The sequence below is a fragment of the Ceratina calcarata genome, unplaced genomic scaffold (assembly GCF_001652005.2).
Source record: "Ceratina calcarata isolate Rehan_Ccalc_2016 unplaced genomic scaffold, ASM165200v1 scaffold92.2, whole genome shotgun sequence".
NCBI classification, from domain to species: domain Eukaryota; kingdom Metazoa; phylum Arthropoda; class Insecta; order Hymenoptera; family Apidae; genus Ceratina; species Ceratina calcarata.
The window spans coordinates 479,304-551,392 of NW_017180576.1; the positions used below are offsets into that span (position 1 = coordinate 479,304).

At 49.3% G+C, this 72,089-nt stretch overlaps 1 protein-coding gene and 3 long non-coding RNA genes across 7 annotated transcripts in view; 3 read left to right on the plus strand and 1 right to left on the minus strand.

The window, feature by feature from the left end:
- Positions 1 to 3,046, plus strand: part of LOC108631666 (sorbitol dehydrogenase) — an 8,100-nt gene extending 5,054 nt beyond the window's left edge. For all 3 annotated transcript variants that reach the window (XM_018035766.2, XM_026818942.1, XM_026818941.1), the window contains 4 exons: positions 589 to 773; positions 1,018 to 1,196; positions 1,607 to 1,728; positions 1,950 to 3,046. In XM_018035766.2, coding sequence (XP_017891255.1) covers positions 589 to 773; positions 1,018 to 1,196; positions 1,607 to 1,728; positions 1,950 to 2,097 — 634 coding nt within the window. In that variant the 3' untranslated portion in view covers positions 2,098 to 3,046. The remainder of the gene's footprint in view (positions 1 to 588; positions 774 to 1,017; positions 1,197 to 1,606; positions 1,729 to 1,949) is intronic.
- A 17,397-nt stretch (positions 3,047 to 20,443) lies between these two features.
- LOC113465143 (uncharacterized) lies at positions 20,444 to 33,485 on the minus strand. 2 transcript variants are annotated; one of them, XR_003389971.1, is made up of 4 exons: positions 33,178 to 33,485; positions 32,861 to 33,093; positions 20,696 to 20,937; positions 20,444 to 20,616 (listed from the first exon to the last, which is right to left on the minus strand). It is a non-coding gene; the product is annotated as an uncharacterized LOC113465143 (long non-coding RNA). The 2 variants fall into 2 exon arrangements; XR_003389970.1 differs by having other exon boundaries at positions 32,861 to 33,485.
- On the plus strand, positions 29,089 to 31,238 carry LOC108631688 (uncharacterized). Its single transcript, XR_001916934.2, has 2 exons — positions 29,089 to 30,121; positions 30,240 to 31,238. It is a non-coding gene; the product is annotated as an uncharacterized LOC108631688 (long non-coding RNA).
- Positions 33,486 to 42,239: 8,754 nt separating the features above from the next.
- Positions 42,240 to 45,849, plus strand: LOC113465142 (uncharacterized). Its single transcript, XR_003389969.1, has 2 exons — positions 42,240 to 42,347; positions 43,868 to 45,849. It is a non-coding gene; the product is annotated as an uncharacterized LOC113465142 (long non-coding RNA).
- Positions 45,850 to 72,089: the final 26,240 nt, after the last annotated feature.

Genomic DNA, 72,089 nt, shown 5'->3' on the forward strand with positions numbered 1-72,089 from the left:
TAATAGTATTTGTCTGTCCACTGCGCTCTCAGTTCTTTGATTGAGACTCACCACTTAGAACGGTCATCTCTCGATGACTCGATTCACGCTGCACGCAACACGATTAATAGATTCAATTTGTCGCTCATCGCGAGACATGTGAGACTGACTCGCGTGGCCTGTGGTTAGTTGTCTACGAGTGCGCATCATTACGAACACGAGACATGTCACCTTGACGTTGACTCGCGTCTTCTTCGTACATCTCATCCGGTTCGACCCCTGTTCTCGTTAACTAAATAGACACCTAGAAAAATGATCCCGGCGGATATTGTGTATTCACCGCCGCCGCCGCCGCCGCCGCCGCCGCTGTCCGTCCGTCCGTTCAGAATTATTAGACTAAAACTTTGTGCGAGAGTTCGAAAATAATGTGACGGGAAGACGCAGATGGATCAGTCGATCTCCGGAAAATGTCGGAATTCCTCGGAAATTTTTGCTGATTGCTTTGCTTTAAAATTTGCTGCGCTAGGAATTTGCCGATAGATAGGCGATCTCTACACCCTGCTGCTGCTACTGCTGCTAATAAATAATAACCGTGTGTCGCCCGTGCAGGTTACCAGACCATGTAACTTTGGAAGAAGGAGCGCTGTTGGAGCCGTTGTCCGTCGGAGTTCACGCCTGCAAGCGTGCGAACATTGGCATTGGATCGAAGGTGTTGATCTTGGGTGCCGGGCCGATCGGTCTGGTCACCTTACTGGTTGCAAAAGCTATGGGTGCCAGCAAAATTCTTATTACTGGTAATTTTCTCCTCTCCGACGATTCGTTCTTCTTCTTCTTCTTCTTCAGCCAATCGTTGTTCGTCAGTTTAATCGAGTGACAAAAAAAATTAGGGCACGAAAATCAGTTAAAAATTCAGTCCATTGCGCATTTGTAAGCAATTACGATAGCAACGATTAACGAACACCAAACCATTCCGACGATTGACGACTATTAATCGTGATCGCGTTGATGTGTTCTTGGCGAACGACGAACGATGAGCAGATCTGGAACAGGACAGATTGAACCTGGCCAAGGAATTGGGTGCCGATTATACTTTGTTGGTGACCAGGCAAGACAAGGAGGATGAAAATGTGCGCAAGATTCATCAGCTTCTTGGAGAGGAGCCTGACAAGACGATCGATGCTTCCGGAGCTCAGTCTTCGATTCGTCTGGCAATTTTTGTAAGCCGCCACTCTTCTCTTTTCGTTCAAATCATTAATTCGTTCATTCATTCACTCGCTGTTACCTGGTATCCACCCTTATCATCTCATCTGCTGTATGTACACAGATGTACATAGCAGCAGGTATTTCCAATGGTGGTGCGAAATGGCAACGTGTATGAAAAACAAGCATTGTACATAGATAGAATGTGCCTTTATATGTGCCAATCGGTGTAATATATTCTAAGGTCATAGGGCCTTTGTTACGTATCGAGGTGAGAAATCGATATGTGTATATGCAGTAACTTACAGCAGCAACTACCAAACAAAATCGTATTATACATCGAAAGTACTACTACCATTGCTACTACTACTACTACTATTACTATTACTGCTACTACTAGTACTGAATGTCGCGCGCATTTTGTTAGGGAACCAAATCCGGCGGAGTGGCAGTTATGGTTGGAATGGGCGCACCGGAAGTTCAGATTCCTCTGATCAACGCGCTCATCAGGGAAGTCGACATTCGAGGAGTGTTCCGATACGCAAACGAGTAAGTCTTGGTTCATTACCAATGAAACGATCGTTGCTCGATACGATTTCTACTTGATATCCTGTGTGTGTGCGCGCGCGCGCGTGTGTGTGTATGCTACTACACTGTGTGTATTATGTACGATGATACACATTGTGTTATATCTAGTAGAAATTATGAGGAACTAGGAGCATTGTATGTATTGCTTGCAGCTTGAAAGAATAACATTAAACTTGTTTCAGTTACGCCGATGCGTTGGATCTGGTTGCGACGGGTAAGGTAAATGTGAAACCACTGGTAACTCACAATTACAAGATCGAGGAGACCGTGCAAGCCTTCGAAACTGCCAAAGCGGGACAGGGCGTCATCAAGGTGATGATCCATTGTTAGAAATTCTTGTGTGTAATTTTTGCTCATCATCAAAATCGGACCATTTTTTTTCAAGAAACACACTCGCGCGCGCGCATACACACATAGAGTTAATATCAGGAATCAAGAAAAACGGTCGTGCGTCTTCCGAATCGGAACGCGTTGCACAATTTAGACGTTAGATAACAACTAAATGAAAACAAACGTTATTGTTGTTGAGTTGCTTACACACAAGAATAATACGATGCCCGGAAGAACCGAAAGACCATATTAACACGTACGCGACGTACTTCCGCTGTGTCTACTACACACGTATATGTACAGAGTAAAACAGATTTCATTAAACACAGGAAAGTGGAAACTTTTTTTGTTGAGAACTTCATGTCTTACTGAACTTCACATCTTACTTGGAAATCTTGATAAAGAACAACGATAAAGTTTAATTTATTGGTTAAAATTTAGTTTCTTATTTGTGCGCTCGTATGTACATGATCGCGGTTCAGTGATTGGACGATGAACATGTATCTGAGAACACGCGAGACTATTATGTATATGTATGTATGTATGCTATGTATATAGGTACATATTGCGTGATACACAACGGCGGGCACGAGTGGATACGAGCGTTTTCTTTTTTTCGTCGCCGCTCGTATACATCACTATCATATCTTAACTTTGTGATAGTGATATCGTGATAAAAAATTGTTGCTGTACGTACAACTTACATAGCCAGTTGCACAATATTATTCTTATGTAACAACAACGACAACGGTCGTATATTTTCGATCTGATTCGAGCCTGATTTTGTTGTAAATCTTCATCGTCGATTAAACGCGTTTCTGACACTATCATTTTTATCCTATCAAATTTTGTTGATTGTTGAGATCGTTTGTAGTTCGTCGCGTCGTCGTGTGTTGTGGCTGTTATTGCCGGTTGTACTGTTGTTAATAAAAATTGTTAATATGCATAATCTATTGATTCATACCTATTGCTGTGCATGTTGAAAGAAATCGGGGATTCTGATCCAAGTGCAAAGATCTAAAAATCATTGAATCATTAAATTAATTTTATTCTATACCCACGAATTCGAGTAAAAGTTTCTTATTCTAATCGATTATGAATCATCAATGAGTAGATGAAAATCGATGAAATCGAACACGATGAGAAAGATATTCCGAGACAAAACTTTTCTTTCATCGTCTACCGTACACTGTAGCCTTATAGATGTTTGTCGAAATACGGTGGAGTATGGTGAATTTGAAGGATTCGGTTCAATCACGGAGTCGCGGGGTACCTATTACTCGTTGCGAGAGACTTTGAACTTGAACCATCTGCGATGTTCTGCGTCCCTCGACAATGACACCGCATGACTTCTTCCCTATTAGCCTTCTACGTTACGCGCGAGTGCCACTCGAACCGCGCGCAGCAGTCGCTGTTTTCGAGTTTCGATTCTCGCAGCGGCGGCCGCGGCGCGCGTGTAAATAAGCGTCATCGAAGTTCGTCTTTTGTCGACGCAGAGACACGTACGCAACGCCGTCGCGAAACACGCAGCTCTACCAAAAACAATTCCCGATCCACACGACTTATTGGTACGCTCGCGTGCAAAAATCACTCACTTTCATTCCCCCACCTTTCACCTGCAGTTTATCCTTCATCAGTCAGTCAAGAGTCTTTTCAGGAAATTATTTTGAATTGATGATCTGTTGTCACTCACCATCTGATCGATCGATATGCGGTCATCCCTTCCCATCATTTCTTATTTATTATACAATATTTAATACAAGTCCCTTATTTTTATCAGTCAATGTGTCAGGTCCGACTTACTTCCACGACTAACTACTCTCTCTCTCTCTCTCTCTGTGTCAACAATTCCGCAGCACAGATCCCGAATTTGACGATCTCCGAATTCTTTTTCTTATTGATCTTTCAATAATTATCAATTATTATAATCATGTCTACTACTACTACTACTACTACTACTACTACTACTACTACTACTAGTAGTGCTAGTACATCGTATATATAGTATAAACTTTCACTGCAGTTCTCTACGTGGCCGGATGACGATGCACATATTAATTGATTTCCTTGCTGCTCGCTCGATACACAGAGAGGTATCACCGCGTGCTAAAGCTTCCACAGTTTTCTAATTTGTGGCGATAGCAGTATCATTCTCTCCTCGGAGCTCGTTAAAACGGTCGTTATCGTTGCTGTCGTTAACTTCAGATTCGTCGTTGTCGTCGTCGTCCTTACACCGCGCTGCAACGCACACCGTACCAACCTACCTCTATTCTTGTAAAAAATCTTCTAAACGACTAACTTATTGCGAATACCAGAAAATAGGAAATTGAAGGCTCATACGCCGCTAAACGGTTATAGTAAGTATACACGGATACGATCACACTTTAAAACTAGAACGTGATTTAATAAAAAGTTGGTTAACTGCAAAAGAATACCGAAAGTAAATGGTAAACGGATCGTTGGAAATGTATTCATTACGTCGTCGTCGTCGTCGATCACTTCTATTATTGTTTAATTTGGAACGCTCTTCGATTTCTATGCGACTCGAAACGCAAATACAGTTATACATGAAATTCGTGTAATAATATTCCGTTGTCAACTGTCGACCTAATAATAAGAGTTCTGTCGCATTTGATGCGAAACCTTCAGGACCGTCCCCCGTTGTTCAACGAGCGTCTCTCTCTCTCTCTCTCTCCCTTAACACAGCAGTCGCTACTCTAGTCTTAGCCGTCATTGTACCTACCTGCATCTACTACTACCTATATTAATTACTATACCTGTACGACCTACCTGTGTGTACGTGTATGTATTTATGTATGTGTACATACGTTAGGTCAGAATCCAATGATTTACTGTATGTATAGTATACTATACTACTACAGACGTACGTACGTATCGTGTACACGTGCCTTTGATTTGCGCGAGTAGCGTCGCGGATTAATTAAGTACCATCGTCTATCGGCAGTCTGATTAAAATCTGGTATCTAGCATTGGTAGAAAGTTCCCGGGTGATACCCGGGAGGGAATAACCGCGGGACGGTCGTTATCGGTCTGTACTAGTAGTATATAGAACGCGAGAGGACCGAGTGATCGAGAGTGCGGGATAGGGGGGTAGAGAGTAGTGGATCGTTCGTTTGAAAAGCGGTGCATTATCGGGGACGGTGGATAATTAATTAGAGTGGCAGCGGGAATGTAAACAGAGATTCGGTCGGACGACTCGGAATCGGCCGACTGGAAGATTTTCGTGTTTCGTCGGTTTGGTCTTTGGGGCAAACATAATCGACGTCGACGCCGCGTTTCCCTTGAGATTCCCTGTGACGACGCGAACGTCGTCGCCGTCGCGTCAACGACGAAATGAGCATAACTTTGATGTGTAACTCGTTTTTTCTTATTAGCGTAGTAGAGATACATAGCTCGTCGAGATCACGACGCACTTGTATTATACGAATAATGATGCATTTTTATACATTTATTCATTCTTTCGACGCTTTCTAATAAGTACGTTACGTACGTCAGATGATAAGGACAACGCGCGCGTTCGAGAGCGAAGCGGGAGTTACGACGCGTATCCGCTTTGAACTCGCCGCCGCCGCTGCTTTGTCGCGATTCCCTAACGCCCTTTTTTACGTTCCACCACGCATCCGTTCTGTCCGCCGCCGCACACGGTTTCCTCCGGTTCTACTGTGCACTTTCTCTGTAAAGTGCTTGGACGAGGAGACTGAGAGATTGAGAGTGACTATTTTCTATCGTTCAATTTCACACAAGACATCAGCAATCGCATTAACAGCGAACGTTCCGTACGTAATTGTATTTATTGGTATGTGGAAAAATTGGGTTTGTCGGAAATAGGAACGGTCTGATAATCATATTCAAGAGATAGATTTCTTTGTGACGTAACGTTTGTAGAACATTTTGTTCGTGTGAATTTTTAACGACGCGAGGAATCGCAATTAAAAATGTGACGACGGCGGCGTGGGGGAGAGGGGTATACGATGAAGTAGAAGAAGTGTGGGCGATGAGAATGTGTCGAGAATGAGGAGTAGCAGGAGCAGCAGCAACAGCAAAGAGACTGCGAGGGATAGAAGAATTTGTAGGCGCGCGTATAGCCTTCACACACTCGTTACACGCTTTCGGATTAATAAGACAGACCGAGGAGAACTGCAGTGGTCGTTCAACTTCCTGTATCACTTTCTAAGCGCAGCCGTCTGTGAAAAACCGCGCGAAGCTCGCTTTTTATTTAGTAAAAGCTAAAGTGGAACGAACCCGCCTTTGATCATTCGAATCACGTCCTTTCCCCCGGATCTCTCTAACCGTTCTCCAATCCAAACAGTCTACAGTCGTACAGTTTTTAATCAACTCGAATCATCCAACGAGTCGCGACAACGACGACGGCGAGGATCGACCTATCGACACATCTAACTAAGCCAAAAATATTAAAAGATACTGTCGTTTATTCAACGTGCTGTCGCAAAGACCGGCTACACTAGGAGCGTTCCAAGGGTGAACGATCTTTTTAGTTCTAGTGGCCTCTGCTGTTCGTTGCACTTCATCGGGCTTACGCGATTAGGTCCGGGGTTTTGCTCCCACCATCAGAGGCATCCGATCTGATGCATCGACGAGTCGGCGATCCTGCTCTCCAACTTTCTCTGTCTTCTGATTTTCTTACTGATTACTACGCGAAACAAAAACACGGGCCAAGTATCTACATATAAAGTAAGAGTTAAAAACACTCAAGTTACACAACAGATTTGCACTCGCATAAGAGGCGTGTAGGACGGTTTAAAACAGAAACGGAATTATTTCGAATCGTTTACGAGTAAAGAATCGACGACGGGTTCGTTCCCGAATAGCTGGTTACGACTACGACTCACGTGTTTACGACAGCATCGCGGTCGCAACAGTTTTGTGTTTGTGCACGGGCCGCGAGATAAGCGGTCAGTTTTCACGGTATATATAAATGCGGGTTACATACATTATAATACGTTCGTATTACGGGCCGCGTGGCGGTGGTAATTAGCCGACGACGGTTCATCAGTCACTCCGACACATAACTGACCTCCCCCCCTCCAACTCCTCCTCCCCCGGTACGGGGTATCTCCCGAGCCGAAACAAAAAAAAAAGTGTTGATCCCTCTCGAAGCGCAACAACCCGCTACGCCGATACACCACCACGCTTACCCCCCAGCAGCTAGCAGCCAGCAGCAGCAGCAGCAGCAGAGTCGTACCCGTCAAACCCCGCGGACGCATTAAGAACGTAATGAAACGTCGGATCGTGCCATGAAGGAGACCAGCTTTCAAGAACCAGAATCGCACTCTGATTTACGATTTTCGTCTCTTTCGTGTCTTGTTCGAGATCTGTGCGATGAGTAATAGCATTTCAACAATTTTATTCATACCCTTTGATTCGTACTTAAATTCGTACAAGACTTCTTTGAAAGACGTAGCATTTATAATTATTAATTTAAAAATTGAAATCTACATGAAAAAAATAATTATTACATCTTCTGCCGTTTATAGCCATTGACCCGGCCGCCGGTATTGAAGCATTCGTTGACCTTGTCGGTCGTTAGACGACTTTCTGCAAACACAATTTCTTCGAATTAAATCCGTGTGCGTTTATCATCGATGATCGAGCAACGCCGCCGCCGCAATACTTTCCTTATAGTACTTCGGATTAGATGATTTAGATTTAGCCTTTAGCCGGAGACACGGAGACTGGAAAGGTGAGCTTTCACCTCGAGCTCCGTGGGGGTGGTTTCTCGATGATAAAGTGCAAGGAGAATCGCGCACGAGGTCACCCCGAGAGCGCGGTCCCATTGGCAGCTCGGTTTCAGCGTAGGATCGTGATTGGTCGGAGGTCGTGGGTCGCCTCACCTACCCTCTATCCGACGTGACCTCCCACGCGAACTCACGAGATAACTACTACCACCACCCTTCCACCTTTTCCGGGTTCCGGGCTCGGAGGGCTCGCGCGCCGTCTCGTCGCTGCCGTTCCTCCTGAAATGCCGTCCTCTCTCGGCCTCTTTCTCTCTCTGGTCTCTTAAACTCGCGTCGATACGATCCTCTTTCGTATATACTACCTTCCGTGTTCGTCGTATCATATTATAAAATTGGCGAACCGCAAGCTAGTAGTACCAGATTCACTTTCACTTTGCGGTTTCCCGCGCACGCGAGAAACCTTCATACTTTGCGGAAAGGTGGAGATGAGAACTTTAGAAGCGGAAGGGTATCATTGTCAGCCGCGGTAAGCTTGGATGTTTCGCTTCCGCTCTAGTTTTTCCATCCCTCGTTCATTTATGATCGAAAGAAACAGTAAGGAGGACTTCTGCGACCTGTTCGTTGTTCGACTCGTCGCGAATCCTCGAGTCGACGCCGAGTATACGAAATTGTGATTTATCGGAACAAGTTTCGCATTCTTCGACAACATTAATCATTGCGATATTTTACTCTTTGCCATTTCGTTCGGTAAAGTGATAATGGAGTGTGTGTGTGTGGGTGTAACGCAATTACTCTAACGCAATTACATTACGACTTGCTTCTTGTCCGGGCGAAAATGGATTACCCGCCACTGTCTGATTCGATTACGCACTATTTCAATGCACCGATAACTGATATAACTTTCTGCTCTCCGTTCACAACCATCAAAATGTTTTCTTCCGTAGAGTCGAAAGATTGTTGCTACTAGGTACTATTTAGTATGCACACAGTACACGTGCTCTGTTATGTACACACATAAATGCAACCTTGCTCGTTCTTATTACGACTAACGAGCAGTTTTTCACTTGTGACTTTTTTCCATTTTTTTTTTCCAAGTACATACATTGTATACATTTATGGGAACGTTGTCGTACAGCTAAAGACAATGATTCTCGACCCGTTTTCTTTTTCTTTCTTCGTGGTCGTATTAGTGACCCGAGAGTAGAAACGCATCTATGCCCAATTTTTTCTTTAGTACACGACACGTTGGAAAAGAGGGCGAAACAGAGAGCAGCTGTGGTCGCACCGCGATCGAATCTGAATATCACGGGCGGGCGTTAGTATATCACGAGCGTATCGACCAGTGAACGACTCGAGCGGAAGTAATTAGATACGCATTGAAAACACCCCCGGAAGCGCGAACCTGTGCATCGAACGGCAGCAGACTGACTGACTGACTGGAGAAAGCACACGAAGTAACGTTTGCTACTACTGTAGTCGAGACGAACCGTTAGCCGCCCACTCGATGATGGGTTGATCGCGATCGATCGTCACGATGAGTTCGATCCTAATATGTATACTATAAGAAAAACAAAGCAAAGAGCATCGCGAGTGAAGCCAGCTGTCTATCATAATTTTATAATACTTGGACTGTAATTTCTATACTTTCTTGTATTCACCTTCACCACACACTCAGACGCACTCTTGCTAATAGAATACGAAGAAAAAGAAGAATCTCCCTCGTCACAAACTTTTTACCGTCGGACGATTTTCGCGCCAAGAAATATGAATTGTTAATAGGAGGTAAAAGGAATTTTATGTTAGTCGCATCGATATATCCTCAACAGCGGTGTTCCCCGCCGCCGCCGCCGCCGCCGCCGCCGTTGCTCCTCTCTTGCGGCAAATCTATAATAGTATGTAAATCGGGCTGATATACAGGCAGACCGCCCGCCCGCCAACCTTCGCATACATTACTTTTTATTCCGTTTCGCATTTACCTTTCTCTCCGCTCGTCATTTTCATAAAGGACTTTTTAAAACTTCGTCGCCTCTATTAGCGGACTCGCGACTCACGGGGTAAAGCGATTCTTGCCCCACTCTCTTCTCTTACGAGTCGTGACGATTCTCAGGCGAAAATCAAAAAGCTTAAAATCAGTTGCTTCGACACTTAACACTTCGTCGTAGTAAGCTTTTTAACAATATTATAGCATACTATTACTCGTCGTCGTTAAGAACACTGTTCGATGCTGACCTGGTTTATTTACCGAGTGTACTACTGTTAACAGGTGATTCGAGAGGCGTGAAAAACGTGTCTTTTTTCTGTTCACTCGCGACAGTGTTGGTGCACGTGCTACGGGAAAGAATTTAATAGCGTGGCCGAGGGGGGAGGTGGTGAATGATCGATGTAAGATAGTTGACGCGAAATGGCGAAGATTACGTGTCGGGGGGCGGCGGTTCGGTTCGGGTTAGGTTCGAGCGCATCGAGCGCACAGCGAGCAAACGTTCGCTCCGAGATGAGCGATCGTTCCCGCGGGACCACGAACAGGACGGGACGAGACGGGAACGAGACACGAATGCTTCAGCGCCCTGTCCAAAGCCCGCGCGCGCTCGCCTTATCGTCTGCCAAGTCGTCCATTGTCGACGGCGGCCCTCGACTCGACTCGACTCTCGATAAGACCAGAGATCATCGAGATCGGACACTACTACTGCGATTCTCGTGCGATCCGCTTTAACGTCGCTTTTACAGCGTCGTCAGATTAGAACGAGTGTTTTACGCGGAATGCGGAAATATTATACTTTTTACGAAATTCTTCGTTCCAAACGGGTCGATGGATTTTCCATCTACTGTGACATGTCTCGAACGCGGGCGTATCTTTAATTGCGTGGAAAAATTCCACCGGTGAAGATTAGCAACAACAAAGAAAAAAAATAGAAAAAGAAAAACAGAGGAAGTGTGCGTGTGTGTGTTGAAAACTGTGAGAAGTTTGGGGGTGGGGCAGGTGTTTACGAACGAGTAACCGCGTAACGGGAAGCGCCGCGAGCTCGTCGAATCTGGAATGGGCATCTGCGATTCCCCGACGCGTGACAATCGAGTCGCGTCGCGTCCGTCAACGAGAGCGTGCTGGAATGAAAAGAACAGAGGGGCCAGCGGACGCATAGCGGCTCTCTCGCTTCCGCCGGTCGCGAGGGGGCCACCACGGGACGAATCGGCGCACACGGGGTGTTTTAAAACGAGTGCTATCGATAATCGAAATCGCTCGGGGGTTGCGGTTGCCCAGGGCTCTGGGGTAAATCTCGCTATTCGACGACCAAACCCCCGCCCAGCCCTTCTCTCTCCGTCTGTCTCTGTCTGCTAGCCGTCGGTCGCTCTTATGTACGTTTTCTAGTTCCTCCTGAACAAAAGTGTCTGGACGCTTGTATCAAGTTGTGAAATACTCGTGATGATCGACATTCGACTTTGTCTACTTCAAGGGGCTAGGATAGTCACGGCGGCGCGGCGGTGGACACGTTTCATCGCTATAATCTAACGAGAGATATCTTACGATCCTAATATAACGGTCCGACTTCCATCTCTCACAAATATCGCGATTATATCTATGCGCGTGACAGTGATCAAGTATGCACCCGCGAAATCTGCGCGACATACCTACTTGCGTGTTTATTACAAATTGTCGCAGCATTGTTCCGGTGCGACAGTGGCAGCAAACAGGTGGCCGCCGCCGCTGGTAGTAGCGAGCCTAGGATGGTGGCGTGTGAACGCGTTCTGATTTTTCACCAAACATCTGTCTCGCCGCCGCGATAACTATCTGACTTTACAACATCGCTTCGCGATAGGTCGGCGACGAGCCGATATTGAGCTTTTGTCACGCATGATGCCTATATAGAATAATACACAAGTTTCCGTTTTATATTGGCTTCCCCCTGTCTGTCTAAATGGTCATCTTCGGAAACCTGGCTATGCTCGTTAGTCGCTTCCGCTCGTCTCGTAACCAAAAAAACCCGTTGTCCCGAACATTCGTGTGCTACCTACTACTACTACTACTACCTACTGTGATCGTTGTATCGATATTATCGTATTACGCGTTCTGTCATTCTATTCATCGTGCACCGTCTCTAGAGAATTGCATTTTGCACCTGTCTGTCGTTTGCCAGGCGGTAAATGTGTGCATGGTAAACGTGTACAGTTGTACTTGCATTCACAGGCGATTCGACTTTTTATCAAGGCGTAATTAGGAACGAGAAGGGAAGGGACGTTATAAGGATCGATCAGTGACTGTTGAATAACGAGCCAATCCCCCACTCTCTTCGTACTGGCTTGCACATCTCGTTTTGCCAACCAACGTTGTTGGACTCGTCTGCACGTAATATTAGAGTTTGTACACACCTACGCTACGATTCACACACATACACACATCGTGGTCACCTCTGTCCGCGACAAGAGTTCGACGAATAGTTTCAGCTGTTTAGCAGAATATAATTTATACAGGTATTGGATCGGTTCGATGCTGAGACGCTTTGTCAGGAAACGCTTTGCAAAACTTCCACCATACAGGGGAAAGCAAGGATGACGTCGACGTTTGAAGGCGGCGTTCGCCGAAAGGATCCAAAGGCGGTTCCTAAAAACCGAGAACCGAGCAGATAACTCGGATAACATCTGGTAACGACGCGCTCACGCTACCGAGCCACCGATCAAGCGGATCTTCGGAAGAGGAACGGACCCAGGACCGAGGAAAACGATCCCCTTGGTTCACCGCGAGCGCGCGCGCGCGACAGACAATTCTACTTCGGATAAAATCGGTCGAAATCCTCCGAGGGCCACCATCGACGCGGCCCCGAGACCAGGGGAGATGATTCAGAGATATCGCTCGACATAAAACCCTTAAGGTTCAAATTTGCATGTTACAACCTAACGTACCCCCCGCTATCACCTCGCCCGCGTTTACGCTCCCCCGCTGCAGAGACTTTCGACTTGGACTCCTCCGCCCGCCCGCCACTGTCCGCCTTCGTCACATCCCCGAGCTTAGCCTTATCCCTGCTATTTTGAATGTAAGATACGATAGGTACCCGCCGCGTTTCCCTCGTTCCGTCTCTCCGTCCCACCACAGTTTTTCTTTATCCGTTATCCGCTGAGCACAGCTACCGTGTTCTTATCTTGCTCCTGATCTTTCATTTCCATACCATCGAAACGTTGTTGTTCGCAGCCTCTTTCTCTCGTCCACGACTCGAATCGCAGATCACGCCACGCCATAATTTTCAAGCGATTATTACCTATACATATATACAATATTACGTCGCTAATTAGACGTGACAGACAGACCATCGTACGCAATGATTACGCCATATTACGCGAGCCGAGATAAGAAAAAGACGATCGAGCTACGACTCGAGCGACTCACGGGTGGCCGGGTGGTATCTGGTGGTAAATAAACAGCTGTAGCAACGCAACGCAAAGGCTCGGTGGCCGTGGTTTCGCGACGAGCATCGATACACACGACCACGGTCGAGTAGGGGTATACACGGCAGAGGGAGGGCGAGGGGCCCGATGGTTACGTAAATTAAAGGACGCGGTTGCCTCCGCGACCAAACAAACTTGCCGGATCTCTCTCTCCCCCCCCCCCCCCCTGTTTACCTACATCTCGTCAAATGGAACCGCGCGCGCACTCTCTGCATCTCTTTCAACCGTCGTCTACCTTCGTGTCTTCATCTACGATCGTCGTCGTCGTCGTCGTCGTCGTCGTCGTCGTCGTCGTCGCCTCGCCTTACCTCTTCCCTTCTGCAAACTTGTCTACACTTACACGTAGACGCAGAGAGAAGGTTCCTCCGTCTGGCTGGCTGGGAATAGTTATCTGACGCACTCTGATTAATGCAGTTTTTACTTCGAAACGTCAACTTTTGTGTGTTTCGTGGTTTAGGAGAATACAATTGTTTTATGACGGATGTACGCGCGTACAGAAGGAATAGTTTCGAACGCAGCCTCGCATTTATATTTCTGATCTGATCGCGGTTTGTCAAAAGGTTGCGACGCAAGTTTTTATTCCGAATGGTTAATTACACGAGTCGTACTGCTTTCGACGACAGGCGAAAGTGGAAACGCGATCGAGGGGAAGGACATCGCGTATCGATTCCCCGCCGCTGCTGCTGGAACGACTCTCGGGGAATGACGAACGACCGTGCGTGCCACTCGAGGGACAAAAGTTTCGTATTCCCGCGGTATTCGTCGTCGTCGTCGTCGTCGTCGTCGTCGTCGTTATTTATTTCCGCGGCGTATTATTGTTGTTTATTATCTGAAGTTCGGTACATTTAACCCGCGCCCGTTTCCAACCCGAGGACAATACGGGAGAACCGATTCCCCCCTCTCCACCCGAATAAGAGAACTCTTCCTCGCTGACAATACCTCCGCCACGAGTTGAAATAGAATTCGATCACGCTCCTCGACGCGTTCACCACCCTACCTACCGCGCATAGACATAATCGCATTTTTAACCGAGAACCAGGCTCGTCAGGTCGTCGAGTCGAGTTTACGAATCTGTTCCTTGGTTTTGAACAATTCTTATTTGATCGACGACAACGGCGACGACGTTATAAGCGCATGCAATGCATAGTTGGAAACTTATAACACATAAAATGATAGAGGAATAACCCGATCCTAAGTAGAAATTCAGGGATCAGAGTTCAGTTTCTATGCGATCACTACTTTGTGAACGATCGTTGACCGCAGGGCGTGAACGATGCCTTATTAATTTTTGGATATGGAGTTTCGCGGGTCGCGGGTGACGGAATAGAAGGTCGGGCGGGGGAGGGGGCGTCGCTTGGGGTCGGCAGATAGAAGGAACAGGCCTTGGCAGATGGCACCCGAGGGGATATCCTTGTCCAGGATATCAAGGGTTACCCATCACCGCCGCGCGCGCGCGCGCGCAAGTAAAGGGTAACTGATTCTAATCGCGCGCCCTCCGCGCTGTAACCTACTACGTTACCATGATGAATGGCCGAAGCGCCTCGTGACTACCGAATGCCCGGCCAATGTGCCCGGAGATATTAAAATCCGCGTGATCGATCTACGTCGCGTACCAGCCGCGCACAAACTCTGCGACCCGCTTTAACTTCATCTTCCGCTTCTCCTCTTCGCGTACGACCGCGAGAGACTTCCTCCGCGACCGAGTCCTGATCCACCAACGGACCGCAAATATTCTTATGCGACGTATCATATTTACGATCGGTCAGTTTTAAACGTTTGTACTCTGGCCACTTCAAGTTGGCCGTACCGACGTTTCATCGTTATTATTTTTGTTTTTCATTCACTAAATATTTCGTTGTTTCAATACTACTATTACAGGGAGGCTACTCGTCGCATCAGCTATCCATCTAGATTGTTCGTTAGATCCATGATCATAACTCACAATACTCATTGCCCGCGTACCGTGCGAATAACGTGCGTTAAAAATGTAGAAGTAGTAAACGTGCGCACATGGCGCAAATGAAATGTAAGAAAATGAAAACTAATGAAACGAGCGTCGTGATTGTTATGGGGGGTCCGATTTCGCTCAAATCGAAATTGCGACGGAACGTTGAAAAAATGAACGGTCGTACAGCAGCAGCAGCAGCAGCAGCAGCAGCAGCGGCGCGTTATCGGCGATACCGAGTCGCGAGCGATTTTAATACGGTGGTGGCTCGTAATTCACAGGAGGAGCACGCGAACTGGCCATTTTTATTGGTACGCGTCGATGGAGATCGCAATCTAAATTGAATCGGATACGAGTACGTTTTGGCGTGCGTACCTGCTGCCGTTTTCATAAACACGCTGCAAACCCCGCCGCCGTCGCCGGCCACTGTTTTTCTGCTTTCCATTCGCCCGGCGGCGAATCGACGTCGAAAACCCACGACAAACGCGTTTCCGACGACATCCCGTGAAACTGCGACACGAACCGCGCGATCAACTGTTTCGGATTTCTTCCATGTGATCATTGTTAGATCGCGCTGCGTATCGCGATTTCGTACGATCATCTGATCCGTTATTGTTACTTCTACTTGGGTCTCGTCTGGCAACGAGACCCAGAAAGGCTGGTTGCGCGCGAGTGTAAGATCGCCGAGGAGGGACACTTGTTGGTCGATTCGCTGCAACAACCCGAACATAATGGGATACTTTCTAAAGCTAGATTCCCCTTCCCGCATCCCGGGAGAATTTTCGTACGGATCCTCCCGGCGGCGGAGAGTCCCGTTGCCGTCGCTCGAGAATTTATGCGCGTTTTCTCGAGGGGTAACGGCCACGCGAGTTCAGCCTATCGTTTACCCGTTATTTATTTCCCGAAATTTGAAAATTATACCGCATTTAATACCGCCTCCCTTCTTCCCTGTCCGCTGCGACGACGCCCCCCCCCCCGCCACCGCCGCCGTTACCTACCTCCGTGTTTTATTCATGTCGCAATAAATAAGGAACAAAAGAGTAGTTTGTGAAAAATGTCGGAGCGACTCCCTGCTCCTCGATCTCAGAATCGCTATTGTAGCCAGCAGCAGCACGCGCGCGAAATGTACATATACATATAGTTAGACCGCGGAAGAGAATTTTTATGGAAAACCACGTGTCTACCAAGCTACCAAGTCCATCGATATTCGTATACCCGTCAGCCGAAATTGAACAACTTTTTTCGTGTCGGGCTCAACGAATTATCATTTTGTGTCCGGTGTTGGACGGAGGTATGTCAGCTGGACGAGTCACGTGCGAGCTATACATGACTGTGATTTACAAAGTCAGTTTCGTAAGGAACAGGAGCGGGAAAGTGAGGGGCACACAATATTTCCAAGTCCTTCACTCGACTCTCTAATGAAAATTTAAAACCCGGCCTTTACTCGTACACTCGAGCAGGCGGCAGCGTGTATGTACAAGCAGCATCACGAATACACCTTGTATACACTCTCCACTGTAAACGAGATATTATATCTATTATTAAATCCGTTTATAGAGATTTCTTGTTTCTATCGGTTCGATACTGAATATTAAATTATTTCACGCGATTAAACGAATTACTTGACACGTTTTTGTAGATTACGTGCAGTACTCAGGTGTAAATTGTTTACTATAATTGCATAGAAATCCTTGCTCTGTCGATCATGTTCCAACTATCTCGTCGTCGTCGTCGTTCTCCTATTTTTTATTCCTTATTGAAAAGTGTTCCCAGTATGCAAAATCGTTCTTGACGTGGGGCTCGCAGAAGGTGAGTTTAAATAATAGATTTTACGACGTCGTGACCGAACCGCCGTAGGTATCGCGAGTTATCGCGTGGGTGGTCAGTTTCTATGAAATATGCGCGTTCGACGTACGCGCGCATAACTGTGCGTTGCGCTTCCTTGCCGGGGCGCATTTGTTCTCCGGGTGAGTGATCCGCCGCCGCGAGGATAGACACGCGGTGGAATTACGAGGGGCCTTGTTGCATCGGACGCGCCGCGTTCAGAGGTATTTACACACGTTGCGATTATCCAAATTAATGGAGAGAGACACAGAGACAGAGAGAGAGAAAGAGAAAGAGAGAGAGGGGAGGGGATGATACGACGATGTGCAATGGTTCTTCGGCCACGTTTCTTATTAGTGATATATTTCGTTGTACCGCATATATGTACACGGCACTTCTCGGTGCATGGTTCAGCTTGAAATGTATATAACGTGTCGAAATGTACAAACGATGAATGAAATTGCTTGTACCGCGTAGTATAACGTAAGGAAACGAAGAATGATGCAACTGTTAAAGCGAATAACATCCTTATTTAGGTGGACTTGTCGAGTATTCCAGGTCCAAAAGAATGTGGAGAGAATGCGGTTAACCGTTTGCAAAATGAAATCGAGAATGCAACGAGTATCAGCTAATTAATAAAATCCAGTGCGTTGATCTCACGGGTGAAATGAATAATTGTACGGTTTTGAAATTTCACGGAGCCAAGGGCGGGGAGGGGAGAAAGAAATGAGCGATTAACGAGCCGTGACGAGCTGGCGAAGAGATTCGAAGAAGAGAGTTCGGGACACACGGCGGTGCCACCGCCGCCGTTTCTTTAATTGGCGACATTAATCACGCGTAATTACCGCGAATCTTGTAACGGCGCTAACGGCTGCTACGTAACCGTCTCCGCCGCGGTCGAGTTTACCGCCGCAAACTCCGCCGAAGACCGCAGAGGCGTAGCCGCAGGCCGTCGTCGCAGTTGGTCGCTCGTGGTTCCGATCGCGCGACGAGCCACCGTGGTTCGGCGTTACGCCGTTGAGGATTAACCCCAAGGAGCAGTAACGGGCATCCGCCGCGGCTGTAATTAGTACGATACCGCGCATGGAGTGGCCGATTACCGACGGCCAGGAAGGGTTCGCCAAACCCCGCTCTACCAACAACGTTTTCATCGCCGGTGGTTTAACGAACGGTCAATTCCACCGTGTAGACCCTGCGCGCGCGCGTGTCACCTTCTACTACCGCTTCACGCGCAGGACAAATGCAAACGACGCGGGACGTGGGTTAAATCTCCGTTTTCGTGACCATATGCTTTCGATGCTTCGAGCGACGGTCAATAGTCGATCGTCATCGTCGATCATCGTAACTCATGAGGCACGCCTCCGTAAAAAATACTTGAGCAGAGATCGCGCGAAACTATGAACACGAACAGGCTCACTTAGTTACTGTTTACTCCAAAAGATCGACCTTCGGACGCAACACCTCTGGATTCCCTCTGAGAATTACATTCCTGTATACTTTGACAGTACAAGCGATGATAATCGTTCCACGGTTATCATCCTGCAAAAGCTACCCGATCATTCTACTCGCCCCCGCGTGAACGCATTGTGAATAAGTGAACGCGAAACGAGGCCCGCGCGCGCCACGACGCGACTGTCGGTAAATAAAGTCGGTCGAAAATGCGTGGAAAAAGAGGATCATCGATCGCCGTGCGAAACGTGCGCGCGAGTTTTAATTGAAACAGATAGAGCGATCAGCGAATAGGTAGCGGTTAAACGGCGGACGGCGGACGGCGGGTGGCGTGCGTGACGACCGGTGCGCGACCCTCCGGAAGGGTGTCCCTGTCCGTGTTCGTCTCGGCTCGCGATGTACCACCCTTTCGTGGGATTATTCGGTGGGTAATGTATGGCAAACATAAATCACGTAATGCGGGACGCGCGAGTATACACGGTGGCTCAGTGAAAATCCACCATCTTCGCTCTCCTCATTTTCGCTGAAAAGCCACGCTACTTTAAAATCAGAACAAGATAATAATACGAATATACGAAATTCAACGACGACACTCGTCTCCGGTTGTGTTGGGTTGCTCATTGGTCATGGAGAGAATTTATTTATCCGCGCTCTCCTCGCTGCTCATCTTCTCGTCAGTCATTCTCATCAGTCTGATCATAAACGTTATAAACGAGAGAGAGAGATACCATGAATACTTTGTTTCGGATCAACAGTATCTCCATTTATTTCGTTTCTGTACAAAAGAAACTCGACTTTGCTTCATTTATACATGTATATGCATTTAGAAGTGTTTCACATAACTCGCGATTCACCACGGCTGCCGGCGGGATGGTGGACGATTTTCACTGTACCACTCTGTATGTGTAGCGTGGAAGACTCTCCCCGTCGACGATGATCCAGTCGGTTCGGTTAAACTAATTGCCGGATCTCCATTCGCCACCAATTCCCTCGGCTATCGCGCAATCATACCCTCCTGTACTACTCTCACTTTTCTCCTTTCTTCCCTTTCCACTGTAACCAGTGAGTGTCACACAGTTCGAAGACGAGCAAACGTGACATTTTTCTTTACTCATTTTATTTAAATAAAACGTATCGAAAATGTAGGAATCGAGTCGTGTCTCAGAGTGAATGCGAACGTATAACGATAGATACAGTGCATAATATCAGAAAAAGACGCAATTTTTACAGTCGATTGGTGAACATTATTATTTGTCAACGACAATGCAGGTCCTTGCGTCGATTTTGCAGGCACCGTATAATGTGCAGTCAGCTTATTTTGGTATCCTCCTCGTAAGCTACGAGCGACGTACACGTGTACCTGCTGCTTACACCAAATTCAATTCTGAATGCAATCTTGCTGTTTCCGTCATCGACTATCTTAGCTAGCCTTGTTCGTGGTATGAAATTGAGACGAGGTGTTGACCAAATCGACCGAATGTAATACGGTCGTGAACGGGAAAATATAAATGGAGGCTGCGACGACGTTCCGCGATCAGATACCGCGGTCGTGGACCGTGACGTGAACCTTCCGACCCTGAGCACTGCGTAGCATTCGAGACGGAAACCGCGCGGTTAAAACACAGCGGAGCGGCAGGGCGTAGGGCGTAGGAAGAGGGAGAGTACGCAGCGAGTAGCGAGAGCACGTGGCGAGGGCGTCGCTCTAATTACGCGGAGTATCCCGTTGCAGATTTACGAGTGGTCGGCCGGGCGGACGGTGGTACATGTGTACGAATCACTCCCCGGCTACGACGCGCGACGCAACGCGCTACCGTGAACTTTTCTCGCCACTCCATTTACATATGAATTAAACTATTACGCCAGTCGACGACCGCTTAAGCCGGACCGGGGACCGGTGCGGAAATCTCTCGCCGACCTGTTCCCTGGCCCATTACCCGTTTACCGCGATCTATCACCCGCCGCCAGCCTACCTACCTACCTCCCTCCCTCCATCATTCGTTTCGCCTCTTTTCTTCCGCGCCTCTACCGTTCCACGCACCGTTCAAATTCGGCTTCAACCAGTTTCAAGCAGTACGCCTTGTTGTTGTTGTTGTTGTTGTTCTTCTTCTTCTTCTTCTTCTTCTTCTTCTTCTCGACCAATGCTGTATCAAACTGTTTTTTGTTATAATCAATTCATTTTAAATCTTACTTTCGGGTATAACGAGTACACGAGTACCTACTACCTACCTACCTGCGTATATAGTACAGTGACTGAAGGGGCAACGACAAAGCTACCCTTTATTTCGTAGCGGAAGCGTGACCGACCGCGAGAACCCCTTTGACTTTATCCTCGATAAGTATAAACCGGTCCGTTAATGGAAAGCGCTTGAATATTTCATCCTCTCCTCTCGTGACGACCCCAGCAGCTCGTGTACAACGGCTGCGGCCCGAACCACCAGTCCACCATGGTCGCGGTAAGCGGTTGGAAATTCGCTAAATACGCACCGCCGCCAGAGGAAAACAGAAAAATTGTAAAAATTCAAGCTGATGATGCTCCGTTTGAAAGGATCTTAACAAGTGATCCATTTGCATCGTCGTCGTCGGCTTGTCTTCTCAGAATTCGAGGAATGATACGCCAAGTAACATTCAAGTCGAATTGTCTTTCATTTATTGATTTTATTTCACGGAACACGCATTTTTCTTTCACGAACATACTCAGTATTCAATCTTATTACGTTTACATACAGTGAATGTACATAGTAAGCTTCGTGTATAGGAGCCTATTTTTATTCGTCACACACATCATCACGATGACCTGGAGTGTACGATGCAAACGAATCGTGCACGAAGTATGTCATCTGTCGCTCGAGTACAGTGATGTTGTACTTTGGATTTTTAAGCACGCGCGCGCGCGCGCGTATATCGTTTTGCAATGATAAAATTATGGTGTGGTTTGGTGACGACGAAGTGGACGAGCCTCGATGACCCTGTCCATTTTACGTGTTAAAATCGATAACACGACCGACCGAGCTACCGAAGTTCGGTGCAAAACACTCATCGCTCGTCCGTCGCGGTTGCCGTCGTCTGCCGTTAATATTGCAGGACGCTAGCTAATGCGTGCCGGTCTCGTTAAATGCCAACCCTCGCCCACGTCTACACCCGCGTACTAGATTCAGTTTCGTTCGTTCGTTCCACGCTCTACCCTGTTCATTTTTTACGATTAAGAAATGCACGGTTGCTGCTTTCCTCTCGTCTTATAAATACGATTCATTTAATTGATTCTCACTAAATTCTGAAAAGCGCATCGTATGATTTATGGCCTGTAACGTGTAACATTAAATTCACCGTACGGTACGTACATTGCCGCGATCGCGTAAACCACTGCGACCGACCAACCATCTATGTACCTTGGTAACTTTCGTATGACGTCCATCCACCCCATCGTCGTCACACTGGTATCGTCGCTTATCTAGCGCGTAATACGGTTCGTCAGATCAACACTCGGAACAACGACGAGCTTCGAAGATCGAAGCCGTCACCGTAGTCGCATCGGTTAGTTCAGCGAAGACCATCGGTCGATCGAAGCTCGCCCATACGAATAAAATAAGAATAAAAATTAAAATACATAGACGCTTGCCTGAGAAATTATGTTACACGCCACCGCGCCCAAAGTTAAAAATGTGGCGACGCAGCTATGCATAGTTCCTCGCGACTGATATCATGTATATTTGCGGCTTGGTCGCTGTTTCACGACTTTTAGTAGAACGCCCTCAGTTCTGCTCCTCATCCGTCAGACGCATCGTCGGCCACGTCGAAGATGGCCGTTGCGCCGTCTTTGCCGGTGGTTATATTCACCCTCTTCCGCGTAGCGTCGCGATCTTTCTTGGCTCGGAGCGGCGGCGACGACGACGACGACGACGACGACGACGACGACGACGATGTTCGCGTGTCGCGCGAGACGCGGTCCCCTTATCGCAAATGACTGCTTCCGGACGAGTAGTACGAAGAGCCATTTAGCAGAGCGTAACGGCGTCGCGGCGGCGATCGCAACCCGAGTGCCTAATCCAGACGATAATGGCCCGTCGCCGCCGCCGCTGCCGCTCCTCGCGGATAAAGACAACGCGCGGCCTCTTCCTTTGGGAACGGGACACTTCCCCCCGTCCGAGTATACCTAGTATCCTCGATAAAGTGTTATACATACGTCGTTTTTATCACCGCGCCGTGTTGCGTGAAAAATCAAATCGAATGAAGGAACTTTTTTTCTGTCTATCGTTCTTAATTCCGATCCTCGCTGAGTTTAGATCGGGCTCTTACGTCGGTGAGTCAATAAATCATCCCTCGATCGTTTGAACGATGACGGAACTATCGTTTCTTACACGCTGCTTTAAGATTTCTGTAATGATTCGGTGTTTGTCGAAAATTGCGCATATATCCGCGACTCCTTCGTCTTGATTTTGACCAGCTCTCGTCGATTCTCAATATGATATCCCATTACCCGAGTTTAGGTCGCGTTATCGCCGCGGCACAAAGCTATCGATTACGCGCGTCGTCGTCGTCGTCGTCGTCGTCGTCGTCGTTGTTTCTCTCTCCGCTACAAATGAATTGTCGACGGTGCGACGGTGTAACGAGTCGCAGAGAGTATCTTCGACATCATCGGCGGGCACAACTGTCTACACGTTACACGCGCGATCATGCTACACCGCGTGTATCGCCGCTGTCAGCAAATTACTCCGTACTACTTCGTTCTATCCCCCGGATACCGAGCATACATACATACATACATATGTATATCGAATGGCAGGCGGACGGAAACATTGCTCCGTCCTCGGGTTGGCTTACGGCCTACTACTACTACTACTACTACTGTTAAAATCACCGCCGAACGATCGATCGTACGATGGGATATCGATGTTTCTGAAACTTCGTTCGCCATATAGTTTCCACTGAAATTCTTAAATAAAAATTGCTCGGATCCGTTCGCTCGAAGACGATTAATTTGATTAAATGTTCATGTGTAATTGTCATTGTCATTACGCGTTAAATGTATACGTATACTGTACGTATACGTACGATATACGTCGACGGTAACAGCAGCAGCAGTGTCGGCGGCGGCGCGCGTGATGTTCAAGCAGCGGCATACGGCGAACGGATGAGTGCGAGGAACGTGCGACGCGTCGAGTGAGTATACCTAATAGTAAAGGGAAGGAACGTTTTTCTCGTCGAGTATCGTGCGCGGCATTGCGAGATAGGGCGAGGCGAAGGCGCTAGGGAGCAATTCCCTTAAATGCCCTGTCGTCCGCAAAAAGCCACTCCGTGTAAAAAACAGCCCGCGCGTTCCCTCGCCACGGCACGGAATCGTGTGCGTGACGACACCCGCCGTCCTTTCGTTCTTTTTCCGTCTCCAGATTATATTAGTCTTTATGGCATCGATAAAGTGCACCGTCGATTCTACCGCAGCTCGCCCCCTCCTCCTCGCCCGATCAAGCGCCTCTTTCACCCGAGTGCCTGAATTTGACGCTGCCGTCGCCGCCGCGGCCAAACCCCTGCCCTAGCTCTCTCCTTCACTGGCACTCGCCGCCAATCTCGCCTCGGACACTCGTTGAAACACGAAAAACGATCTTATATAAATCGTTTGCTTCAACTTGGAATTTAAAACAGCGCAGCGATGCTACGACGTGTTAAGGATGTATTGGCTATACAGTCAATACCAAAAGTTTATGCACTTTAGAAACGCATTTTTTAAAAAGAAATCAGACGTCGGAAGAACATTGCTAATAATAAACAACAAAACAAAATTTTCGATTTTTCCGAGATTTTTCCAAGAGGTACCCCTTCAATTACTTCCAAATTTTCGTTTTTGGCCAATAACTCCCAAACCGTTGGACATACGGAAAAATTGTATAAGACCTTTCTTGTAGAGGACGACGAGATCTACAATTTCTGTATAAAACTTTTGCGCTAGCGTCAATAGTTTACGAATAATTTGCAAAGAACTGTTTTTTAGTTTTTCGTCAATAACTTTGTTATACATTGTAACAATACGATAAGTAAAGATTCTCAAGTCTACGTACGTAGGATCGTACGCGTATTACATGCTGTTGATACTTTGATTAGAATTATGATACTATCGTACGTATCTTCTTGCGAGTATTCCAACGACCGAATAAGAATAGGAGGCGTCGATACACGATTGTGTGTGTGTACGAGCAGTGAATTCTGGCTGTGATATCAGCTCTCTTTCCAGTTTTGTAGATGGTTATAAAATTGGAATCGCATCGGCGTTAAATTGAACGACGCCAATATTTGAAGCGACCGCGACGGAAATCGCAGTCGCTTCAGGAAATGAAACGTGTGCAGTCTAATTTCCAATCCCTGTCGGTGTCACAGTACACAGTCTATGTACGTGTGAACACGGTGAAAAATAACCGCGACAAGCTTGACGAAAGTTTAATTAGCGGCGTGAAGACCGACTATCGCGAGACTATTGTGAAGACTGAATTCGTAAAGAGCGAAATATCACTTTGGTGGTGGTTCGGCGGCGTCGCGGTGTTGGTACGTAATAGTATAGGTATACAGACGTATGTAGTAGTAGTAGTAGTAGTAGTAGTAGTAGTAGGTACACAGTATAGAAACATTGAACGGCACGAGTTTAGCGAAAGAACAATTGACTGATCGTCGATGGTAACGATTGGTCGACGAGTCGGGAACGATCGGCTGCCTGAAAACTAAGGAATAGACGCTTTCCTATTCGTATGCTCGTCATGATATCTCGCGACGCGACGGTGGGTCGGTTGACCGCGAAACGCGTACGTTTCCGACGACGATGACGACGACGACGACGGAAAGATATATCGGAAACGGAACCGAGTGTATGCAGTCGAGGACTGGCAGTTTCGCACGAGACAATGGGAGCGATCGACGATTCGCCGCCGTTCGTTTCACCCTCTGTTCCCTCCGAAAAAAAACCGACGGCGAATGAACGAACGAACGAACGAACGAACGAACGAACGAACGAACGAGGATGCGGACCTTTTGCGTCGGGGAACGCGTGATCGAAATCGGAAGAAGAATAAAACAACGGTGAAAGGTAAGGTTGGATCTGTATGTTTCCCATCCCGAAACGTTCTTATCACTGTAATAACGTACACTGCAGATTTTTTCGAATGCGAACGAGAACCACAGACCGATCGCTGTAAATGTTCCTCCTCGCCGAAGGGCGTTACGCGGTCAGTAAGATCTGTAAACCGTGAACCGGCGGCGATTGATAATTTGCTTTTCGACGTCTGTTCGACGTGAAATGACTCGCGCCGTTCGCGGTTATAGCGCTCAGGGGCAGAGCGAACATTTTCGCAGAGTTCGAATCGCGCCTCGAATCCGTGCCTGGGTGCTCGTCTCTCGCATTACGTATGCGACGGCGGCGGCGGTGGAACGAAAGTGACTGATCCGTCGCGCGGTCGGCATTATCGTCTATCGAAAAAATATGAATAAGCTTTCCAATTTCCGTGACGTTCCGTGACATTTCGCCGGGTAGCCCGTCGACACTGCTCGCTCGTCGCAGGGAGGTTGCTTTTCAATGAAATGCGAACGATACAGCGAAACGCCATCCGATATTTCGACGCGCGGTGTTCGCCGCATACGAGATCCAGCTTTTTCTCCCGACGTGCGACGACGTGGAAGGGCGGCGGGGGGCGGAGGGTGCATCTCGTCACCGTCGACCCTCGCCAGGCTTTTCCGCTTTTCCGACGGATCGGATCGAATCATCATCGTCGTCGTCGTCGTCGTCGTCGTCGTCGTCGTTGTCGTCGATCGCCAACCGATTCCATCGACCGATGTACTACTCTGTAGTTCAAAACTGGTGCATGTTTCCTGATGTTGTCACTTTTTCTACCACATCGCCTGTATGATTATTAACACTGCCTTTGCGTTACACACGTATGGTACGGTATCAGAACCGTTAGAATTCGTGCAGCGTTTCATACGTAATAATCTCGTGCAATACGATGGTTCAGTTGTTGCGGTTCAGAATGAGAAACTGCGGCGGTAGTTTCTTGAGAGAAGAACTTGGTCTCCGATCCGATTCCGAAGGGTTTGTACGGTTCGTTCAGCGAGACGTGAAACAGAAGTGGAAGAAACGAACACGCAATATCGTACAATGACGTACACGGCGGTGGTCGTAATTATTATTGTCGAACGTAGTTTTTATTATCCGTACCGTATTTGAATTTCCGTGATGATTAAAACCTTTCGGAGAAAAATCGAGAACACGGTGGGAGGAGGAAGCGCGCGTTTCGTTAAAAGTTGCCGATCGCTTTAGGAAGGAATGTTTAAGAGCGATTTTATAGTGTCCGGCGCAGAGGTCAACCTATCCTCGGATACATCACCCCAAACCCTCGCGTCTCGTTGATGGATCGCGGTTCTGCTCCCCCTCTCTGTTTCTTCTCCCGTCTACTGCTTGCCCACCGCGACCATCCACACCCTCCGTAGTCTTCTTTCTTCGATTTCTCATTCCTTCCGATGGATTATGCTGCATCGCGTTCTTATCTCGGCTAACCGCCGCCACCGCCGCTTCTCACCGATTGATCGCGACCGATAAAACCCCCACGCATGTGTGCGCGTCAACTTCTTTCGCCGCCAATCGCCGTCAATTATAGTCAAACGTCTTTTCGATCATCGTTCGACGAATCGAGTCGATTCGATCAAAAATCAATGTTCCTCGACTATCCTCGAACAATGAGATAAGAGATTCGCCGTTTCGTAAATGTTTCTCGTCTGCTAATTGGACAATGGAAACTTTCCACGTCCAGGTTTCTCTGAGACGCGAAGAAAGAACTGGGTGTATACACGGTGACCAGTATGTGAGCAAGGTGAGTGGAAGCGATTCGCGAAGGACGAATCGTTTAGAATCGGTAAGGAACAGCTGGAGGCTGCACCTACGCGGTGCAATTTCTCTCGGAACAGGAGTATATCCCTCGGTGTCTTTTTACTTTGAAATTCCGTCGATACATCACGCCTCTCTTGAAACTTTGCTCGCTCCGCCTTCGCCACCTCTGACGCTCCGCCTTTCCTTCGCCTCCTCGTCGTCGTACCTCTTCGTTCGTCTCTCTCTTTCTCTCTCTCTCTCTCTCTCTCAATCTCTCTATATGCTGTATGTATACGTGTCCTTGTTACACCGAATCTTTGTTTCTTATACCGCGCGCGCGATCACCCGGCAAAATACTGATTTCGGTTTCGAGATCGAAACGATCGAGTTTACCGATGCGATGGGTAGAATCTCTCTGCGAACTGTTTACGGGTTTTAACATTACGGATTTTACGGTGCATCACGAACGCGCGACACGGGGACGACACGTCATCGTACACGTTTAGTCGATCATGAACGCGATTCATCGCGAGCCGTCTTGTACAAGAGACGGGTAATAGAAACGGGAACGGGCATAAAAGGAAGCTGGCTGGCGAGTGAAAATAAAGCGGAACGGTAGTAAGGTTGCGCGAAGGGGAAACCGCGGAAATGGCGGTAGGAAGGAACATAGAGGTAAACGGTGGTATAATAATAGTCTACTCTACTGAAAGAGAGAGGAAGTGGTATAAGCGAGGCGATTGCCGTTCCGAGTGCCGCTGCCGAGTGCCGCACGGGCGAGACCCGCGCCGCCGCCGCCGCCGCTCGCTCCTCTTCTCGTTTTCGAGGTAGTACCTACGCTCTCGAAAAGGAAAAAGACGGTCTCCTTCGAGATTCCCACCGCTCTACGAGCACCCTTATCTCTCGTTTGCCGCTGCTATCTCGCAAATACCCGGACCGTCTTCACTCTCTCTCTCTCTCTCTCTCTCTCTCTCTCTCTCTCTCTCTCTCTCCCTCCCCCTCGTCCCTGTCCTGTTCCTTGTTTCTTCGCGTTCCACCAAACGACAGCAGCAGATACTCTTCGTCTATTTGAAACGATTCTTAACCTCGTACTTTGTTCCTTGTCGATATTGTTGATCCCCTCCCCCCTCTCGGGGGGATAAAAGTACAGTTCGATGTGCTCGAGAGTAATTTATCTGCAGCGAGGAATCGTTTCTTGTATCGATGACGCGATCATGGCGGATAGTGTTCGTGCAAAAATACAATGTATGCGTACGCATTGGTAACTAGCGTCAGATCGATTGGACAGCGGAGTATGAAAGGTGAAAAGTATAGGAACGCGGGGCTAGTTTGTCCGAGAAGACGCGGGGGAAAGTTTTGGCGGAGCCAGGAAAGAGCGAGCTCGGTTTCTTGCGCGCACTACGTTCGCTTGGGTACGGACAATCGGGCGCGAACTTCTGTAATTAAAGTTATGTTCTCGCGTAGACGCAAAGTTACACCGAGTTCCACGACTTCGTCTCCGACGTTCCCCCCGGTCTCTCTTCGAGAGCGACCGCTCGCGGACCGCTTGTCATTTAGAAACTGTCAACTTCGTTCGCGAATCTTATCTGGAACCCACGCGACGAGAAAGAGTCTCGAATTATTCTCGTCACGGAACGTTTCTCGACAATTTTACACGTACCTTCTTTATTTTCGTTCGTTTCATTTCAGGTAATTGCCTCGCGGATGATATTTTAGCAAGATTGAGAGAGACGAACCGACGACGACGACGACGACGACGACGACGACAACGACTGCTGACGCGTATAATAAAAATCAGAGACGAAGTCTGGGTCGAAATCAAAGGAAAAAATGCGCGCGTGGCGCGATGCCGGCGTTCACGATAGGGGCGACTATAGCGAGCCGAATTCATTCACATCACACACAGGGGTCGACGAACCTTCAGCGAACTGAATTTCGGTTAATTGAACAGTCACTCGTGCGGCGGGATTGACCTAGAAATTATCGTATCGTGTCGTATTGCATAGTATGTCTTCTCTTTCGACGAGCGAACGCGCGTACCAGCCAACCGACTTTATCAAATCCAACTTCTCACACGACGCCGCCGCCGCCGCCACTGCTGACGGTCCACGATTTCCATCGATCGGACAACGTTCCGGCGGCGTCAAACCGTGTTTTTATTATTAAATACCAACTCGTTGCTCAATCGTTGCGTCTGCCGTAATACGATACGTTCGGTCGAAATTTTTACGCAACAAATAATGAAATGATAAAAGTAATGTCCACGCGCTGTGTTATGCGTATACGTGTTTGACGCATGAAATGAACTTGAGAAAATGCCGTGTCACCCCGATGTCGGCAGACGATAATCGTTTGATAAGCGCGACGCGGGTTCTGGTCGGATAGAGGCGGGATACAAATCGTCTGCTAGAGATGAAAGAGGCAGTTTGGGTGGTCCTCAATTGGACGGGTCCGTTTGCATGTTAGCAAGCAGCCGACTTAAGCCCGTTGTCTGTTAATTTGTCGTTGAATTGAGTCAATCGTTTAATACGCCACCGTTTACCGTTCGACCGTCGCGTTATTGTTCGTTGAAAAAATAATCGCGACGCGCCATGTGTGTATAAAGTTTGCTTGGCGAAAATCACTGATCCACCGGCGATCTGTCAGCGAATCGCGCGATAAATAGTATTTTATGTTCAACTGCCGACGTAACTTATTCCGATCGTCGAGAAGAGACGTGGCTGCGAATTTTATGCGCTTACGAAAGAACTGAATACGCAGAAATAATAAACGTTGCACATAACGTTTGAAGCTGTTGGAAATATCAGAAGCTGCTGAACAGTGAGATGTGATACATGTATGTTTCGACGACGACGTTTAACGAACGATGATCGTTTAAAGAACGTTTGTTGCGAAACACATTTTTTAAACTAACCCCGATTTACTTTGCCGATAATAGTCCGCAGCCTCATTCATCAATTTCACACGGTATGCCAGGTCCTCGTCTGTAATGTGTATAAGAATTCGAATTCCGAGGAGCGTCAAAGCACACGTATACAGGGGACAAGAACGGTTTGGCATTTGGTGAAGAAACGAGCGAGCGGCCGTCTAACAAGATAATTAAGAGTAGACCGTAGGAGTGGCCGGGCTCGGTTTTTTGTTGGTCGCGTGCTGGTGTCAACTCGTGTCGACCAAGATCTCCCCTTTTCTTCGCGCGACTAGTTGATACAGTCTGTCGGAACGCGATAGAAAAACGTCTAGGTTGTAGCGAGAATGTGAGAAAACGAGCGCGAACACGCGCTGCAAATATCAGCCGATTCGAGCCGGTTAGTTATTGTTTCCTCGCAGTCCGCGGGTCGAGTCAAGCAGGTCATCGATCTCGTTTCGTTTCCTTTTCTTTTTTGTTCCCACGAAACAAAAGACAAAAAGAAGACGAGACGAAAATTTGAAAACGATAGGCGAAGATATCGCGGAGTTGTCCTTGGGGATTTTGGCGAACGCATCGAACGGACAAAAGGATCGGATATAGAGTCGAGTGTCAGAGGTGGGAAGGGGGCTCGCGTGTGCGGCACAGGAAATGTCAAGATCACGGCGGCAATATCGCATCTGTCCGATCGCATCTAGCCAACGTGCGCATTCAAGCGACCCCGTCTACGTACCGCCGGCGTATACTTTTACCCACCTATCATCTATATCTCCGCGTAAATTACTCTCTCTGGCTCACGCGCTCACACTCTTATTCTCACCGCGACCGACCGACCGATCTTTCTTTTTCTCGCTTAACTCTCGTCGAACACGCGTTTTCGACATTCGTTTTAATCGAGGTCACATCCTTCGATACGTTGTCGTACTTGCCGATCATTACAATACCCACGAAGAATTTGAATCGTCTTCGGGCTGGAATTTTTAAAGAATAAATGTATCGAGTGATTATAGGTGCTCGTACGATTCCTTGAAATTTGCAAGCTGTGCGAGTTCTTGAAGCGATAATTCTGTAAAACGCTTCTACGCTTTGAACGCTCGTCGAATTTGTGTGAAGAGCTGAATGATGAGACGAGATAAGAAACGTCTCCGAGCAGCGCGAAAAAGTTGCGAGCCAGAAAAGAAGCAAGTTGACGGACTATCGATTAGCTGTCAGTTTATTTGGGAAAAGTAAAAGGAGATCCGGCGGGCTCCGGGGAACTGACCGAGTCGGGACGGATCCCAACGGCGGTGGCGGCGGCGCGGTGGCAGGTTACACGGGAATACTCCCAAAGTCGTCCTACCTACCTACCTTCCTTACTTCCACAAATCGGAATTGATTTGTCACCCGCGAACGTTTACATCCGTCTCAGATCCGATGTTCAATAGCCGGCAATATCTCTTGACTCAATTCCAGTCTCGTTGTCGGATGGTTTTACGATTTTATTCTCACGACAAATTTCACTTTTACGCGATCGACGGTACTTGAGTCATACACATGCGAGCGCGCGCGTATTCGCGCACAGTTCGTTTTCCTCGTCACTTCGGTGTCCCGAGGAGATACGTACACGTACGTGCCTGATTCATCCTCTTTTGACACAATCGCGGCAAAGATCGATGAAAGGCCTGAGACCATTTGTCTGCTAATGTACCTACGACGATGAGCGTCGTATAACTTCTCTGAGATACCGACGACCCAGCGCCAGTGTGAAAGAAGACGTGTCGAAGAAGACGTGTTTATTATTGGGGCGCAAGCTGGTCGGTCGGTCGAGCGAATTACGCGCGGTAAAAGCGTGGCAAACGGTTTTTGTGAACAGGAAAAAGGAGCGGACAGCTGGCGGGTAGTGTCGTCGTGGTCGGGTCTGGCGAGGCTCGTGGGCGTGTACGCGAAACCGGGAAAGTGGGCGAGTATCGCGTAACGAGGCTCGGACGTCTTCTAAATATAGCGGAACAATGCAGAAGAATCGGCGCGGCGGGTCCATGGCCCATCGGCAACAATGTGACAGAAGTCCGAGAACGAGAGATTCGAGGTTTTCACCGTCCGACAAACGATTCGCTCATTGTTCAGAAGTCGAACCGCCCCGTCGCCGGTAAACGGCGGTAAGTAACGGTCAGCCGATCTTGCGGCACGCGCACGACATCGGGCCGTCACGCCTCGTTCGCTGCCGCTGCAACGAGCCGTCTAATCGCTCCTTTCGCGGTATGACGTATGACTGATTCTGAATTCTGATGCTCTTTTCTTCTCGTAACACTTTCCGTGGTGGACCATTGCTGTCACCGTTACCGTCCGCGACACCGCGAGGACCGTCGATCCGTGGGGCAAGCGCTGGGTCGATCGAAATCGGTACAGGCGTACCTGTACTCGTGGTCGCGACAGTCTAGGACCGGGCACAGTTCAGTTTTTGTTCATTCTGCGCATCTCAATGTTTTACCGTGTGGAGGGATGTTCGCTGCAACTCCCACCATCTTCCAAGCTGTGCGAAACGATCCTAGATTCTCGGGATCGCAAATATAGTAACGATTGCGAGGAATGTGAGTTATGGGAGCACGTGGTCGCGTGGCTACTTGCTTATGCGTCGTGCGTACACCCTGGCGACGAAACCGGCGCGATATACCCACCTACCCCCTGTCTCGTCGTCCACCACCGGGTAACAACTCGATTCCATATTCCCGCGGCGCGACGTCGCCCGTGAAGAATTGAATGAAATAAAATAAAGCTCCGCATCCTCTCCGTGTTTTATGGCTTGGATCGCTTCCGCCGTCGCCGCGCTTTACTACACACAATTCCGTGAGTGTGTGCGCCCGCCCATCTGTTCCCTCGTACGTACCCCATCGTCGATACCCGTGCTTTCCTACACACACAGTATGTCAATGTAATGCAGTGGGTGCCTCGTCGCGCCTAATATTACGTAGAAGACTGGCTGAAAAACAAATACCTTTATGCCATCGATTCAAAGAAATGAGACTCGAGACTTCTAGCTGTCCCTAGACGCCGCCGTGTGCAGTCTCTACACAAAAAGGATACATCGCGGGCGCTCGTCGCGTCTAGCCTCTGGTGTCTGTGGATCGCGAGCAAGAACGAACGATTCCGATTAATTCCGATCGGTCGAAAGTATAGTCGACGACCTGCTGTCCACGTCGACAGGTAGACGCGTAAAGATCATCGACGACGACGACGACGACAACCGAGAGATCGTCGATAGAGATATAGGCTGAAGAAACGGGGCGAGAAGCATGGCGAACGTGTAGGCAGGAAAGTAGGCAGGGAGGTGGTGGGTAGGTAAGTGGGGCGGTGGCGAGGCGGTCGGAAAAAGGAGCAACGAGCGGTGGAAAAAAGCGATGCCGTAAAGCACTCAGCGGGGAGCGTGATCCGCTTACGAAAGTCAGGTGGACCCGCGCGTTACCAAGTTACCGCTTCACCTAGCTGTCCGCGGCATATCCATATGCCATATACGACACACGGGACCGTGACGGTGTTTCACCCTTGATACTCGCCCCCTCGCCGCCGTCTACGTCGGCTCCCTTACACACTTTTTTGCACACCCGATATCGTTGCAGGCACGACCGAGCAACAAATCAACGATACGAGGCCGCGAGAGGTGTATTATTCGGAGTATTCGTCAGTGGAACCGTGAGCTCCGCGTGTCGGTTAACGATACGACTTTACACTGTTTCCGAGTACGGAATCGTTTCCGGGATCGATCGATCGACCCATCAGCGATGACAGACCGTATCGATGGAAAAACAGGCATCGCAGCGGAACGTTACGTTCGTTGGAGAGCGTGCGGGGGAGAGTCGAATGAAATAATTATGGGGTCGATGGTGGCTGGTTCGCGCGGTTCGCAGCGGCTGTAACGGCGGGCGTTACGGCCAACGGTCGCGATGGTTCTCCTTCGCGAGGAGCCTGAGTCGCGTTTAATAAGTTAAGCGACGACGACGCAGCTGCTCGTCTTAATGAAACATTAGCCCGGGATCCAGGTCTGGATCTCGACGCGATATCCTCTTCCATATTTTCTCGGCCGGCCGAGCGCCGCGCCGCCGCCGCCGCCGCCGCCGCTTTGAGCTCGTCACCGCTCTCTTTGCACCTCGTCGATCCATCTTTCCCCTACCCTGGTTTCGCCCCTTGTTCGTGAGAAATTTACCTTCCACACACAGTACACCGTTCGTTCCGTGGCCGGCTTTTCATTTACGTTTTCTCCCTTAATCACGATCGAATACATTTTTCACGCGCATCGTATGTATACGTATATTTTGCGATCTGCCGTAGGCGATGATGTCGAAACGCCAATTTGACGAGTAAACCCTAGGCTGTGAGAGTCTCGATCGTTCCGACGTAACGCTCGTGACGTACTTACGAATGAAAATCGTTGAGACAATAAAATCGTACGCACCGCACGTGACACGATGCGTTTGAGATACTCTGGACCGAACGGGGTTTATTATACGAGGGACGACCCGAGGAGTTGATGACACACAGTTACGTAAAGAGAGTACGTGAAACATTATTGCTATAACGCGTTCAATTGCCGTTCTAGGACGCTCCGATTCTCGTCCAATCTGATCAGCGCCACGAAGCATCGCTCCCGCTCCCCGGATTCCACGGTCTTAAATAACTGTTGGAGCCTCCGCGTCATCGTCGACTCGCGAGGTCAACGCGAGCATTTGCCCGCGTTTACACGGGCTACCAGCAATCGCCGAGCTCCGAAGCTCCACCCTGCTTCGTTTAGACGTATTATTAGTCTGCAACCCGACGGCGCAGCCTCGACGATCTTTCTTCCAGCATCTCTCGACAAGTCCCCCGCGAGTAATTAATTTATATTGATTTATACGTTCTTCTACCCACCTAAACATCTCATCAGTCGATCACGTTCGTCCGAACGAGAAATTTCTATTCTTTATCCCCTATTTAGAGACAGATTAGAAACATCGTGTCCATACGTCGTCTTGTCAATTATCGTTCGTTAAATCTTGTGTCAACGTGCATACGTACATAGGAATTACTACTTACGTACGTGATGTGTCTCACGATCGAAATGTCGTGTCTGACCTTGATGAGAAGACGATATTTTCAGAAAGCTAATACCTTCTGATACAAGTATTTATACGTATGTAGGGTGATCGAGAAGAGGCGACGCGAACGAATCGCGCGTCGATTGAACTGGCGGCTGGAAAATAATCCGGAAGCCGACTGCGGAGCAGCTGGACGGACGCGTCCGGATATCGGCAGTGAGTTGTTCTTTTTCCGTCGCTGAAACCGTCGGTGACTCGAGTGGCAGTAAAAAAGGCGAGCAATGTCACGGGGACGTAACAATGGCCGCGGCGCGAGTAGATGCATCGCGACCGGTTGACCGTCTCTTCCAAAAGTCCGTCGCGAAGGAAAAGGCTTCGGTCGGTTGGCAACGGTCGAGCCTCGGGCGTGAATGCAGCTTTTAATTACGTTCTGAATAGAAGAGCCTCTCTCCTCGAGCCTTTGTACAGTGTCACGATGAACGAGAGTTTGCGATACGACACACGTCCACAATAACACGTCGACTCCGTTGCGTCGTGATCGTCGCCGTGGTCGTGGTCGTTGTCGTCGCGGCAGTCAGGCGGTAGGTAGTAGCGACGCAAAAAACTATACACCCCACCTTCCGTCCTCGTTTCCACGTCGAATTGCACGTCGTACCGTCCGTTTTTCCAGTTAACGCGCGACCACGCTCTCTTTTCAACGTGGTCGACCAGAAAATTGTCTCATCGAATTATACCGTGTCGTCTTGGGAAGTGGGTTAAAAGGAAACATATGACGCTTCGCGCGCGTGCAGGAGGCGAGAGTTCGAACGAATTCATCTTCCGATTTCCAGTCCGGGCTCGAATTTGACCTGCGGGCGCGCGGGTTTCGTCAAAAGTAATGGATCGAACGACGAGAATGAACGACGGAGAGGCGGCCAGTCGTATCGTGTGTTCGGGGGAGAAGGTTCGACGGACGGTGAAAAAAAGCCAAGTATCCTCGCTCGAATCAACATAACAAATTCAATCGGACGGTGTGACGTGGTCGCCACTAACCGCGACCACTACCGTCGACGTCTCGTCCCTGGCAAATATATGGGTGACATCAGCATATGCATGAAAGAAGGGTAGATGCTGTCAATGTGGGTGCCCGCCTATCGATTGGCTTTCGGCTCCTGCTCGCCACGCTTCGCATCGCGATCCTACCGAACAGTCGCCTGTCCTTCTTCTTCTTCTTCTTCTTCTTCTTCTTCTCCTCCTCCTCCTCCTCCTCCTCCTCCTTCTTCTCTATTCCCAAACGGAAGTTCGTGGAATCTCGCCACTATTTGATAGTGGTAAATCGGCTACCTATATACTTATTCCTTCATCCTTACGATCACCGTCTGTCGGTCTGTCCGTGCGCAGAGGGTCTCGTACAACTTTGTTCTTTTACGCGTCGTGGCATGGTTAATTGGAAAAAGTCGATTTATATTTATGAGCAGCTCTCTTCCAGACACAAGCCTTTGAATATTCGTCGTCCTCGTTGAGAAACACCCGCGGTCGTGGGAATCGGCCGCGTATTCGTTAAAACACGATGTAATGTACTGCGATTGTACATCTGGGAATCTGATCTGACTCTGCAGCAAGTGAAAGGTCACACGACTAAAACTGTTTTACGTGATATCACGGGACTTGTGACGTTTATAAATGAACGAATATGAAAATGGATAACGGAGAAACGAAATAGCTACGGATCTTTTCCGAGATACTTCTCTCCTTTTTATTCGTTCCGTCCACGAGATTCCGACAACGAGTATACCTGTTGTCGCGCGTCACGAGTCAAAAGAAGGAAAACACAATACTCGTGGTCGCCGCGTCGCGTCGGTTCGTTAGCGACTCCGGGGAGTTAATTAGCGAAGAGGAAGAAGAAGTTAATTTCTTGTTCGCTCATAATCGGACGCCCCTGATGATGAAATACAAGCTTGATAAAGACGGACGGAGGTTGAAACTGGAGTTTTTGGAACGCGGGGGGAAAGATGGGAACCCGTCGACCTGCGTAAATAGATCGACGTCACCGTTCTACGGACCTGCTCCAAGCGTCGTTCATATTTTTCAATTAAAAAAATAGTCCTGAAAAAGTAGTCGTTGCAAGGACTGTTACGAGTAAACACGTTTACGACTAAACATGATTGTTTCCGCGGTATTGAAGATCCGTTCTTCTACACTTGAACGTACGTGTACGCGCGAGTACGTCTTCAAAAGAAACGATACATTACGTATAAAAAGTTATTGAACGTATTCGTGAGAGAACTTGTTTCTGTTTTAAATTCGTTGATCGGAACAAAAAGAGTGACTGAGCGAGTGACGTCGCCAGATTGGGCGGGGGGTGGGGGCCGGTTACTACCGGAAAGAAAAATATTTTTGTTTCGTTCGTCGGGACGGAACGGATCGCCCGTTGGCGATGAACTTTCTGAATAATTACCACAGCGGTATGAGCTTGATTCATCACCGAAGTTCGCCTACCTAAGATGCTTTATCTGCGCGTCGCAGTCTCTGCGAAATTAATATGCTAATACCCGTGTGGTTCCCTCCACCTCGCCCCGAAGCGGTGGCCCTCTTTCTCTTTCTCTCTCTCTCTCTCTCTCGCTCTCTCTCGACCTCTCGCTACCCCCTCGCCCTTCGCTGCACGACATCGAACCCCCTAAACCGGAACGGATTGGCAAACACGACCGTGCCATGTCTCGTTCCTCGATCACGCTAATTTCGACTTCCCCGTGACAAATTACTAACCGCCCTCCACTATATTTTCGTATCACTCGTACTTACGCTATTGCTAATTGGCAAACCGACTTTTATGAATCAATTGAGTTGACGATTAATCGTTGTGCGGATTTCATACGCAAAATTTGTATGACTGCAATAAAAATCCGCAGTCCACCGACTGTGACCGAACAGCGGCGAATGAAACGAAATTCTACTTGCATATACCGTACGCTTTACAATAAGGCTGTGCGATTATTCGTGCTCCGTTTACAGGGAATCCTGCGTCGGACGCGGATGAGACGATCTCGTGAGAAATCGGGGACGAATCGAAGCAGTGTTCCGGAACGTTCGAACCGTGATTAGTCGTATAGCATAGATTGCGCGTGACGCATCGTTACAGCGATTTACGCATATTCCAACGCACGTCCGTATAAAACGCGGCAATTATCGCTCGCTCGTTCGCTTCGATCAACGGTTAACGGATTCGCTCTTCTCCGAAACAGTATTAACACCACTGACCTACACACGCAGAACACGGATCAATCCTTTCTCATACTCGCCTTCACGACTTCTCTGGTCGTCCCGTAACCTTCCGAGTACTCTCTCGCGACTCTTCCTCCTCCTTTACCAAAGATTGTGTAACGACTGGTCGAGATGTGACGATCGACCACCGGTGCGTGTACCAGATCTGAAACTCGCTTCCGATCGATTTTGGCGAAGGTGGCGGAATCGAAAGAGGAAATTCGCGTTTTTTTCACGAGCTCGTTGGAGGGATCGCAATCAACATTTAATGGTCTCGGATCGATCGAGAGCACGGGCGGCCGGGCACGCATCCCCGCGATTAACCACGGGAACGTGGAAATTGAACGAGGAGCGTACGCTCCGGGACGAGCAGGAAAAAAATTGATCCACCGACGGACCGGGGCTATTGTGTAATTTAGTAATGAAGTCTGCGGCGTCGTTCGAGCGGCCGCCACTAAATCACAGGACGTAGATTGGGGCGCGCTCGGCCAGCTGTGACCCAGTGCTTTCCGCTAATTTGCCGTAACTCTCGTCCCCTCCGCGCCGTCGTCGCCGCTGCCACCGTTACCCCTTCGTCACCGCAAAAAATCGCGTTCGCGTTTACGTCAAACCTCGATTTCGAGACCATCCTTATCGTTCTTCGCCCTTTCTTCTCTCTTCCTTCGTCCATTGCCAGTTCGTCAGGTTTGTCGTAGAAGATTTTTGCATCGAATTTTAGAAACAGCGATCGTCTGAAGCCTGAAAAGGGGAACGGGAAGAGGGGACGCCTGGTGATGATTGTGGTGGTGGTGGTGGTGAATCTAGGTTTCACGGAAGTGGTGCTGAAACGGGAGCCCGAAAGAGTCAATGGCAGAATGAGATTACGCCTTAACGTTTGGCACGTTTGGTTAAGACGATTCGGTTGTGTGTACGTGTACGCCGTCGCGCACCGTGCGATGGTATGTCGAATATGCTCGCTATGTCGACTCGTGTTCCGGTTTTGATGCGTGCGCGAGATAAGATTGCCCTTTGTTACCACGACTCGTGTCTTCGAGACCCAGGAACCACCACCGGCGGTTTTTTACCTACGTTTACCTTTCCGTTTCTTTCTCTTGTGCGTCCCTTCGCGCTGCACTCTTCTCCCTTTCTACCACTACCAGCAGCAGCAGCAGCAGCAGCAGCAGGAACAGCAGCCCCGTGCTCCTCGTTCCTCGCAGCGCGCTCTTTCCTTCCTGGCTAGATTCCGTCGAATCGTGCACCTCCCGTGGCGCGGCATAATACTTTCAGATCGCGCGCCATCGTAAACTTTCGTCGGCCAGCGTCACGGCATCGTCGGTTCCGCGAAACACCGACTTTCCTCTTGCTCCAGAGACCGTTAACGGTCGCTTTCCAGCTTCGGATCTACGTTTACCCATGCTCATTCTCCGATGTTCTGGCGACGGAGACTTTCCCAGTAGTTCCCAGTAGTCTAGATCACTGATTCTTGAATCCGGTCGAATCGAATGAATCGTTGGAGTCTGGATGTCACTGTATCGAGAGTAACGATCGTGTAAATGTTCGTCGCATGATATTCGGGGCATGTGATGAATTTGAGACGAGGTTCGGACCAGGGAGAGTACCGTCGAAAAGGCACTCGGTGTACGATTTCGAGCCTTGTTCTCAGTCGTTTATCCATATCGAAGGAACAACGTTGCGAAATAGTATCAGCGATATTATTTACTACGTTCGACGTAGATGATCACTGTCGGATCGTATGAAAGGAAATACACAGTGAGCCAAGAAGAGACTCGGTCGCGTTCATCCAACGTCGTGAAATCGGTAACCTTGATGTACCCACGATTAGATAATTGAACGTCACAAGACCAGCGAGAATCGTGTTTCGCGTTGCGAAAGATACGCGTAAACACGACGCGTATTAAATTCGAGTATTTTTACGCGTTTACGTAACGCAGAGTCAAAGGTTATCGTTAATTTTAATTCGAACCGAAGAAAATCGTACGATTAACGTGATGTAAGTATGATCGATGCTCGATTCGCTCTTAATTCAATTTGTTCGAAAGGTAAACGAGGTAACGACGACGGTGAAACGATGGTCAAAGCGTATTGTTCTTTTGAAACTTGGTTTCGACTCGAGAGAATTCTGACACGTTCCCCTGTCGTATACTGGCTTCACGTGGCTCTCTCTGATCTTTTTCCTTCCAACCTTCCATTCGCTAGAATCGGAGAAATGAAATACGAAGAACGTTGAACATCCCTACGTTACATTATCACGCGCGTGAACGTGGCGCGTCTGTCATGCGTACGTTCGCCCGCAGCGTCCGGGCGAGTGGAAGTCGAAGCGAAGGAGAGCAGCAAAGCATCGAAGCGCGGGGCAAAACGAGCACGGGCAAGAAGGGTAGGTAGATAGGTAGGTAGGTAGGTAGGTAGGTAGGTAGGTAGGTAGGTAGGTAGGTAGAGGTAACGCGCGGCGAGACGAAAAGAGATACGGGGCAGGTTCTAGGCGAGGCGAGCGAGCGAGCGAGCTTATGGAACGGAACCGGGTAGTAGTACGATACGGTACGGTATGGATACACGGGGAGCTGGTATGGGTACACAGGTACGGATACACGGGTACGGGTACGCGAGAGGAGAGGCAGAGCAGAGGGCTCGGAGCATCCGAGAGATATGCCCCGGCTACGGGTGCAACGACCCCGGTGACCTTTGTCCGGTCTCTGCTCCGGCCGGTACCGTCGTCGTCTCCTACCTCCGAACTCGAACCGGCGAGGGACGGCGAACACGATGTGCGCACCGAACCACCGGGGCTCACCTCGACCTACCACCACTGCACCGCGTCGCCGCCGCCGTCGCCGCGGCCGCCGCCGCCTCCGCTGTAGCCGCCGAATCTCTACCTGTGTTCACCAACGACCGCTTCTTCTCACACGGTGACGCGCCAAAACGGCCGATCCTTCCTCCGTTCTTATCGATGGATCGCCGATTTTATGCACATTCAAACGAATTTATCAACGATGCGGACGTCGGTCACGCATTGATTCATCGGTTGACGCAGTTATAGAAAAATATTGTAAATCTTTCGTTTGAGTTCGTAGGAGCGTGGACTGGCAACGAATGTGACACGCGACAGAGAAGCGTGACGTACACGACGTGAGATACGATACGAGCGGATGTATTAAAAGTAGGTGTACGAGTTTCGAAGGAATCGCGTCGCTGGATTTGGACGGTGGCGACGCGAGGCTTGCGAGCGCGGGTAGATGGTACACAAGACACGGTCATCGTACTCGAAAAAATGTGAAGCGCACACTCTCCGCGCGCGTCGGCCTGTTGCTCGTTTTCGTCCACCTTGACCATCCTCCAGATCTTTATAGCGTCATTAAACCTCACCTCGAAAGATGACCCTTCGCCCGAATGATGCCTTCCCTCGACCGAGCCAACTACTCGCGCTACTATTTCGTTTGACGCGACGACGACGGCGCCGTGAGAACTAGATCGCGGATAGCTCGCGCTTACCGTTACCACGAATTTCTTCTTCTTCTCCTTTTTCTTCTTAATTACCACCGACCGTTTCAAGCCCGGAATAATGACGGGACAGATCGTAAGGATGATCGTCCAACGCTGTTTCGCTTCTCCTGATCTAACTAATCGTAAGCCGCGCGAGTCGATGATTCAGACGATGAAAACAGTCGTATAAAATAATTAAGTATTCTTTTATTCAGTCAGACGCTGCTGCTCTGCGAGCTAGATTCGTAGTAAGCTTCGTCGCGAAGATCGAGAATCGATGTGGAACGATGTGCTAGTTTATTGATCGGAGCGTGCCACGAATTAAATCGACTTTACGAAGCGCAGGTGCTGCTGCGCTAATTTGCTGGCTCGTTTCGAAGGGGTAGGTTAATTATCGCGCATGAGAAAACATCCTTGGAACTTTCCGACTAATTCGAGTAGAGAGATCGAGGGGAAAGGCTGTGGGAGGGAGGGAGGTAAGAGAGAGAGATAAAGAGACGGAAGAGCAAACTCTCCGAGGCGACACTTGTCGTGCGTAATGCTACGTGCGAAACGTTGTGTCAATGATCGTGTTATTCGTTGTATCAGAAGTATTGTATCGGACATTGTACTGTTCTCGAGATAAACCGATAGATCGTTTCATACGTAATAATTGTTGTGATACGTCTGTTACATATGAGTGATCACGTGAAACGTTCCATCGATTGGTACGTCCAGTGTCGGCTGATCGTACGAAGCACGCGTATCAAATGTCGTATGGAGCATTAGAACAAAATGGAAGAAGAGAGAGCGACGGATTACTCTCTCCGAAGTACGATCGCGATACTTTTAATATTAAAAAACGATAACGTTGGGGAGTAATCGCGAGAGGCTTTACGACGACGACGACAAAGACGACGGTGCGTCGACTGACAGGACAGACATTAAATTCGCCTGGCACAACGCACGTCGCCGTGATGCACAATCACGCGATTTGTCAACAGAACGTTCGGCGCGCGCGCTCATTTATTCGAAAGAAAACTTAACGCGTGTGTTTAAACGTTCTTCGCACATTTTCTCTCTATCATTGAAGGCGATACGCCTGAAAACAACGTCGGCGTCGTCGTCGTCGTCCGTTTCGTATTTAGACAGATGAGAACGAGAGAAAATGAACACGGCTGCGGCGGAGGGGCGCGCGCGGAAATTTTGGAAAACCGTCACGATGCTTCATTCAGCTATATACGTGTGGAAATCGTTTTCTAACGACGTTCTTTCGCTTTTTACCGACAGAACGTGACGCGACGAGATAGTATACGTGGTGGTATGTCGCGTTACGTTGATAATAATATGGAAGGAAACTGATATACGTTCCATTTCAAGCGTATTCCGCTCAAAATCAACATTTTCACAGTGTGCGATACTTTAGTCATTACTTCTCGAAAAACGTCTTTCACACCTTCCTCCGTTCGTTATTATAATCCCGGATTTTTATGCATCACGAAACGTTCATCGGTCCGACGTCGGTTTCACGAATGCACCTCTGTCAACGCGACTTTTGACGATAATTGTCTTATGAATTGTACCTTACTGCCGTTTAGAAAACACTATACATACGTATGATATGCATGTTTGTTCGACGAGATTCAGACGGCGGGTAACCGCGTCGGGCTACGGATAATAGATCGGTTGACCTCAGAATCGGTTGCTCGAAAACGAGATCCCTTTTCCATGGTCGGCTCTAAACCGCACCACTAGTTTGTGGTCGTGCAATTACCTACCGTTTAGTCACGCCGCCGTTCGCTCGCCGTCGTCTCCGCATCGCTCGCTTCGCAATCTGAAACTTTACAGGACATTAGTCCCTCGCCGAATACTCTGCTCTTCGTATCGATCGGGACTCATGTTCGTTACGTATTTTTCTTTCAGAAGGCTGCATCTCCTGACGACCCCAGACTCTCGCCTCTGTATGCGTCGCGAGGAACGTTTGATCATTTTTTACGCACCGATAATTGCATGAAATTACGGAGTGATCTAGTTGTGATAGGATCGTTCCGATTCTTCGATTGAACGCAAGGTGAAAAGTAGAGTGACCGCTCACTCGACGCCCGGACGCGTCCGTAGGCAGGTCGGTAATAACGATAATTACGGGCGGTTGCGAAATTCTGTTTAATCGCGGCAGTCGACATTGATTTGTAGCTTTATACATTTTGCAATCGTTGCAATCGTTGCGTCGCGCGTGCTCGAAACGCGACCACCGTCCGTTTTATTCCCTATGCCGGTCACGGACAGAAGCAGGTTGAAAATCTTTCATAGTCGAGATACCGGTCACGCGACCGGTCTACTAATGAATCAGGAGGTAGGTCGTTCGACACGATGTAATAACGACGAGTATCGACCATGTTTCATACCGTATTTCATACTATGTACATACATATAATGGTCGATACGATAATTGATGTACCGACGACGTGTCGTACGTACAGCGATTGATACACTGTTCGATTCGCGTAACAACGTTTATTGTATAAACAATGGTCGCGACGCAGACACGAGACTGCATTGGTTCTTCGGAATTTCTTCCTCGAATCCGTGTATCGTCGCGTACGTTTTACACGGATCGCATCGTTAAGGTTGAAGTGAGATGGTACGAGGAAGCAGAGACGAAGACGAAGGTGAAGACGATGACGAACAGCAGCGGAGCAGAGTGGGAAAGAAATGGTAGGGACGCGGGACGTGCTCTCTTCTGGTTCAGCCGGTCGGTCGTTCGTTCGTTTCCTCATCACGTATGCGCGTTACGTAGCCAGCCGGACCGAGAGATGCGGTGTGATATAATTTTCTAGCGGTTGTACCGCCTCTTACGTGCTGCATACCCACGGTGACCATATTTTTTTCGAGGACGATCAAAAATTGTTTCACGACGACGAGAAATTGCAGCCAGCAGCAGCAGCACCGAGGGCAGAAAACTGAAAGACCTTGTACATGCACGACGTAGCGCAATAGTTCCAATTTCTGTACGCGCCACAATTTCTGCTCACCCGACCTTATTTCCTATTATATTATACGTCATTCTAAAAACGATCTACGAACGAGCCACAACTGATGAACGATCAGTAATTTTTTCGCGCATCTACTCGACGCAACAGTCGACCATTGTCGCGCGTTTTACGCGCACCGCGAATAAGAGGCCGTGTGCCCGATCCATATTCCGCGTCGGCCGTGAAGTTTTTGCGAATCGACGAGTATAAAAAGTGTCACAACGCTCGCAGATGATGTTGCATCCGAACCACGCGTAGCTGCGCAATGCTTCCAACGAGTTTCGCCGAGATCTTTCTGTCTTGTTTCGCCCACTTTCACACAGTTATTCATTCGTCGAATGTGTCAGGCCGGTGCGTATACGTTCGCGCATTCCTCTCTCGTTATGCGCGTCGCGTTGTAAAGAGTCGAATTGAAGATGAGACAATGTGAGGAGTGTACGATGATTACTCTGACGAGAAACTGCTCGGAAAACTGGCGCGTTTCACGAGTCCACGTCGCGGATATAATTTATTTCGCATGATAGTAACCGATCTTATCGTTGGATGAAAACTGACTCGTAGGTGATCGTCGACAGGGTGGCGAGGCGAACAAAAGCGAATTATGCAAACGTCGGACAAAGAATCAGAGGAATGCACCCGGCGGCGGCTGCGGCCCAGATACCTGTCGGTGATCGGAGGAAAGAGAAAGAGAGCCGGACTCCCTCTTTTACATATCGGCGAGCTGTACGGCTCTCGCGATAGATTCGATGTCGCGATACCGCGGCGCCAACCGCTTCGTCCGCGTATCGCACCCCTGCATCCCCTTCTTCTCTGACCCGCGCCGAGAAGAACGCAGGCCGAAGGTCAGCCTCGCCGACCATACTATGTATAATAGTACGTATACACCACAGTGTGTCCCGCGAACGTTCGCCACGATTTTTCAAAAACTTCCGCAGAAATTGACGAAAAAATGTCTCTGGCAAAAGTTGTTCAACTTTTCAACAAGGTGTAACGGCTCATATCCATTTTATCCGTAGAAAAGAGGAAGAGACAGAGATTAGGAAAGTAAAATGCATCGATATGCATCTCATCGGTCAATTAAATTTGTCTTGAAATGGACCGTGGAAGAGTGCGATCGGACACGGTACTAAAATTTTTTTCTCGACATACCGTGGATTTTTTCGAAAAAGTTGGCAACCCCATCGCAGACTGGGAGCAGAAAACGGAGAAGAGCGAATGCAAAGAGAAGAGAGCTGGCAAAGTAGAAGAGAGAGAGAGAGAGAGAGAGAGAGAGAGAGAGAGAGATTGGAAGGGCAGATGGTGCAAAGATCGTACCATTGTTTGCTTTCTGACAGCGATAAGTTCACAATAAAGTTACATTCGTTTCCAAGTAAATGTCTGTCCTCTGCTCGCGTCCGCTCCATCCTTCTTCGTTTCCAGCCCCTCTCGCGTATCTCGTCTCCCGGTCGCATTCCCCGGCTCTCCGGTGCACCGCGAAGCACCCTCGCGCACGACGATAACCATAACTCTCTTCGCACCCGCGCGTCTTCCGCTTCTTTTTTACCACTCCTCGCTTCTTCGCTCCCCCGATCTCCGCGTCGCCGCGCGCAGATCCTCTTTAATCCTTTTCCCTTCTGCGATTCGAGTCGAACGTTTCTTGACCCATTTGCATCGTGCGATGTAAAGACTAAATAATATCAACGATCCGCAGAGATAAGATCGATAAGATGCGATTCATGCAACGATCGTTGTCGACGAATTTCATGCACGTATTTATAACGATCGATGCAAAACGCGAGACAATGGCACTCGATGGAGAGAGTTCGGTGGCGAAGTTTCCGGGTGTGGCGGCGACGACACGCGCGTGTTTCGCGCGTCAAACGGGTCGCGACGAAAGCTGGAAGAGTCGAGGAGGGAAAAGGAAAGAAGGAGGAACGCGAGGAAAGGGGGAGGATGGGCAGTGGAAGAACCAGGAAGGGTGAGGAGGCTCGAGGCTCGCTCGTGCCATCGCGAACGCTTCGCTATGCGCGGCATGCGTATTTAAGCGGCCGTTTAATTGAGGCTAATCGAGAGATATTGAGCGTTCGCGTACGGGTGTCAGGCGCGGCCGGCGACGCGTTGCGATCCCATCTTCTTACGTCCACCCCCGCCCGCTTGTCGTTTCTACATCGCGACAGTCCTGTCTTCCAACGCCACCGCACCGCCGGACAACTGCCGAGGAGGTGCCACGGTGCCAGCCGAGGTTACCTCGCAAGAACTTACATTTCGTCCCGCTTGCATCGTCGTTACGTCGTCGGGTTGATCGTCATCGTACGTAACCGTTATACGATAGGAAATATGATTATTTCTTATTATCGTTCCGTACACGGAATCGTACTTGACGATGTACGATTATACGACCATGGTGGTGAACACTTGAAACATTAAGTTCTCATTTCGACAGAAACGAACGTAGAGAAAGCATAAGAAAGAAGGTATGAATTTTTATCGATCGTGTAAGAGTATCTTGAAACCGGCGAACACCGTACGAGGAAACCGCAATGTCCGTAAAACAATACGGTTTTCTTTTTTCTTTCGTATCAAACGTCCTTTCCTTCCTTCCTCCTCTCCAATTTCCCTGAATCGTATTACTACGTCCTCGTAGAAGCCAGAAATCAATTCCAAGGCTAACCGAGTCGACTCGAGTAGGTAGTGTGCGCGAACTGATCCGGATAATTTTCGAAGGACGAACCAAGTTCCCATTGACCAAGTTCACACCTCCTGAGTCTACGTTAAAGACCTGAAAAATCGACTGGTCTAACTTGGAACCAGGCGCGGCGGCGTGAACCGAGACGAGACGAGAGGTGAGAGATAGGAGAGTCGACCGATCAGGGGTCGGGCCAGTTTTGACGCGTTCCGAGAAACCGGCGGTCGTTCGTGGGAATAATTTAAGAAGAGGCTCGCATCTGCGCCCGTCATGACAGAGCTTACGAGAGTGGCATTAAATTGGCCGTGTTTATTTTTAGAGGGGACCGTGGCCAGCGCATAGTGGAACTCCTAATTGTTCTCGTTAACGCTACGCTCGCATCTGTCTGAACCCGTGAACTTAAGAGTGGCCCCGTTGGACGAACGGCGACGTCGTCGTCACCGCCGCCGCCGCGACCGATCACGAGATCCCTCGCGATCATCGTCGTCTCCTCGATCGAACGGAAGACCGATCTCCTCGTGTTCCAATCTCCCATTGCCCTTTAACGTCGATCTGCCATGTCGAGATGTACATTCTGAAGTTTCAAGTCATTTTCCAATGCTCTCGAGAGCAGCTGCATCACGATCATTGTCGTAAATGAGTAGTCGTTACGTTACGATTTCTGATCGTCGTCGTCGTCGTCGTCGTCGTAACGTAAACCGGAAGATGATATAAGAAGAGTTCGCTCATTTAAAAACGAATCGTCGAAGATATAGACTCGGAACAGACGATGATAATAATAATAATAATAATAGTTGAGATGAACACGGTATAGTATTCGCGACGTCGAGAAAAAGAATGTATGACGGAATATCTATGATGGAGACGTAAGAAGGCGTTACGACTTTTGAGAAACGGTTATTCGATCGCGTTCTCAGGGGTGGTTTCTCGTGGTGTCACCCTAAAACGACGCGCGGAGAGCTTTGCCGGGAGAGAATAAACTCGGCCGCATTTCGCAGTCGAGCCGTAGGAAAAAACGGATTTTCTATTTACGATGACCATTTGGATTTTCTCCGGCAGGCTGGGTGCCGTGCCGTGGCCGAGGGGCGAAACCACCGACCGAGGGAAGAATCGCAACCGCGGCGGCCTGTGATTTTCGTCAGCTTTATACTAAAATTCCTGCATAAAAGGACCGGCCGGCTGGCTAAAGGACAGGACGACCCCTCGGCTTTACGCTATTATTACGTATGCAAGTGTCATTCTACCCCACGGTATAATATACGCTCCTGCTCACGATTTTCGTTGACCGTAGGTGTGATTCGCGTGTGACCCGTGTGATCCGTGCCATTTGTGCACCACCGGTATATATCGGAGAGACCAAAACTGCAAATAGAAAGGCGTGTGATCGAGCTCATAGAAAAAATAGATATTCTTTTGATTCTATACACGACTTTTAACTTCGTACGCAGACACCTGATCATCCAGATATTGACATCGCTCGTACACATGCCGCGCAGAATATGCATACATACGCAGCGAACGAGGGAGGTTGGAACGGAATCATCCAGAAAATATGGTAGAAACGAGGCACCGACTTAGTTCGATTCCGAAGCTAGGATCGCAGATGATTAGATCGCAGATCGCGTTTGTATAGTTACGCGGTATATTGTTCATTGACGATTTAACACGATACGAACTACACGTACGAAAGGGTGACGAATGAACAAAGGTACACTTCGACTCGGGAGTGTCACGCCCAAAATAAAAGGACCAGTCGCGCAGGTCATGGCACAAGAGGGTCGAGAAGTGTATGCACACGATTCTCGCGCACAAAGTGTTCGTAGTGCGGAATATTCGCCGATTCGATGGGGGGGGGGGGGTTAAGAAATTAGGTCAAAGGGGGTCGGAGGGTCACCGGGGTAAATAAAATGAAAAGCAAACACGATGGAAAAGCACGTTACCGTCTACGATTTGAAGACGGAAAAGACGATTTGAATCAGCAATGAACATTGGACTTTACGAGATTGCTGCCTGTTTGACGAATTCAATGGTTTCCGGTATAAATCCGTGGACAGTCTCGTATCGAAAGAACCCACTTAGGCCCTACACGACGACGGGTCACGACGATTAACGATGCACCGACCACGTTCACTCGAGAATATCTTAAGAGACCGTCTCTTGGCGCTGAACCGCGCGGGGAACCTTGGGAAAAGGGAATTTCTCGTGTGGACGAAAAGTGTGGTAGCCTCGTAATTGAGCGAAGTATACAAAACGGAACTGAAGAGTAGGCGAGTGGTGGTGGTCGGAAAGCGTAAAAAAAAAAAAGGGAAAGCGATTATTCGAGATTTCGGGGCTGGCCGAGAGAGATATCGTGAATTATGCATGGTCAGGACTGGGGCACGCCGGCACACCGGTGCGTCCTCCTCGCCCGTTCCCATGCATACCATGCATACGTCGAATGATAGATGGACGTGTCAATTTCATCGGTATCCGCTATCGACGCGAGCTATCTTCATCCGTGCGAGATTTCGATATGGTTGCGAGCCTGGGACGCAGGGACACGACTCTTGGATCTTCGCGATTCATTCGGTTCGGATTACGACGACGACGACGACGACGACGACGACGACGAGGAATAAATACGCCTCGTTTTACGAAAATTGTTTTAAGTAAACGCGCTGGACGCGAGATGCACGAAGAGAGTGTGTCCAAGTATGTGAAAAGTGTAACACGACGAATCGGTTAGGAAACAAGTAGCTGATCTGTGATCGCAGAATTCTTAAAACGAGAAGCATTTTGTCGATGCGACGTCGAGTGTTCCACGCGTCCATTTATGGAATAAAGGATACTACAACGAACGAAATCGACGAGTCTGAGTGGTTCGTGGATAGCTGACCGTTCGCAGTCGCGAACGGCTGGTCGAGCCCGTGGAGCAGCCGTCACACAGCCTAAGGATCCTCCTTTGGGCGCAGACACGCAATTAACTACAGGCTATATTCCTCCGGCGGCGGCGGCACGGAGGAGGAGGAGGAATAAAATGAAAAGCAAACACGATGGAAAAGCACGTTACCGTCTACGATTTGAAGACGGAAAAGACGATTTGAATCAGCAATGAACATTGGACTTTACGAGATTGCTGCCTGTTTGACGAATTCAATGGTTTCCGGTATAAATCCGTGGACAGTCTCGTATCGAAAGAACCCACTTAGGCCCTACACGACGACGGGTCACGACGATTAACGATGCACCGACCACGTTCACTCGAGAATATCTTAAGAGACCGTCTCTTGGCGCTGAACCGCGCGGGGAACCTTGGGAAAAGGGAATTTCTCGTGTGGACGAAAAGTGTGGTAGCCTCGTAATTGAGCGAAGTATACAAAACGGAACTGAAGAGTAGGCGAGTGGTGGTGGTCGGAAAGCGTAAAAAAAAAAAAGGGAAAGCGATTATTCGAGATTTCGGGGCTGGCCGAGAGAGATATCGTGAATTATGCATGGTCAGGACTGGGGCACGCCGGCACACCGGTGCGTCCTCCTCGCCCGTTCCCATGCATACCATGCATACGTCGAATGATAGATGGACGTGTCAATTTCATCGGTATCCGCTATCGACGCGAGCTATCTTCATCCGTGCGAGATTTCGATATGGTTGCGAGCCTGGGACGCAGGGACACGACTCTTGGATCTTCGCGATTCATTCGGTTCGGATTACGACGACGACGACGACGACGACGACGACGACGAGGAATAAATACGCCTCGTTTTACGAAAATTGTTTTAAGTAAACGCGCTGGACGCGAGATGCACGAAGAGAGTGTGTCCAAGTATGTGAAAAGTGTAACACGACGAATCGGTTAGGAAACAAGTAGCTGATCTGTGATCGCAGAATTCTTAAAACGAGAAGCATTTTGTCGATGCGACGTCGAGTGTTCCACGCGTCCATTTATGGAATAAAGGATACTACAACGAACGAAATCGACGAGTCTGAGTGGTTCGTGGATAGCTGACCGTTCGCAGTCGCGAACGGCTGGTCGAGCCCGTGGAGCAGCCGTCACACAGCCTAAGGATCCTCCTTTGGGCGCAGACACGCAATTAACTACAGGCTATATTCCTCCGGCGGCGGCGGCACGGAGGAGGAGGAGGAGAAGAACGCGAGGTAGAAAAGGATAGACGCGAGAGCACGGTCGGGGCAAAAGGGCAGCGATTCTCAGAGCGAAAGTCTCGAGTTCGATTCTGCCGGTGAACCGGCGAAACGGTGAACCGAGCCCGCGAGAGAGAAGAGACACGGCCCCGGTCTGACGGCTCAACGGAGAGATACCACCCATCCCCCATAAAAGCTTCCATGCGTGTCAAGCGTTATACGACCACGTTACTATTAAATACGTCAAAGCTTCGTATGTTTATTGCATATTGGATGCTGTGCATTTCACTCTCTTTCTCTCTTTCTCTCTCTCTCCTCGCTATAACCCGTGACCCATAACCCGAACCGATCGCCGCATTGTCCTTTTATCTATGGATACTCTTCTTATTTCCCGAATATCGCGGTTAATCTTCCTTCTCCTGAAATCTCAATCGTTTTACACGAATGACTTCTCATCCTAATAGAGGGTACAGGTAATACCGTACCGTGTGTTAAAAGTTCGAGTAAGACGGAGGTAAATGCGCATGAGTTTCATGCGCCTTCCACATTGCGTATTGAACGAAACAGGAGATTAGCCGGTCAGTTAATTCCCCGGGAAGTTAGAAATAATTACGTGTGTTCGCGATAATTTAAAGTAAAAGGTACGTCAGGCCTATTGTCTTGTTGATAATCGTCTTCTTGTGGCTCGCGGTGTCGCGGATTTCTTATAGACCCGAGCCGTGACTCATGCGGTCGAGTATGTACAATACGCCCGGGATGCGAGCGCGCGAGAGAGAAAAGTAATCGCGTCAGACAGAGGACCGTGTATCGGCAATTGCAACAGCGAGCGGTCTGGCTCTTATTATTCGTGGGGTATCTGTCGCTAACTGTCGTGTTTGGAGAAGATTCTCTGTAGAGATGGTCCGAGCCGATTATTATTGTATTAAGACGTTGAGAATTCCGTCTGGATTTACGATACTTTAAATCAGCTGTGTGCAGCGAGATTGAGGTGTCTCAATCTTTTGTTCCACTCGATCGACATTCGATTCATTAGAGTCGTTAGAATATCTCTCTCGCACTTTAGACCTCCGTACCGATCGCTGTCCTCCTGCGAAACGGCCGTAAAAGTTTTTTACATCATGCTTATATGTACTACACCCGATGATCATCCTCCGCGCTTCCAGGTAAGGCAACCATCCCTGTGTAACCGTAAGTAACTGGAAATCTATAACGAGTCGGTCGAATCACACGTAATAAAGGGTTTCGTTTCATTCGTTTGGTATTTGTAGACTCGTTCGAAATAAATTTGGAAGAGGAAGAGGTTTCCCCGAGGAGGAAACGTTTACCCGCCCCCCGCTGTCGTCAGGTTTATCTTTTTATCAATAGCTCGTGTGGACCGTTTATCGTTACATCGGTCATGCATATGTATACGTAGATAGATGCGTTGCCCAGCGGAAGCCGTCGTCGTCGTCGTCGTCGTCGTCGTCGTCGTCACTGGGCGTCGTAACGGAAAAGGCGGCGAGAAAAAGTGGAAAACAAGAGGGAGAGGAGAAGACGGGGGCTCGCGCATGCTCCTTGGTGGTTTCTCTTTCAGGATGAACAAACGGGAATGCAAAAGAAGTCTCTGAATGAGCGATGCCTACGGACAGTATGGAGCTTCTCGGTTATTAGCATCTACTCGGTTTCCTCGTGGCCCGTGTCCGTGTGCCCGTACACACCGATCCGCGGGGAACAGAGCGGTCATTATGGAGATTGAAACACCGTTCGGTAACACGTTCGCTCATTCTTTCCTTCGTTCCGCTTCTCACTCACTCTCTCTCCGTCACTCCTCGCCTCCTTGTTTCGCGTTGCTCGCGTTCATTCGCGGCATCGCGTAATCATCCCCCGAATAAAGAGAAACGACATTGGAAGCAGCGCGTGCGGACTCTATACGACACAATTTCCCGCGTTTTTTCTCTTCTTCGTTCCGGCGCGTGCGGCGTTCGAAGAGGATCGCGAGACGTGAGGTCGCGTCGGCAAAGTTCACGCTTTGCGATATGATCGCGAACCTGATCTAATATCAATTACTACACCACCACCACCACCACCACCACCACGTTTCCATGTTCTCGAGACGAATTCCGACGAATGACATTCGCGTATCCATCGCGAGAACGTTTGCGGATCATCGATCGGATTCGGCTCGTCTAAGCGAATAGTTGAATCGCGTGTTCGCAGCGGGTGTTGTTTCAGTTTCTTTTGGCACGCGTCTATCCGTTGGTCTACAACCAACGGGTAGGGATTCGGGTACATAGCGGAGGCAACGTTTCCTTTTCATTGAAACGAGCAATTCTCGAAAAGCGTGTACACGGTAGACGCGGCGGTAAACAGAGAGGAGGACGACACGGGCCGGTGGGCGCACAATGCTAGGAGCCGGGGAGAGAGGAGCCTCGGAAAGACAACGCGAATCCATCATCTCTCTAGGAGGAGAGGCTGAAAGGGCTTTGCGGCACCGCACTCTGTGTAATTGTGGTCCCGGCCCCTGGTGGCCCGAACCGCTGTCGCCGCCGCCACCGCAGCCGCCGCTACCCCGACCAAGCAACCCCCTTTCCGGCTTACCGCGATACGTATGGCTGCCCGAGCAACCCCCGTCCAGCCACGCTCAACCCTCTCCCGTCCCTCGTTCGTCGTCGTCTGGTCAACCATCTTTTCGACTTGGCATCGGAGATGCGATCGTCGTACGCGCTCGCGTATTCGATTCGTTACCTCGCTGTGTAGCAAGTCCATTACAAATTAAACGTCAATGTGTCAACCAATCGAATCGTGTATAATCCGTGACAATGAAAACTGATCTTTTCGTGGAAAGATAAACGAACTGGGCAAGTTTGAACGTTTCATGAATAAGTATAACTTTACCCAATGAAATAATAATATCCATTTCTGTTTGAGAACCACCTCGAGAAAGTCGTGCAACTCGCAGCGCGCCGTCATTCATAAAAATCAACATGTAGTAATATATAATATAGGGATGGCATGACCGTGCCACGTAATCGACCGGCTAATTATGAAACAATAATTGATAATTAGCAACACAGGTACTAGTCGATCGATTGATCGATACTATTGACGCCACGCTCGATTAGACGATTACTTTTGCATACGCGGTCAACGACGAGATCGACGCATAGGAGAGGCAGTCAGCCGAGCTACGCCAAGAGCCACGGGGGTCAGACCTCGGTGCCCCGCACAGATTCGACGCGGTGACCTAGCGATGGACACGTCGTCGTCCTGTGATTTTTTACCTCTGCGCAGCGCGAGTTATCAGTAGCATTATCTCGACGTGCTGTTCGCTTTCTTTGAAATAGAAAAATTCCATTAGCCACCGTCGATTCGTTCATTTCAGTTAACGAACAGGCCGAACGACGGTCGTATTCCGTACGGATATCCGTTAGAATACTCTTCTCTTCTCAAAAAAATGGTAGCATTCCTTACCTCTAAAGTCCTGAGTATTCTTTGTATTCTTTGTATTCTTTGTCCAACCTCGGCGGTGGCGCGGTGGTGGTCGATTCGGGGCAGTGAATATACCGGGGCGGGGGAGGGTCGGCCGGACTCTTGAGAGGAGATAGATGGGAGAGAGTTTCGCGGTGCGCGCCCACATAGCAGCAATGTAAGTCATGCTTCTTTATGGGCCGGCCCGCGTGACCCCGCTACTTGTGAACCGACTAAAGATTCAGAAATAGCCGGTCGCGCCGTCTTTCTTTCTTCTCTTCTCTTCCATCTAGCTGTCCTGGCGGACAACCGAACCGGCGGCGGCGGCGGCGGCGGCGGCGGCGGCGGCGGCGGCGGCGGCGGCGGCGGCGGCGGCGGCGGCGGCGGCGGCGGCGGCGGCGGCGGCGGCGGCGGCGGCGGCGGCGGCGGCGGCGGCGGCGGCGGCGGCGGCGGCGGCGGCGGCGGCGGCGGCGGCGAGATCGTTGCCGTAAGTTATGTGCCGCAATACGATCGACCGGATGGAATTGCAATGTCGCTCCTAACTGCCACGCCGCCGCCGCCGCCGCCGCCGCCGCGGAGTTCGCAGTGCGGTAGCGCGTCTCGAATTCTTTTCACGTTAAAAATTCATAATGCGTGATCTGAAAACCGATATACATATTTAATACGCGCCAGGCTGACGTTTTAACAGATCCTATTGGTACGGATGGGAGTACGCAGTCGATGACTGTGTTCGTTGAGATTGTGGGCAAGTGGAAATGAGTTTCGTTGGTCAACTTCATCACGGCTTCGAAGTGTTTCGAAGCACGAAATTATACGTACGTACGCATGGAACAGTGAGGAATTCGAGAGAGCATTGATTCCTGCGGGAGTCCCGATAAAATCTGGCTGGCTAGGTAAAATGGGTAAACGCGATCGCCTCCTATCGTTTCACCCAGAAACTCAGGAGCTCCTTACGTAACGACAGCGTCGACGAGGCCGAGGCTGTCCGCGGTTCGGATGCATTCGCGTCGAACGTCCGGTTCCGTGAATCGACGGGACGACAGGAGCGGAAAGAGAAAGGAATCGAATCGAACGCGGACCGAGACGAGCCAAATCGAATCGTTCCCGATGACAGTGGACCGACGGTGCAGTGGACGCTTCGCCGTCGTCGCCTCGAACACCGATATTACTCCCGCTATCTGCGTCACGCGTCAACCCGATACACGATCAATGATATCTCGCGCGCGTGTAGAAACGCGTCTAACGGATCTTGACTATTCATCGTCGCTCTTACGGTTACCTACGGTCGTCGGGAATCAGACTCGTACCGTCGTCGTCGTGGTCGTCGTCGTCTCGGTCCGTCGGAAACGAGTCGAGGAATTCCTCTCTCCTCGCGGATGAAACTTCGAGGACCGTTGGTAACAGCGGCGACGGCGGCGGCGGCGGCGACGCGAACAGACGATTCGATTAACACCGCGCGCTAGCAAGGTGTACACTAAAGCTCAAACGTGCACCCTCGGACGCTATCCTCTGTCTAATAAAATGACCGAACACGATCGATCGAATCGTTCATCGTGAACTATTCCCCGTGTTCTATTCACGTCGCAATTTCTCTTTCTCGCTGTTTTCTTTGATTTTACCGTAGAAAACTGCGCCAGCAGCGTGCGAGAAATTGTGACACAAACACAAAACCGAGACGTTCACCTTCTTACCAGTTTTATTCGGGCGTTTTATCTCTTACCGCGTCTTGGAGCATATATGTTTTAGATACTCTCGAGCGGTAGTGTACGCTGGGCGTGCATAGAGCTCTTTCGTCGAATCGATTTGCTCCGCGACCAAGAGATACAGATCGGTTGCCTCCGAACGAAAGAAACATTTTTTTTTTAGAAACGTCCGAGAACATATGTACGTCGGGGGAAATTGTGTTAAGGGCGATCAACGAGTGGTTAGAGACATGAATCGATCTTCGATCGTGTTCGTAACGTTTCGTACGATAAAATATAGACGATCCGTGGTAAGAACAATGATCGAATCGTTCAGTAACGTTTAACCGATGATCGACAAATCGATGTTCGAATCTGCAGACGCGTGATATACCAGTCTATAGAAAACGATGATATTTCGTGTACACTTAATTGGAGGTTCGAACCGGGAGCGTCGGGTATCCGAACTTTTTCGACACGGTACTCTTTCCCTTTGGCCTCGGCTCGAAGTGGAGAGCGCCGAAGAGCGCCAGGTGAGCATCGCAGGTTCATTGTCGTAATCCGCGTCATCAGCAGGTTCGAGTGGCCCTCTCCGATCTTCGCTCGGGGCTACGTGCTAATGTATCGTGACCGATCTTGTACGATGTCGAGCACGCGGGTGACGACGATGGCTCTCGTCGACTCGTTCTCGCGTTGGACGTGCTCTCGTCGAGAAACGGGAGGAAGCTGTGCTCTTTCAGGCGGGCCAGGCCAGGGTGTCGAGTGACGTTTTACCGCGGTTCGTTCGAGCTGTGGACGCGACGAAACTTTTTCTTTCTCTTTTACAACGACCTGAAACTTATTATTTCGTTAGAATTCATTTTCCCGATCGACGAAAATAAAAATTTCTGACTTCCTGGCGCACGAAGCGCCAAGTTCATCGTCTGATCAGAGATATATGTCGGCGTGATTGGATTAGACACGGGTAGAATAGAGATTCGCGTAGGGAGGGATGGATAGGAACGAAATAGAACGCGAGGGAGATTCGTCGCGGAGGTAAGGGCAGGACAGGGCAGGGCAGGGCAGGGGGTGCGGCGGCGGGATAAGGAACGGTAGATATCTCGGCGATTCGGCAATATCGCGCGGTCGACAAATTAGCGTTAATCCCAGGTCGTTAGCAAGATTGATGCCAGGATTTCACTTAAGGGCGCGGTGCTCGCAGGGAAAGTTTCGACGGATACTGTTGGTAGCAGTCCTCGCTGTCATTGTCGTTCCTCCTCCGGGTGCTTGTAATGAAGTGGGTGGGTGGACCGGTGACTGGCTGGTATAACACGGAAACCCCGGCTGGTTCCAGCCCGACACACGTGACTATACGTATACAGTCTCTGGCGAAAGTATCGTCGCCGTCGGAAGACGACGCTATCTTTATGCTTCGCGATGACGAGCGTCGACTCAATTTCCTGGATCAGTACACCGTACTACAGTATACTACCCATACATAGCTGCATTGTAGCGCGTTTTAATTTCATTTGGAGTTGTTTCAAGAACTTTACGCGCACTTGAGAGAGTCTTGAGAGAAGACTTATACTTTTGTGAGCCACTGTATGCACGAGAGCTCGGGCGAAGAGAGGGTCGCGAGCAAACAAGAGAGAGAGAGAGAGAGAGAGAGAGAAGAAGAGCGGGTAAGAATCTTTGAGAGTCGCCCGATGACCACGGATCAATCCACCCTTGGCGGATCCACCCTTGGTCCACCCTCGGTCCATCCTCGAGCGTTCACCCTCTCTCAGGAGAGAGGGGGTGGAGCCGGGACCCGGTTGGAAAAAGTCCGGCTGGATTATCCGTGTCCATCGACTCCGCATCGGAATATCGAGCACGCGTTTAGGAACTTCCTCGGGAAAGTGGTTCGAAGTGAGTCTTCGAAACGTGGTCGGAAGAACCCACGCTTCTCTCGACGCGACATGCAAAATTCTACGTTCTGTTACGCCGGACCGTTGGTTTTGGTGAAAATGGGGCCGTGAAAGAAGTGGCTGGTACTGGCATCGAACGGTGGCCTACGTCTACCCCGTCTTAAGTCTGACCCGTTGAAGTTGAAATCGCGTTCGATACACACCAACGATCAGAAGACGAACGGTTGCGATCCATTCGGGATCGAGCGAATGAAACGAGTTCGGGGCGCGACCGTGATAAGTCGAAGGTGACGAAACGAAAGAAGGGTCGAAGGAACGCGTTCGAGAATACTCGGAACGTTGAAAGGGGCTCGGGCGGCATCGTAAAATTTCGGAACCGATCTCGATTCGTCGTTCCTCGGAGGGAGGCGCGACGCGTAGGACTCGCGTTCACGAATTCGGCACGGTTCGATCGTGACGAAGAGTAGAAGAGAGCGAACCGATGACACGCCGCCCGCCTCGGGCGAGAATCTCCGAAGAGGCTCGACGATCGGGTCGGCCTCGACTTTTACTCCGTCTGCCACCCTTCTCCTTCCTCTCCTCGCTCGCTCGCTTTTTCCTCTCCGCTCTCCTCCGGCTCCTCTGTTCTATTCTCGTCGCGCTCCTTTACGCTCCTCTCAAAGAGGAGATCTCCCACTCCCCCGCCCCGCTCGGCCACACCGTCCCGTTCCCGTTCGCGTTCCGTTCGTTCGCTCCAACTTTTACGAGCATCTTCTACCGAGGAGTCCCGTAATTGCCTCTTTAGCGGTAACCCCCCAGCCGGCTCTTCCTCCCGGTATCCCAGAGTGCCCTCTCTTTCCTTCCCTTCCTTTTTTCTTCTTCATCTTCTTTGACCACCCACCTCTCCCCCGTTCACCCTTTTCTTCTCTCCGCTGCTGCTCCTCCTCCTCCTCCTCCTCCACGCCACTTCCATGTGGATTCATCACCGGGGCTATCGATCTTTTCGAATCGCCCCGAGCCACGGCCTGTGGCGCGAAGAGATCCGCGCTAATGAGACCGGGTGTATACGAGCTTAAACGCGCAACGATAAGATTCACAATTAGTCACGGTCCAGGATCTTCTCTGCGAAAAATACGCTTCTTCACGATCCCGATCGACGACGAAACATTCTTCTGCGCGAATAAAAACCAACGATAACACACAGCGATCATCGTTTATTACCGTAAACACGATAGTCGCGTCGTTCGTTCCTCGTATTGGAAATTCAAAGTTAGGACCCGAGGCTCGTGCCAGTCTCGGCTAATTCGCGAGTCGGAGTAGGTATCGTCGTTATTCTCGGCGAAAGAGAGAGCCCGGAGGTTGGCGCAAAACGAATCAATTACTCGGCGAGCACGTACGACCGTTACGACTGGCCGTAAACGTGACTCGCGCGAAGCGCTCGTGACAGATATGGAGCAACCGGCACGTTCGGACGTGGATTCTACCCCGTGCTGCCGAGATCACTGGCTGGCCACCGTCTCCACTCAATTAATTAGCCGTGATCAACCGCGTAAGGCGTAAACCGTCCGATCGACCGTCCGTAGTCTCCGCGGTCACGTTTCAAGTCCAGCGATCTTTCACTTCTCAAGCTCTTCGTGCGATCGATCGTTTCGACTCGCTGTTAAATTTTTAATTTGTAATTTACGATCGGTGACTCCGGCAAGGATCTCCGTCTACGACGTTCGGTCGAACAACGGATCGATCGTAGTCTCCGACTCGTCGTGCGACTTTCGTCCTCTTTGTCCATCCGTTTCTTACTTTGTAAAGCAGCTGGTCATTAAAGATGGCTGAAAACCCGAAGCAGGACTGCGGCGGTCGCGATATTTCCGCGACGCGTACCTCCCCCCCCCTCCACTTCCCTCCCGCTTTCGCGGAAGCAGTAAAAAATCTGACGTTAATATCCCCAGCCGAGAAAAGTTGGCCGGACGACCGGCTCGGAAACTGGAAGCCGCGTCCCTTCGGCGAAAAGCCGTTTACGGAATAGAAGATGCGAGGAAAGCTTTGAGCCAGTAGCGGGATGAGACGAGAGTCGGCCCGTCACTGAATTCGGAAACGCGTCAGAAATCAGTGCGATTCGTCTCCGGCTCGAGACGAGGCAACTTCGTTTCGTCGTTTGAATCCGCTGATCCTGCTATTTCGATCGAGGTAATAACAATGATGCGATCTGCTGTATAGAAACTATCTGATGTATGTAGAACAGATTACATTATAAACATTATTAGTTTGTGTTGAAGAAAAGGATTAATATCTGGAAATGGGTTAAAATTCGTGGCTGTGGCCCTTGATCGTTGGGAAGATATTAGGTGGGCGCGTGGAGAGGGCGAATATGCAAAGTACGTTTTTCCTCGAACAGCTTTCTCGGCGAGTTCGAGGGTGTCGTCGAACAGGAGAGAGAGAGAGAGAGAGAGAGAGAGAGTCTCGGAATCGGTTTACGAGGCTCGTTAAAATATTAGTCGGGCGTAAGTTCTTGGTGACACGCGGCGCGATTCGCGCATCCAGCCCGCGGAGCCAGCTCGTCTATGCAAAATAATCGTTTCTTAATTGCGGAGTAATTGCAAATTCGGCAGGGTGGGCTCCGTCTTAAACTCCGCCGCCGTCTGTCGCCTCTCCATTATTCTCGCGAACTTCGATTTCGACCCACTCCCCTTCGGAATCCGGAAAAATCACCTTTGACGGCGATCGACTTTCACAATCACCATCAGCCGAACGATATTCCTGATAACAGGTTACAGTATACGCGCGCGTGTGTGTGTGTGTGTGTCTTTGGTTGTCGTTCGATAGAACGCAAAACGCTGAAAATTTTCATACAACTTATACGCGATAGTGATCGCGCGCGTCGAGTTTCGTGTTCACGTGACGATATCTATTACTCGTTGACTTTTCTCCCCTATTGTTACGATCGATGTTATATTTTAAATTGTATCATGTGTTCGGTCGTCTGTTTTCGGGAACGTGTGTAACAGTGACAGAAACGCGCGAGAACGGTCTCTCCTTTTCTCGCTTCGTGGACCTCGCTGCTGCCACGCTGCTGCTCTGTTCCTCTCTCTTTTCCCGGTGCGGATAACACGTTGCAGTCCTTCATGCCGGTCGGCAGCAGGAACCCCGTGAACAAACGGGCCGCCGACCGGCCTTATCTCAAGACGCTTTAATGTGTTTAACCCAGCGAAGATAGTGGACAATTTATTGCTCCCTATTTTAGGCGTACTCTCCCTCCTACCTTCCCTCGGCCTCTCGCCGTTCCAGCATCTTTCCTCTTCGAATTCTCTTCGAACCCCGACTCGACCGCGACTCTTGGCCGTTTCGTACTTCTTCCGTTCTTTTTCCCCGTTCGACTCGACTCTTAACTCCTTTACGGATACTGACACGTACGGCGCGTTGTTTTCAGATCGTTTTACGTTCTATGTCTGAATACATGCGCGCGTATCTCTGCGGTTGCTTTCAGACAGAGACGACGACGAGCGAAGAACGAGACCAAGTTATGAATCCGATCTAGACTTTCTCATTGATAAGAACAAAGTTCGTACGCTAGTATTTAGCATGTCTCGTTTTGTTGCTCGATAATCGTTGCTCTCTAAATAAATACGTTTTCTTAAGTCCGCCCCCCCGAAAGAGATTAAGATTTGCCGGGACACTTTTTACAAGCGACAGATGTTACTCGCAGAGAGCAGCTCGGGTCAGGGGGATTCCAAACTGTCTCGTTACGATTTACTAGCCGATGATAACGTTCGAGACACGTGCGAGTGACTCTTTGGTTTTGCCTATTCTCTCTCAACCCGGGAACAAGAGTTGTTCAACATTATTTCTATTCGATGACGACCAATATAACCGTTTCTGGTGCGAAGACGAGTGCGTGTGTTCACTAATTAAAATTGAGCACCGCGACTAGTTGGAACGAAAAGTGGGCTCCGTGTGTCCGAGTGAAAACGAGGATTTTTCCATCGGGTTTAAAGGACGCGCTGTTCTTTGCCTCGATTGGATATTCGGTTGCATTATCGTCGACGGTGATCATTACGTTTAGAGATACAAAACTCGCGGCACGTGACTCGGCCTGATGAAAATGTTAATCAGCGGTTCCCCCGTCTCGCCGTTACGCCCGCCACTCTCTCTTTCTCTCTCTCTCTCTCTCTCTCCCTCTCTCTCCGTTTCACGTTCCGTTCTCGTTCTTCTTTCACGAGGTTCCCCTCTCGCTGATCCGATACCCTTTCAATGACTAGGTCCAGAGTTTTGTCGGTGAATGAGGTCCCGGTGCGCCCATACGCGTCTCCGGTTACCTCGCGGATTAATTATATGGGGTAGATCAAAAGAGCATGGCGACCACAAAGCGAGTAATGCAACGGGTGCCTCGTTTTACATCTACGTACTGTATTACACTCGGTTCGCTCGCGTTTAACTGTGTTTGAACGTTCACGAGAGTGAATCCGGAGCGAACATTAAAAACTGTACAGTGTGACGATGATAATCCTTTATTTCATCATTGCAGCCGACAGATGTGGTGGACTTGATTTACATTTAACGTGTTAACTCACTCGTCCTTTCCTTTCCGCAGTCTCTCTCTCTCTCTCTCTCTCTCTCTCTCTCTCTCTCGTTCCACTTTCCTTCGTTACTATAGTATACTTAGTTTTTCGTGAAAAAAGACTGTCGATTTTCTCCGACTCGGTGATCCGAAACGTCTTCTAAACACACGAAATTGGAGGCAACGCTGGTAACATTGGCATATGTTCGGTCAATCGTTTATGCTAAAAACGATTTCATCTCGACCGACGCCAACAGTTGTTTCGACTAATTTTAAGCAGGACTAAGTAGGCTCGATCAGAGATTCGGTCACCGCCAACGATGAGACTCGAAGTTGAATTTTGCATTCGACGAGCATCGTTAACGCGCCGCAGCTGCTCATTCTCGAGAGCCGCGGAAAGAGAATTTTCGTACGACCTCTCGATAACATCTGCCTCGATCACGGCGATTTTTAAGAATCCCCACGCGATGGTGTCTCGCCGTTCGTCGAATCGCGTTCCTCGCGATATTCGCAGCTGTGACCGGCCGCTAACTTTTCAGTTTTACGAGGAAGGTCGAAGTTCGACGAGCCTTACCTGCTTCCAACCTAGCCCTCTTCACCTGGACCTGTCGTTACACGTGCCACGCGCTTCACCTTTCGAAAACGACGCATTATGCAGCTCTCACAGCAGCAGTTGAACACGCGCAGAATTTGTGAGTCGGGCCTGGGTAAACTTCAAATCAGGAAGGGCGTCGATTATCGGCAACGACCGCCGTTTGGCAGCGGAGCATAACTCCGCGAATCGACAGAATATCGGTCGATCGATCCGCCGGTACAGGCGGATTCGTGGTCGAGCGCGCGCGCGCGTAAATCCTGGCAAAAGCTGCGAAGCTTCGACGACGTCCTACGCTAAAAAAAAAGATGAATGGAACGACGTTTGAAAATGCCGGTCGTAGAACTTTTCTCGCGGCGAAAATAATACGCGTCGTCTGTCGGATCCTAAAAGTGGAAATCCAGCTCCGAGAGTTTCAGACGCCTTTTGCAGTATTTTTTCTGAAAGGAACTTTGTAAAAAAAAAGGATAATTTTTTTCAGCCGGATACGGATCAGGAGGCAGGACGAATAAAAATAGTCCCGGCGACGCGTGTTGGAAATTCCAGACGTTCCGTTTTCGTTCGGCTTCCCCGCGTTCTGCTACACCCTGCCTCCCCCCGCCCCCCGCCCTTCCCGTCCATCCCGTTGCGTTCTAGTTCCGTCTAATCGTTTTAAACGAATCTCAATCTTTTCTAACGTACATTCAGTACGGCCATCAATACGGAAAGGCACATTCTGTATTCATAGACATACCGCCAGCATCGCTCCTCGTCGACGGCTTCGGCTTCGGCAATATTTTTGTTTCTTCGGCGAAGAACGATAGTATTCGTACGTTTCATCGTCTTTGTGAACAACGTGGGCACAAACTACGGTGGCAAGATCGTTGAGCTGCTTGCCGAACTTACTCCGACGCGACCTACATAAAACTGTCCGTGCAAAGTCCGAACGAAAGAAAAGGAAGTTGGCAAAAATATATCGACCACTCTGTTTCATCGCCTTGAGGGTGGAATTTCGAAAAATCCTCTCTCAGGCAGAGCACCTACTAGACGATAGAAAACCGAGTTCCAAGTAACAGACAAAAAATGTGTACAATGTTTGGACGAAGACGCGAAACTGATTTTTCGTTCCACTCTTCGAACGTATCGGAGGACCTTTTGACCTCTCTGAAAAGCGATAACCTAAAAGTCAAGGGTACTCGCTCGCGCCGAGGCTTCAACGATCTTGTGGAAACGGGCAGACGACGACGGGGATGAGACGCGGAAAGAGACGGACAAAACCAAACGGTGGACGAGTCGTAAAAGCGGAAGAAACTGAGAACGAGATTCGGCTAAAGTTCCGTACTGTACAGGTCGATCGGAACGAGGCATCGCGATAGAACGATGTTCAAGTACTGTTGAACGAATAACAACGTAGCAAACGTGTACTTTCGTAAAATTGCGGACAGGGTTACATAATTTACGTTTGCGCAATCGTTCGGTGACGTTATTGAGAGTCTGTCTCTAAGAGGAAACCGAAACTCGAGGAGATACGTACCGTTCTTTCGTACGAAGAAAGATATCGGAGGCACTTCTCGCACCTTACCTGACGACCGGTAAACGTCAGTTATTTTTACATGAAAATCATATACGTCGACGACGAATCGATTCTTGCGTCGCTGTACATAGTATCCCGTACTATCCGCGTACAGTACAGTATGCACGTAGCTATTAGTAGTATCGGTACATGGTCGCGAGCATGTGAAAATCGGTGGCCGGATATTATTCATCGGGGAGCAAAGGCGAGCGCCTCGAGGCGTATTTACGAATTCATGCCGCAGATGCGCATAATGGCGCTGATTCGTGACATTTGATTAGAGCATTGTCGCGGCTCACCCCACGCGGTTACACTCCCTCTTTCGCTCGTTTTCTACCTCCTCTCCGTGACCGGCACGGCGCAGCGGTGGCGCGCGGTGCGGTGCGGTCTACCGCAAATCGCAACCCTTACTCTACCCACTACTACACCGGGCTTCCTCTCTTTTCCGGTCAATGAAAAGACACCGCGGTCATTATTTTCCGATTCAACGGCTCGCCTGACGAACTATCCGACCCGAAATCACGCCTATCCACCGTACACGGGTATCGAGTTTTACACGAGTCCAAGTATTCACGAGTCCAAGTATTCACTTTTATTTTTTTTTTTACTATACCTGTTCATGTTTCTTGCTCTGACCTACGCTCCCCGCGATCTGATCAACGCTCAGACTCGATTCCATGCCTTTGACGTGAATTGATCTGAGACTCGATCGTAAGACGGAAGATCGCAAGATCTGTGACGGCAGTAAGAATGAAACCTAGAATCGTCTCGCGTTCCCGACTCGGATTATTTCCCGACTAGTGGTAGTGACTAATGTTAATTCCTTCCGACTTGTTCGAGGAGACCTCGGAGTGAAGAGGAACGGTTCGCAGGGGGTCGATCTCGAGCGTAGCGTTTCAATCGTGAATCGGCGATCCGGTGGACGCTTACGCGGCCGGAGCAATTCTCGCGTTGATTAGTAATATTGTGGCCTGACGAACCGAGGGCCCAGGGAGTCTTCGGTCGAGTAGGAGATGAGCCCGTAACCTCGTTACCGGCCCGCGGGCTATGCGACTACCCCGACTATAACGTTTCCTTCCGCCCTCGCCGCCGTACGTCCTATACGTCGAATAGTGCGTCGAAGAAACCGTGGACGAAGAACCGAGACTGAACGAACGCGCCGCGGTTGGACACGGTCGAAATGGGCGACGGATCGATGTACGGTTCAGTTGAAACAGATAACAGCGAGTTGGTGAAATTCGTCGGCTGGTCCGAGTTTATATTTACATCGAATCCTGTTGCTAGTGTAATTGTACGGCACACAGAGCACAGTGAACGGAACGTGGTTAGGTGTACGGCGTGCGTGCGTGGATGGCGACGGGAAGCGAGGTAAGATAGAGGAGCGATTCCGTGACGTCTTAATGCATCGTCACCGAGGGGATCGTTAGGCGTAGCAGCCAGACGTATATCAATTCTATTCGCTGATCTGATTACGCGCGCCGGCTAATTATACCGCATCGCAGCCCCTGATTAATGGTCGAGTGATTTTCGCGGGACGACTCGTGCCACTACGACACTACTGTGACACGAGGGCGCGGATAACAACGAAAACGTTGAAACGGTGCGTGAGATCATCGAATGGAAGCAATTACTTTGGACGATTACGAACCGAGGTATAGTAAGTACGTAAGTATAAATAAATGTGTACATAGAGCACGTGCGAGATCACGTATATACGTATAATTAAACGAGACATCAGTTTTTAATGAAAATGTTGATTGTCTCGCTTAAGGCCGAGCCTAACGGTATGGGAAACGAGTGGGAACGCATTACGCAAAGAGAGAAGTTGACGAGAGTCGATCTGTTTGAAAGCGAGCGTAATGATTTACAGCGTCCGCAACGCCCTGACTAACCTATTGTCCACGTTTTCGAGCTCGTAACTCTCTCTCTCTCTCTTCTGTAACGCGCATCTATTAATAGCTAGATTAATACCGTTCCCACCACCCATTCGTAACCTTTTATTGTCCGCGCCTTTGTCCCTCGTTCCCTGTCACCTGACTCTCGCTTCGTTTCTTCCTGCGTTCCTCAGATTTCGGATAACTGACTATCGAAAAAGCAGTATACGATCCTTTTACGATCCCAACGATCGAGTGACATCGATAGGAAAATGAAAACAGACACGACGAATCGGTATGGTCTTAAGCGAGGGATGATAATCCGAAGACTTTCGGTCGAGCCGTCTCTCGTCTTCGTCGACGTACGAGCTTCGTATCTCTGAAATTTTATGGTAGCTCCGCGTATTCAGCGGGACGCCTGCGACCAGATAAGAAGCTGAACTACGACATTGATAAAATCGATATCCTGTGCTCGTAAACTCTAGACCCAGATATACTCTGTTCCTTTTTACCAAAAAATTATATTCTGAATCGATACGAGTGATTGATTTCTATGAAATGGCACACCGTGCCACCGATATCTTGCTTGCTGATAAAACAAGAACGCCTCGCACGGTGGTCATAACATCGATACATAAGTCATTTAACGAATCAGCTATAAAATTGATTATTTAAACAAAGTCTACGATACTCTGTAAGAACACGTTACATCTGCTGTGAGGAATGATATGCATCGATCCAGCAGCGATCGGCCCGGGACGTTTGATACGAAATTTTATAGGAGTTCGGATTTTGGCCCGGTCTCGCATCGGTGAGCGACCATACATAAAGGATATACTCGAAAGAATAGGGTGGACAGTGGCCCGGAATTAAAATAGCTACCCTCGGTCGGTTTCCGTAGTGGCGGACAAACCGCAGGTTGCCTCCGACCGCGATTCCACCACACTAACCCCCCTCGGTTACGTTTCCGGGGGACTGCCGTCGGATTTGAATTTTCCCGAATTTCGTTTAAAACGTTTATGATCCGTGTCCGTCGGAGGGGTCGCGTCCGATCCCACGAGAAGAAGGTGTCTCATCGGACCCCAAAGTTTGCGCAGCCGGACGACGAGTTCCGTCGCGAGGAGTCCGAGGGCTGAACGATCTTCCCGTGTCGAGACCAACCAGTCTATATGCGAGAGTATTCCCTAATAAATTTCACTCACGATCGAAATAAAGTTCGACTTTGAAAAAGGAAAGGGACGTGGAATCTCGTTACTCGACTATCGTGCACGTTCTACGAACAATTTGTATGCACGCGTGTATCGATACGTAAGGAATTTTGTGAGAAAACGCAACCTTACGTTACGTTACGACCTGTACGTCACGACACAGGACGGGTGAGATAACTCGTGATAAAATGGAACAATGTCTGCAGGTGCAGCGGAAGAAGGAGGCAGATGACCCGGGTGTCCACAGGTAACGGCATTATATACGTATAATGGCAGTTAGCACCCCCACTGGCGGTCTGTAGTGGGTGTGTTGTGACACGGAGACCGGAACAAACAAACAAACGTTCGTGTCCATTTCGGGAGGGTCGGGAACAAAGTGGCGAGTCGAGGCCAGCGGGCAAGTTTGCGGGCAAGGACCGCGGACCTCTCGTACCCCCCGAGCTCTCGAGAATTCCTCCCTCCGAACGAGAGAACTCGACCGCGACACTAAATACGAGAACGATACACTCCCACGATCGACTCGATCCCTCATTTCTCCGATCCCTCGTTCTCAGCGCCGCGTCTTTCAACTTTATTCCGCGACATTACCTCCTTTGCATCGGCACTTAACGGACCCGACGCGGAGTCTTGGCCGCGTTTCGCTTCGTGCGAACCGTTCTGCCGATTCTCATTCGATTCGAAGGTTCAATTTATGTTCCGAAGAACGTTCTCGATTCTAAAATTTCACGAGATTTAGTATGTTTTATAAGTGTAGGCACTGGTGAAAACGTACAAACATGAAGTGTATGTATAGGTGAAAAGGACATCGACCATCGAGAAACGCACAGACTCCCGTAATAATTTAGAAGACACAAGTTGTGCCCGAGCGTCGTTTCTAAGGACTTGGACCGAGCGATTCGAGGACCGGCGGTATCTCGCTTCTTCGTAATTCGAGAGCTCGAGCGTATCGGTGCAGCGTCGTTTTACGAACGAGGGAAGTTAAGGGTGGTCTCTGTCAGAGGAGAGTCCGAAGACAGTTTCGAGGAACCAGAGCGGATCGTTATTCCTCGCCTGCACGACCGCTTAAAAAATGTCTTCGAACATTTCCTTTCTGTTCTGATTGAAAAAAATAAATAAACTATTTGAAAGGAGCGATCGACGTCATTCTCTCACGTTGAGTATAACAACAACGTTCCGTTTTGAGTGTACAGATTGTATCCAGTCGTGTGGAACGCGTCCTGCGACCAAGCTTCATTTCTGTTAATTTAACTGGACGTCAGCGAACACCAGGTCGTTTCTAACTCGTATCTCCGATCTTCGAAGCAACGTAGACGAGTCTTAAGGGTCACTCGCGTCATATTGTAGTATAAATCGTATGTCAGTTGTGGGAACCGCGGACTCGTCCTCTGGTTCTTTCGGTGGAACCAGTCGCGATCCACATGGTTCCCAGCCGGAAATCGAATCTGGATGGGAACACACGGGTTCCGCCTCGAGGAAAACACGAAATCGAGTTTCGTCGATTTGCCGGAGGATCCCACGACAGTCGCGACGAAACGAGTTGCCGCGTGCGGGACGTCCCGATTTCAGAACTCGTTCCACTTCTAGTTTTTCGGCGAGCGTTAATCGTACGATGCGACATACCTGTTTGTGAGTCTCGTTCTACCGGCCCGGCACGGCACGGGCTGCGCATTGAACGCGACGGGAAACGTCCCGTGCGAATTACGGCAAACGTTCGGACGTTCGAGAAATAGGTAATGATTAACGATCGGTTGGGGAAGTTTCAACTTGGAACTGGTGAACGGTATTGGCAGACAACAAAATCGAGTGAAACGGTTGGACATTCTCTGTTTAATGAGGCGATCGCTGCGACGCGAATTTAGATTTCGTCCGGTTCGAGATGATCGACAAAAAAAAAAATCTGGCTCGTTCGGTCGAGCAATGCATGACCGATCGAAGGGCGAATTGTAGGTAACGGAACACCTTGCGGTGGCAGCGATGCGTGGGTGGACAAGTGGCAGAACGGTTCGTGGTCAACAGGGGGTGGAACCCGGCCGGTGTCGATGGGTCCGAGTGCCACTTTACGAACTAGCACGTGTTCCCGTCTCGGATTTCAGATTTCCCGGCTACTCTCTCCCGTTTCCAGGAAGTCGATACGAGCCGATATGAGTACGTATGTCTTTCGCGTTCCTTCTCGTATCGTTTCGTATCGAAAATGTAAAAGGCTGTTGCCATTCAATGAATACGTACAGATGAATATGATAGAACAATGTTCGGACGTTTGATCGTCTCGTGACTTCGCATCGAGTATACGAAACGATGATAACGAAAAGGTCGACTACGATTTATGTTCACTACTCTCGTCGATCATAAAATTGACGAATCCGACGGCGGTAAGAATAAAGTGGCGCGATTTGAAAGGTGCGGTCTCACGGGTATTTGGACATCTTCCCCTCTCGGGAGCCGGTGCGTCTCGAGTTCGGTGAGGAACGGGAATATAAATCACGATATTAGGTCGAACGAATCGCATCGCCTAGCCAAGACTACTATTCAGAGCTAGCGGAAAACTCGTGTACGGTCGGTGGGAAATGAAAGATGCGTTCGACTGATATTATAGGATTCGTTCGTTGCGACGTTCGTCGAATGAATTCGTTTAAAAACGTCACTGCCTTCTGTACATGTGAAATCGAAATAAGACAGGTCCGACGCTTCAGACTCTCACTTTTGTTTCGACTTTCGAAACGTTCTTTGCGTTTTTGCCGTGGCGAATCCTTGCGATTCGTGGATCCGGTATGCACGAACGTAAACACGTAGAACAGGCACGGCCGTAAAGGAGGACGGTCGTCTCACCCCCGTGGAGGGACGGAGGAGAGAGACGCGTGGTCAGAGCGCAGCTGTCCCGTGTCCAGATGTCCGGTTTTCGGCCACGGGACCGCGGAGCTACTGTGAGAAAACCCATCCTTAGGGTCCCTCCTTTTTCCTCTTTGTCTTCTTCTTCCTTCGCTTCTGCGGGCACGTCCGTTTCCCTTCTCCTCGTTCCACGGTGGCCGATCCCCGTGTGCACATTAATTACCCCCTAGCTCCTAGGAGAGTGTCCTCGTGGATTATCCGAAATTTAATACGCGCACACCCCGTTGCGTTCGCTCGAGCCTTCGTCCTTTCATGCTTACCTTCGTGACAATGCTTTATTTAGACGCATCAACCCTCTCCGTGCGTCTGAGACGCGAACAACAATTGGCGTGGATGATCGGTAAACGGAGTAGACGCCGGCGATCGACTGATTCGAGGTCGCTTGGTCGAGGATTGTGAAATAAAAATGCCAAGATTCGTTTTGATTCGGAATTTAGCCATTTTCGCGATTCTCGACACTGTATTTTCTTCCTCGCTCTTAAAGATTATGCAACGGACGGAATATTCGAGAATAGCCGAACCGATCCCGATTAATCGATCCTGGCCTAGCTGGTCGACAAAGAGAATAATCGTTGGAAATGCGGCAAGCTCGCGGCTATGCTAATTAACCGGATTCGATCAAAGGGAATATCGATTCGGAACGATGCGACGCGACCATTATCTTTGCCTCCTA